Source organism: Vipera berus (genome assembly GCF_964194415.1).
Source record: "Vipera berus genome assembly, chromosome: 6".
In the NCBI taxonomy this organism is placed as follows: Eukaryota; Metazoa; Chordata; class Lepidosauria; order Squamata; family Viperidae; genus Vipera; species Vipera berus.
This window is the reverse complement of record NC_138208.1, coordinates 62,867,152-62,922,380: the sequence shown is the minus strand read 5'-3', so window position 1 is coordinate 62,922,380 and position 55,229 is coordinate 62,867,152. Positions and strand designations below refer to the sequence as shown.

The 55,229-nt window shown below is 38.2% G+C and overlaps 2 protein-coding genes across 2 annotated transcripts; both read right to left on the bottom strand.

Annotated features, from left to right (window-relative positions):
- Positions 1-11,463: 11,463 nt before the first annotated feature.
- CBX6 (chromobox 6) lies at positions 11,464-19,690 on the bottom strand. The gene is made up of 5 exons (XM_081332020.1): positions 19,467-19,690; positions 19,291-19,334; positions 18,988-19,053; positions 18,747-18,813; positions 11,464-14,698 (listed from the first exon to the last, which is right to left on the bottom strand). Exons 1-5 carry the CDS (start codon positions 19,533-19,535, stop codon positions 13,733-13,735), a joined length of 1,212 nt encoding a protein of 403 aa, XP_081188146.1. The 5' UTR covers positions 19,536-19,690; the 3' UTR covers positions 11,464-13,732.
- A 5,777-nt stretch (positions 19,691-25,467) lies between these two features.
- On the bottom strand, positions 25,468-49,322 carry CBX7 (chromobox 7). The gene is made up of 6 exons (XM_081330490.1): positions 48,664-49,322; positions 46,875-46,918; positions 36,670-36,735; positions 35,771-35,837; positions 34,757-35,099; positions 25,468-31,831 (listed from the first exon to the last, which is right to left on the bottom strand). Exons 1-6 carry the CDS (start codon positions 48,730-48,732, stop codon positions 31,674-31,676), a joined length of 747 nt encoding a protein of 248 aa, XP_081186616.1. The 5' UTR covers positions 48,733-49,322; the 3' UTR covers positions 25,468-31,673.
- Between the last annotated feature and the right edge of the window lie 5,907 nt (positions 49,323-55,229).

Genomic DNA, 55,229 nt, shown 5'->3' with positions numbered 1-55,229 from the left:
CTATGATTCATATGGGACAGATGGTATTCCTATTCAAACACGTTTTCAAGCTATATTTAATTCAGTGAGAACTGGCTGCTGCTATCCTATTCTCTCTTGATATTCAACACATCCCGAGTTACTCAAGCTGTACAAAGTCATTGGCATGACAATCAGCTTAGGAGAAATTAGTATCATTTCCTATTAATGTAGGTGTACCAGATACTTACACTCTGTGTCATCATTTACCATCCAGTTATCCTCTGAAATGGAAGGAAGGCATCTCTCAGGGAAATAGATATTCAGGAATATAAGCCATAGCTAGCCATCATCATCTATTATCAGCAGGTAAACACACACTTAGCCTTATGTTATATGTATTTCGTTTCAGTCTCTTTGTAACTCACCAAATACTCTGTCTTGGACATATGCAACAGAATAACCATCAAGAATTTAAAAAAAACCTCACAGTTAAAATATCCTGCATGGCCACCCAAATCCTTCAATATGGATTAAAAGCATGACAAAAAAAAATTGGGATATTACCAGCTTGACAAAATACCAGGAAGGGATAGGGAAAAGCCTGTTGGAACTACTGCCATAATGCTAAAGATTCTTGAGATGGTTGTTTTGGTTTATTTATTGCCTATGCTAGACTCACTTCAACATCTCCCACTTAGTTTTTTGTTCCAGTTACTTCAATAACTGCAACAGCAGGTACTTTGGTGATATGCACTGCAGATTTTTATCAGGGGCATCATTTTATCATGCACCAAACAAGAGAATAAGGAATTTCTTTCAAGAAGATGTCCATAATTAATACTAGGTTCTAGAAGGGTGCAGACTCAAGCAGGATCCAGGGTACTCTGTTGAAAAATGACTTTTTATTGCAAATGTAAAGTATATGAAATACTTTTGCTTTCTATTAAACAAGGGTGTTATCTCTTACTTGTAATTCTATTATTCTTCACCCTCTGCTCTTATCTATCATCACCATGATCATCTAATCCAGGGGTGTCACACTGCCAACCCGCGGGCCGGATGCATCATGCCGAAACCGTGCCCAGCCCATTGCCGGCAATGGGAAAAAAGTTGTGATATGTCCCAACACGTCATGTGACATTGCAAGTTTGACACCCGATCTAATCTCTACCGTATTCCTGTACAGCATATTTTATGCTGCCATTCTATCATCTAACACTGATTTCTCATTCCCTTATTTCTATTTTTCAGTCAATGATCCTATTGTTTCTGCTTTATTTAATAATGTCTACATTTCTTTTTCCTTAATCTTTGAATGCCATTTATACAGCTGTGTCTATCTTTGGATTATTCTCTCCTTTTATCTTTCTTCAGCTCCCATTCGCTGTGTCAGCAGCAGCTTAGCACAATTATATCCTTGCAATTACATCATATTTTAGTAGTTTTTAGTAGCAAGAGAGCACCTGAATTTCTTTTTGCTGGTTCCTTTCTGCATTTTTTTTTGACATAAGCTGCCTCAGGCACCTTCTTGGTCCTTCTCCCTAGTCATGGATTGTCTGGTTTCTGGCTTTTGCCTGCTCTGCTCAATGCCTTGTCCTCTTGCCTCTTATTCCAGCAGCAGCTTCTGCCAGATCTAGAAGCACCCTGCTTCTGCTACCTGCTATAGTTTCTTTTATACAGTTCTTCCTTTGGAAACCTACATGTCAGCTTGCAGATTTTAAATTCAATTCCACCCAACACCACTCTTTGTCTGCAAGTGCCCTAAGCCAAATAGCTGATAGTCAGATCACAGCATAGAAAAAATAAGCCAAGTATAACATTTGTTTCAGAACAGTTCATCCTTCCATAGAGAATAAACTTCTAATACGCAAATAATTTTACAGAAATATGTTCCTAACTTTATTTTGCTAATGTTTTACCTTGTCTAGTCCATCTATAAATTGGAGCAAATAAAATGTGATACCACTAGGTCTCTGTATGAATTTTGATATGTATAGGAAATGGAGATATAGTCTGAATTTTTATTTTTTTTACTCAATTTAGGAATAAAAATTTCAAGGAAGCCCTCTCAGTTGGGTAAATCTGTATTTATCTTTGATTTGCTGATCCAAGTATTTTTTTTTCCGTATTAGGGGTAAGATCAATGTGTAGCATTTAAATGAGTGAATTTATAAGATACTACCTTTGGTAAGGTTTTCATTGTGTAAACTAGTTACCTGTTAGGAAAGGCAGATTTAATTTTCAACATGTTTATTGCTTGGCGTTTGTTTTAGCTTCAGTTATTGGTTCAAAGATTTTCAGAATTCAATCCCTCTGTATGCTCAGTTTGAAAGTTATTGAACACACACACACACACACACACACACACACAGAGAGAGAGAAAGAGAGAGAGAGAGAGAGAGAGAGAGAGAGAGAGAGAGAGAGAGAGAGAGAGAGAGAGAGAGAGAACGAGAACATAGATTTCCATTTGCAATCAAATAGGGTGTTCAGAAGAATAAACCTTTCAAGAGAAACAAGTAAAATTTGAGATGAATTTTCCTTTCTCTATAGACAGATGTTATCTTTATGACACATAATAATACAGGAAGGAAATCTTTGGTTCAAATATCTTACTTCTTCAGTACTGTTAGATTGAGAATTTTATAATCCATCCAAATCAGTGATTAAAAAGGTAGTGGATACTTCTGAAAGTGTTCTGAAAACAATACAATTTGCAAACAAAGCCAAACAGAAATCAATTATTGTTTCAAAAGATGGAGGACGAAAAAAGAATTGCCACTAATTTTAATGAAGTGACTCTAGGCAAAATAATTATATATATATTGAAGTACGCCTATATGGTACTGGCTGTAGCACAGACAGATTTTGCTACAAAATAATCAGTGAAATCAAGAGATCAGATCTGTCTTGGTGTAGCAATACAAGATGGTTGAAAAAATTGAGACAAATAGCTTGGAATGTAACAATTTATTGGGGTTTCTCTTCTCAATTTCCCCAGTTCTGGCATTGATACAATATTCAAGAGCAACAGAAAGAACAAATGTACAAGGATACAAGAATAATTAACATAACTTCCCCCCACCGCAAACTCGAAGCAACCCCCTTCTCTAATAAAAATGTCAATGGGTGATTAAATCACCCACTGCATAATGCTTCCCAGCCATCCACTCTAGACAGTTTAGCCAGATGAACACTGGATTTTAAAAAGCAACCAAGCAAATGCAAACACTATATTCAAAAAGTAATTAAGACAACATAATATTAGATAACATTTAATTCGTGTACAACTGTTTCATTAAATGTATTTTTCTCATAATACAAAATAGTCACCAGATATATAGCTCTTGTTTTTAAAGCCTATTTTTATGCCAAGAGGTAAGAACTTAATAAATTTAAACTTTAGCTTACTCTTCACCATAAGGCATTAACTTTGTAAAAACTAAATGCCCAAGCTTATGCAGAGTCACTTAAATATCTGAACATTTGTAAGACCCACAGGAATACTCCAAACATGTTACAAAACTCTTATGTGTTATTAATGGACCACAAATCCATTAATTCTCTAAGAGATTTTACCATACACGAGCATCAGTTTTGGAAAGATTGAGACCTGGTCTTGGGAAGCCTAAAAATGTATGCAATAAAGGAATAAGCTTCGATTACCTCCCTGTAAATTCTTCATGTGAATGTATGAGATTTTTCTTGAATAGAACCAATAGGACATATTGTGAGATATATTTCAAGCGGTTTGGATACAACATTCAAGAATTTAGGAGGAATAAAACATCAGGAACTTCATTAGAGGTACTGTTAACTACATTAATCTCTATGTGGTAGCACTAAGATTATGAAGCAAATCTGATGTATTTAGTTGTCTCCTTGAAAATATTTACATATCTTTCCATTATTTTATTCCTGCATTTGCCTCCTCTCATTATTATTATCACTATTTTTGCATTCCAGGTCATATAAACTCTTGGATTTAAAATTATTAGGGCTTTCAGTATTCAAATTCATTTTCAAAAAAGTATTTTGGAGAACATGAGAGTGAAAACATGATCTCTCTACAGCTCTTTAAAGCACCAGTACATCACTGAGATGATGTGGCTGCTTTAAAGAACTGCAGTCAAGTGCTACATTCCTGCCCTTATATGCTCCAAAGTGCCTTTTTGGAACTGATCCCCAGTGAGGCAACTATAAAAACCTCTTTGTTATCAAATTATAGATATCTGCCTTAGTGCTGATAAGATCCTATAAATACCACAGGACTATCTCCCATTACTAACTGCAGCCCGCAAGGACAGATACAGATAACTGTAATATTTATCTGGCTTGACAGAATAGTGAAAATGCAGCAGAACCAGGGAGTGCTTTCCTGACAATCAAATGTGAAACATGGAAAATTTTCCTATTTGTTGAAGTGCCTCAAAATATAACAAAACTAGTAAAAACATGTAACTATTTCCAAATGCTGCAAAAGAATCTTAACAGGCTCTCTGTTGTTTTCTGAATAATAAATATTTGCTGCTACAAGCCATTCTTATAAGTAGGAATAGTTAATTATTTGACAGACATAATAAATCACTCTTAGATCAAGGGTGGGGGGTCCTTTAGCATGGCACAAAAAGTTTGCCAATATGATAATGCAGAGTATAAATTATGTGCTTACAATATTTTTAAGTGCTATTTAAACTAGGAGCCAGGTTTCTCATGGTTCTAAATGATCTAAATGAATCCAATCAAAGGAGTCAGTTTACAATAATCTCCCAAGCAGTTTCCCCTCTAAACAATAATTTACTGTCCATTGCAAAGATAAAATTCATTTTAAAAACTGTATACTCCTTGGTTTTCTCCTACTTCTTTGTCTTGCCTAGTCATATAATACTAGATGTGGTCTCTTTCTCCTAGAGCAGGGGTGTCAAACTTGCCACGTCACGTGACGTGTCACGTCGTATTACGACTTTTTCCCCATTGCCGGAGCTGGGGTGGGTGCAGCTTCAGCTTGACCCATCTGGCCCACGGGCCGGCAGTTTGACACCCGTCCTAGAGTATACTCTTTCTAGTTAAGTACTGTAAATAAAACTACACTGCAGCTGTCTTCCATCTTCACAAGCAAAGAATGTGATGCCTGTTCAGATGTTCTCTGCAGCCCTTATGATGCAAGTGCCAGATAAGGGCCACTCATTAGGAAATTACAAGATTCCAGGAACCAGACATCTCCGGGACACGCTTCTTCCTTGTCAATATTTTAACTGTGATATATAGAAAAATTCAAATACATGAAAAAAATTATCCACCCTACTGAAGAATAAAGAATGCAACCAGGTAAATCCCAAGGAACTTAGGAAGTCAGAAGGATTTACCTGAGCACTGTAGAGTTTTTGTACTTAAATGAACAATTGCTATCACCAACAGTAGGAAAAAAATGGCTCTTCAGATGTTGTTGGACTACAACTCACTGCAGGACTGACAATGAAGATGCTGTAAGTTACATCTGTCAACCTCTAGAGGAATTTAGTTTTCCTAATACCATAACTATTACCTTTTCATAATATACAGTAACTGAGATTGCATTGGTTTTGTTCAGCAATTTCCTTAACAATGAAGTCTTATGCATTTCAATGATATTATGTTTGTGCATGTGTACATATGTATTCACAGAACACTTACAGGTATGTATGCAAACAAAATTTCACAAAAAAGTAATCTAGAGTTTGCAGGATTCTAAGTTATACAAACTAAGAACAATTGCACATATTTATAACAAACAGGTGCTTGAAATACTCAGTTTCAAGTTCACAAGAGTTGTTTCAAATTTAAAATGGATTGCCTGAACTTTTCCAAAATTATTTTGAGCTTGAAACCATTTCAAATTCAAAGAATAAATTTTGAGTATCAAAGAGCTCACATTGATTTCAAAATACCTCTGGAATGGTCAGAATTGTTTCATACTTAAAATATTATGAACCTGAAACTTGGTGCACCCTCCCTAAAAATAATACATGACACTGAAAATATGCTGTCATTACTCAGAATTCTGCTAAGAAGTCATTTTGACATTTTTTTCCATCAAGCTTTGCTTATAATTAGCAATAATTTAAAAAGGAATATAAATAATCCAATGTTTTAGATGGTGAATATCAATTGTACAATTTACCAATTGTAAAATTACAAACTTGGGGAAGGTTCTGATTCTATGTCAATGTCAAGTCTAGATGCATACATGCAGGATAACTTCACCTACTTTTCAGTTTTAGAAGTTCCCTCAAAATATATAGTACAAAAAATATTCAGGACTTGGTATAAGCAAAGGGACATAAAAATTATATTGGGGCTTGAGCTCAATCCCAAGCATCGTGCCTATAAATATAATCAGTATTCAGCCAGACTGAATAAACAGCTAACACAGTGTAAGGCAGTTCCATGTTCTTCATGTCATTTAATCGTTCAGAGGTAACACTGATAAATAATCTTTAAGTCAATAAAAACAGATCATGCATAGGTCAGATTAGAGGTTGTATCAAGCTGAAAAAAGCCACGTGGGGAAGGAGAACTTTCCAATCCCAAACTTCATCTCTTAAGATTCTCAATATGTAAGTTAAGCGAAAGCTAATATTTAATTACAGAAATATTAAAAGGAAGTATAGATATTCAGAAGTGTTTATAAGCACTGAGAACAGCAAGCTTATCTTCTTCCTCTTAAAACCAATTTCAGCTAGAGAAAAAAGGATATCTCAAAAATAAAACTAAACAGCTTATAAATCACAGCATTCTTTCAGATCACAACTAGGTATTCCTAGTTCTCAAAATTATGGTCATACTACTGGCCCAAGCTGTCTTTATTATCACAAAGCATGGTGGAGGGTTAAGTGGAGGATTATTTATTGATATATACATAGTACATATACTTATATTGAAAATATCCCAGCTTTGCGCCATCAGCAAACAGTCAAAAAAGCAGCAAAGCAAGCAACACTGGAACGTGAATGCATCAGGCAAAACAGGGCAAGGCCTTGGGGCAAGAAAAGGGAGTGTGAACAGAGACACCAGGGCTCCTTACCAACTGGAAATACATTCCAAGTCTATTACATTACTTGACCCAACAGGAATCCTAAAACTGCTGGATCCCAATGTTTTCCAATTTACTTTATAAACTTAACAATTCCCCAACAGGGGCAATATGTGAATTCTCTTGATTTCCCCTCCATATCAATTACCCAAAAGTAAACTATATAGAAGATGAACAGCAGGAAATGCAGCAAAGAAATCAAATTTCTTCTAAACAGAAAAAGAGAAACACTGAATACTCAACTCAGATAGTATCCCACCCTTTTTAAATAGAAATTAAAATAGAGGAATTATTCTTTTGTAATTTCAGATAATTTATATAGCCACCTATCTCAGAAGCAGCAGTTCTGGGCAGCTAACATTATTTTAAAAATCAATTAAAAACAACCAATCACAATAGTATATACAGAGAGATAATCTTCAAATGGGCAGAACTGAGTTACTGAGCAAGAAAAGGAATTATCCTCTCAAGAAGGATCAACAGAACTTGAAGAGTGGCTTCGTGTTGTCGTACTTTAATCTTCCACAGCCCATTTCATGTATCAAGCCAACCAACAACCTAAGGCTGTGCTGTGGTTGGATTTATCTTCAGAAGGCATCTGGGAGCAGTCAGGAGTATGAATACAATATCTGTCTGCAACATCATACGGTGGCTGTGTCTTTTTCCAGGATCATGGGAGCTGCCACATGATACTGAGAAAGAATACAGCCAGTCTAAGGAGACACAGGAAGTTCTACATGCTGCATAGCCTTCTCTAGTCTGATGCTCACCAACTAGGTTGAATTACAAGCCTTCTCAGTGTTATACCTATCCAGAGGGTATAAGAAAGTATGATTAGTATGGAGTGAAATAGCAATCTCAGTGGGCAAAGATATTATAGTTTAACTAGTAAAAAATAGCTGAGAAAGCTTTTGTAAGAGTGAATAGATGAAAAAAGTTATCTTTAAAATACAGGCACAAATCTGGCTACATTAGGGAGCAGTACTTTGTTTCCTTGGGAATATATCTAATATTTCTTAAGTAGATGTCAATTTTCCCTTAATCCTTGTTGCAGGTTATGAGACATTAAAAATTAAGAGCCAAAATAAAAATGCTAATTTCTATGCAAGCAAAACCATGAAAATTATAACAAATACTATAGCACTACACTAGAATAGTAGAACATAATGTTTCAATAAGAACAGCTATCCTTCCCCAGTCTTGTCCAATGCCTGCCCTATGATTTCCACATCAATGATCTGATCTGTATCTGCCCGTATGACTAACATGGTATTCACACATTTAGATTGCAAGGACAGTAATAGAAAATCGAATATAGGCATTACTGTTACACTGCCATTGGGTCATGTGAATTCTTTCCTAGCACTTGTTCACACTCAGCTTCTACAATCATCACTTCATAGGTGATTTTTATGGATAACATAAATACACAATTTCCACCTTGGGCAATTGTGAATTACATCATATTACTCATTCATTATATATCTTCCTTCAATATTTTAACATTATGTTTGATTTGCAAGGCTACACTTGCTTTTTTCATCTCATTTTCCTCATGTCTCAGGATGAAAATAATCACCATGGCCCAAACCATCAGAATTAGTTTAGTGCAGTTTTTCCCATCTTGTGATTCTCCAACATTCTTACTCTAACTACTAACTGACTGGGAATTTTGGGAGTTGCAATTCCAACACATTTGGACTGTGCCAATGTTGGGAAAATTGCTTTAGTTTTTGCTTTTTTCAACAAGGCCCTGATCACATCTCTTAATGTAGGAAAGTTATTACCCACTTGTAAAAATCTTGGTTATACATGTATGAAAGATGTAATGTGGATTTGGTTAGAAAAAGAATTTCTGATATATCAACCTCAGTATCAATGAACTGAATTTATCACTGAATGTTTTGCCAGATTATAAGGGTATGTTTTCTTCACAGCTACCAAACATACATACATCTTGCTTGTCAGAGATCCCAGATCTTACTGAAAACCACAAAGCAGCAACGTGTCCCATTCAATTCAGCAGATCATCATGAAGTACAACTGATAACTTGCATGAACAAGTTAATAATAAAATGCCACATAGTCCCATCTGACAAACAGAACAAGGCTAAATTCTGGCTTCACAACTATGGAAGGAGGCATTCTCCCTACTCCTTCAAGTTAAGGGTAACAGAAGGAAGAATGTTCTCTAAGATAAGGATTTGCTTCCTCGGTTGAGAAGCTGCATCTCTGCTTACATTCTTTGCTCATCCTTCCCATTTTAAATTATCTGAATGCCCTCCTCTCTACCACTCATAAATGTAAAAATACTCTTTTCTTTTAAGGACCAGCTAATATCACTACATTTGTGCAATTACTGCATTTAATATTTTTAAATCTCTATCCTCCTCTGACTGTAAAAATCTTCTCTTTTTTTTTTTAAAAAAGAACTTTTCCTTTTTTCTTTTTTCCTTTTATTTGCAAAACTAGTCTTCTTTCTCAACCCCTACCCCATCAAACTCTCCTAATAACAAAAGTGGCCACAAGCATAGCACAGATACAAAGAAAACCCATACATACAACTCATATGATATCTTTGCACAGACTGTATGTATAGAAGGGCTTTTATCCTTTAACATATAAGGAGAAATTAAGATTCAAGGTAATAAACAAAGCTCAAATCATTAAAACACAACAATAGCTCTATATTACCCTCTAGTGGTTTGACTGCATCATGGAACAAGATTTTCTTTTAACAGAAAAGATTGGCACAATTTGCTTTTATAGAACATGTGCCAAATTAGAAGGGAAAAATAATCTAAGGCAAGAATAATATTGCATTCCAGTATTACACACAACTGGTCTCCCCCTGTTCTTAAGTGATAATTCTTTCTGATGTGAAGAAATTTTCTAGCCCCTGGAAGCAGGCAAGAGCAACTAGATTGGTACATTGCTAACAGTACAAAACTCCCCAAATTAATTAGAAGCTGCTACGAGGCTATTTTATAGTCCAAAGAGCAGGCATTTCTTTGCATCAATCTGGCTCAAATCCCTTATACCTCTGTGAATTAATTACTCTAGTTCACAACCTTAGCCCACTCTTAAAATAGTCTGCTGGTTGTAATGAGACAGAAGCAACAACAGCAATACAACTAACAATTAGCACCATAATCTGTTTTATCAGCCTAGCTCAATAGCAACCTGCCAGAGATTTCTTACTCAAACACTACTTGTTCAAATATTTTCAGCTAAATCTACAGTGATCAGCAAAAGCAAGGCAAAACTAGGCAGATCTACTAACTGCAATTGCTACTACTCCAAATGATTTAAGGAATAATAATTAAAGAGAAGGAGTGCACAACTTCCATGAACTCAAGAGCTACATCAGATGTAACCTGTGACATACAGAAATGGGAAAGGCTAGTAGGCCCCATTTGAAAGGAGGGGTTCAGGAGTACAGTAGGTGCTACATTAGTATGTTGAGTTTTAAAGCAATAGTTGTATTCCTTAAAACACCTAAAATGAAGAAAAAGCCCCAGATTTTTAGCCCCACAAAAGAGATTGTGGAGGGCCACATGCAACTTTGGGATCATAATTTTTCCACCCCTAATTTACTGCTTTCATTTTTAAACACTTGCTACTGTGGCAATTATAGCAGTTGAAGAACTGCTATTCAAGCAGACTTGGATAAGTCCTAGAGTCTTTGACTTGTCCTCAAGCACTTTTTCATGTTATGAAAACAAAAAATCCTTATTTGTTTTCCATGTATCATAATAAAGAACAAAAGTGTACGGAGGAAATTTTATGCCTTAAGAGGCAGTAAACATGTACATGTTAGTTTTAAGCAGATATACCTCCTGAGCAAGTATTTAGTGCATAAAATGTATACCCAAAATCTTCCTGTTAAAAGAGGAAGGAGAAATCATTTCATCTCCTCCTTTCATTCTCTCGTCACACACTCCACTATTTCTAGTAGTTAGTCTCTTTTTGGATGGAATAAAATCAAACAAAACCTGTGACTTGTTTGACACATTTAGAGGAGCTATATGTTGAAATCAGCCCGTTTGTTAATGACTATTTTTTTCATACCTCTAAAAAAGTTAAAAACCATATTCTATGGAAACTCACAGAAACTGAAGTGACAAGAGACTCCAAGGAACAAGGGGAAATCGGCCAAGAGATTGTGTGCTAAAGTATCTGAAGAGTTTCCTACTGAAATTCCTGTTTACAATGACTATCTAATTTGTTTCTAGCAAAATGCCACAAAAATAAACAATTGTAGAACATGATTGACTATTCAATCACCCTTATATTTCCTCTTGAAGTTTCATAAAATAATTCTTTTTTCTCTTAAAGTCTTTTTTTAATACAAGTCTCCCTGTTCTATCCCTATTATATATCTCTATCATCAGCCCAGCCCAGCCCAGCCCACCCACCTTTGAAGCCATTAAAATAAACTCTCATGATAATGCCTCCTATTCTTGAGGCAATGCAATGAAACAGCTTGTTTTACTGATTTCACAAAAAAATTACAAAGTTAATTCCAAAGCATGCATCTGTGGAATAACAGAAAGCCTTGGAGTTATATATATTAGTGGGAGGAGCATGGAGGTAATAACCCTGCACACCTTGCAGCTTTCATTCATTTTTTTTAAAATTAAAAGACACTAAAGAGAATGCATGACTGGATAACAGCAAAACTTGAATATCTCTTCAATATTCACTGCACTCAAACTGTCACAAACAACACAACGCTTAACATCATAAACTTTGCTTTTGGTAGGCATCTATGTATAGACACTAATATTTAGGGCTCTAACACTCATCAGCTCCCAATCTTTTTTCTAACAAAGTTCTGACTTCTTAAGCATGGATATAAACAAATGGAATTCTGCAAAGTCCTTGAAGGAAAGAGAGGAATGTTAAAAAGAAAACACAGGGGAAGGAAAAGTGTGAAAAAGTCCTTTCTAATGGAGAAATTAAATCACTGCTTTTTAAAACCTTCTCAATCAAGCATTAAATGCCACAGTATTTGCAGCACCAGGCTTCACTTGTATTGTTAATTAACTTTAAAAGAACAAAACAAAATGAAACCAAAAAAATCCCTAAGCAGAGTATTAAAAGACAATTGTACAGACTGGAACATAGAGAAGAGACTTGCCATTAAGAACAAGAGTTATTTCAGTGACAGCATAGCATGCAGTTGAGCCCTTAAGAATTACCTCAAGCACATCCTTCCCATCATAATGTAACAATGTATAAATAGTTTGTTGGACAGCACTAGGTACATACCCACATATGACACTATTAACAAATTGGAGGCACAATATAGGGGAGGAAAAGTTTGCATCAAAGCTAGAACATGTGACAAAAAAACAATGAAGTGGAAATTTGAAGAAATTATTTACTACTTCAGTGAATGTTAGTCATCAATATATGGAGTCATTGTTCCTAACATTTGTAGGTGGTGGAGGTGGAGGCCATACAGTAAAAACAATTATTTGCTTTCAAGGCAGAGTATTTAGGTTTCAGTATGAATGAATGAAAGGAATGTATTGCAGGCGGGTGGTTGGGAGGAAGAGGCAAGCATACACTAAACATACACACTATGTCCCAACAAACATACCAAGATCCAAGAGACATATAATAAATGTTTACAATATGTTCTTAGCACCTTTGGTTGGCAACTGTACAGGAAACTTGAAATCTTAGGAACTGCAGAAATGAATGTTCTTCCATCTCTTTTACTGAGAAAAAAATAGAAAGAAGGAAAAGCACAAGCAAGCACCTTTTCCCTACTTTGCTGAAATGTAACTAAATATACCAATGTAAATAAGAATAGTGGGTTACATCTCAATGCACTTTTCAAAAGGAGTATTAGGCCCCATTTTTTTTGAAATAATGTTTTTTAAAAATAAAACTCATGGATCTCATATGTAAAGAAGAATGAATGATGCAAGATAAGACTAACAGCTTCATAAGGCTGAAGCAGCTTTAGCTTAACAGTAAAAAAAATACAAAATGTATCACAATTGGGAATTAATGGAGATATAGTTCAAGGCTAATGAAAAGGGGAAAATGGGCCTAAGCCATCTACAAGTGCTACACAATGACCTTATTTGCACTTCTAATACATGCACAGTGGAACAACATTCAGAAATGCACTGCAGGATTAGGCACACCCAATCCCTATGAAGTTCCATAAGTTTCTAAATTCTGTAGCAGTTTCCCATAACAAGGGTGACATTTTCCTTGGATATTGTCAATTCAAATTATCTTTGTCAAATTACAAATATACAGGAAAGGTGACAGGAATAAAGTGGCAATTTATGGAAAATAAACTCTCTACCTTTGAGTTTGGCCAAAGGGTTACTTCTGTTTTTCTTTGAACATGAGGGGAAAATATACCTTTCACTTAATATAACCACTATTCTCCCAAGCTCCTATTTATCAGGCTCCTGTCAAAAAGATGCAATTTTTGAAGACCTCCAAATATACCCAAAAGGAAAATTTATTTCCCAGTATGAGTCCTAACAGGTGACATTGGAGAATTTCAAACACATCTATTTCCATTCCTGTACCAACTTAATTTCCAAGCAAAGCGAAAGAACAGATGAGAAGGGAGAGAGAGAGAAGAAAGCAAGCATTCATATCATGCATGGTCTTACAGTATAGCCTCCTTGACCTGCCCCAATATTTGTGAAAGAGGAAGACACCTCTTTATTTGCTGCCTCCTCCTCCACCACCTCCGGCTGCTGCCACTTTTTCAAAATCTTCAGCATTGCAGAATTCCTTGATTGTGACCGTTAATAGATTGCTGGTGACATCAGTAACTACCACATTAGAGCATGGAGACATTTCAGGTCGCCAATCACCAGCCTCCTGTTCTGGGTCAGAAGACAATGGAGAGGATGGGATCTGACCTACTCCATTCCCTCTGGAAGGTGACTGCTTACTGGTCACTGCTGACTCAGGTGGAATTGACAGATCGAGGACCTCAGATTCACGCCAGTCAGGAATGGCAGGATTTAGAATCTCAGGGAGCAGCTTTGGTGGGGAATCATCTGGATCAGATGAGGAGTGTGGAGCTGGTGAGGGGCAGTCAGAGGAGCTGGAACTGCGGGCATCATAGGCAGAAGAGCCCATGAGTCCACAAGAAGCACCTTGAGAACCTCCTGCCTCTGTCTTCCCCTCTAATGATGGGGATGGAATAGATGGCTTGTTATACAGAGGGAAGCTTCCAAATTTCATGTGGCGGATCTGATTACGAAGCATGCTCTCACTAAACTTCTTGCTCTTACCAATTACACGATTTCGGGAAGGGATCTTAGAACGTGCCAAGTTTCCTCCCCCACTTGCTCCTTTGCCACTTTTATCAATGACTTTCAGATTGAGAATGATACGACTACGCTTGGGCTCACGAGGTTTCACTTTGCGATTGATGATGCGTACAGTCTCTGAGAAAGGAGAGACAGGGGGGCGGATGCCAGTGCTCCCACCCACTCCACTGTTCTGTGGATCCGGGCGGGGCAATGGGCGCCGGGACATACGGTGGCATCTTCGGATGTCCTTCTTGAGCCTGTGCACTGCAGCACTGGAGTGCAGTTTCGGTGAGGATGTGCTAGAACTGGGCTTGACAGAAAAATGTACATCCCCAATGTGTAGGGCATCTGCTTGGGCTCGAGCCTGCAGTGGGTGGGATAAAATGAAAAACATGGAGTCAGACTGGAATAAAATATATTCTTAAGAGTTGAGAACACAATTCTAAACACAAAGCCAAAAAAGATGAAGTGATGAATGACTTCTGGATTTAAAATACAGCTTCCTTGTAGTTCAAATTAACAAGGAAGTTTTGCCTAAGCTTAGTCTAACCTAAATATGATATGGTTATAAGCAGGAAAATCCCAACAGGACTATATGCGAGCCCAGAATAAAGTACAAATTAGTTTGCCCAAATTTTAAAAAATACAAAGGCTTACAAAATTAACAGTTTATACGTTTCTTTGAAGGGACGCAGTGGCTCAGTGGGTTAGGACGCTGAGCTTGTCGATCAGAAGGTCGGCAGTTTGGCGGGTCGAATCCCGAGTGCTGCGTAACAGAGTGAGTGCCTGTTACTCGTCCCAGCTTCTGCCAACCTAGCAGTTCGAAAGCACGTAAAAATGCAAGTAGAAAAATAGGGACCACTACGGTGGGAAAGTAACAGCATTCCGTGCGCCTTTGGCGTCTAGTCATGCCGGCCACATGACCACGGAGACGTCCTCAGACAAACGCTGGCTCTTCGGCTTTGAAATAGAGATGAGCACCAGCCCCTAGAGTTGGAAACGACTAGCACTCATGTGCGGGGGAACCTTTACCTTTACCTAAGTTTCTTTGAACATACTGTTAGCTAAAATATCCTGACATCACTAGTTTTCATGCAAACCCTTTTTCAGACCATCCAAATAAAACAGTGATCTTAACTATACACTAAAGAAGTGAGACAGGATATAAATAAATATTTATTTATTTATTCCTTTTTTTGCCATCTATCTAGCCACAGGGTTACTCTAGGCAGCCATACTAATATCTGCTGGAAACAATATCAAATTTGGAAAAAGACACTATTAAACAAGAAGCAGTATTTCAAGTAAAAAATATTTAACCATTAAAATGTAATTTATTTCATACAAAATTGTTAAGAATATAGGCAATTTGCTACAAATATAAGATCTGGAAACTTTTGATTTTAATAAAGAAAAACATATTTGGACTCTGATGCATTGATGACTAGCAACAGCCTATAGATAAATTAAATCTTCTAGATAGCATCAATTATTATGATGCCTAGGCACTTGAAAATGAATTGACTCCTGCAAAAACAAGCAATGTAATATAACATACTTTTCCAGGACTTGCAAAAATATTATTTCTGATCCTAAAATATTGTAATTACTTAGCAGCAATCATTTATCTTTTAGATAGACCTTCTCTACTTAATACTATGCTAGAAAGGCCAGACATTAGCATATAGAATTAAGATTGAAAAAGCATCCAGTTAATGTTCAGGTTAAATCAATGACAGATAGTCCTTACTTAGCTACTGTTCAAAGTTATGGATCCCTCAAAAGCTAGAAAATCACATACCCACACAAACATAAAAATACAGTTCTGGAGTTCTTATGAGGGCATAACCCCCCTCCCCCACACACAATATGGTTAAATAGCTGCATTTCAGGCACTTGGCAACAGATTCACCTTCATGACCCTGGTCACATGACTGCAATTTATGGTTTTTGCAAATTTCTGGCTTTTTCAGCCAGTTTCTGGCATAAACATGCCCATAAGAATGAATGGATTTGCTTAACAATTGTGGTGCTTTTTAAGGATGGTGTTCACTTAACGACCACTACAAAAAAAATGTGTACAATCAAGTTGGTCACATGGGTGCCTTAACTTTACAACCATCATGATTTACTATGGAAATGCTGGGCTCAATTAGAGTTGTAAGTTGAAGGCTACTATACCATATTAATTAGGTACTTATGATTTAAAACCCAAATTAACTATTGTTGTAAATCCTGGAAATATTCATTACATACTTTATTGAGAAATGGATTATAAATTCCCGTCCAAATGATTAGACTCTGGCATCACGTGTTAACTATTCAGGTTAATCAGAATATTTCTAGTTTTAAGAAATATAGTCACCTTGTAGGGGAGATGGACAGCATCAAATTTAATAAATAAAAATATACTTTTGATGCTTAATATCTATCCAGCTTATAATTGATCTCTTCCTGAACTAAAAATACCAGTTTTCCAACATGAAATAAATCTTTCCTATTTCCCTATTTAGTTCAATTCATTTAAGCCATTTTAATATTAAAAAAGAGCTGAAAATGTGTACTAAATCCTTCTGCTTTTCAGGTAGCATTCAGTTCCTTAAAAATATTGAAAGTGAATTAAATTACAAATACACATAGATTTTTGTCAGTTCTTTTGAAAATATATATTCTTCGGCTTTGAAGGTTTTTGGATATTACTAACAGTAGCACCTTTAAATAGACTGTCTAGTCCAGAAAGTTTATTTTGAGGCAGACATACATAAAATTACTATCAAAAACTCCAGAATAAATGAAATTTGCAGTTGCTATGTATACCCACATTATTTCTTTAATTTTTTGTCTTAAGAATTCAAACTTTTCAACCTTTCACAACATCCTTGTGAAAAAGAATCATAAACCACCTGATTTTTATATAAAAAAATGGTTGACATAACTTTTTATTTCAATATGATAGGAATATGTTGGAGTCAGAATAGAGCTGCCCTCTGGTGCTTTGAAAAATAAGTTGACCCTCTCTTCTTTGTGGCAGCCCCTCAAATGCTGGACTACTGCTATCATGTCATCCCTAGTTCTTTCTTTTTTTAAACTAGCCATACCCAAATCCTGCAAGGCCTGTTTTAGTGTCCAGGCCTTTAATCATCTTAATGGCTCTTCTCTGCACTTTTTTTCAAAGTCTCAAAATCTTTTTTGTAATGTGGTGACCAAAATGGATGCAGTATTCCAGGTGTAGTCTTACTAAGTTTTTATAAAGCGGTACTAATACTTCATGTGATTTTGATTCCATGCCTGTTTATACAACCAAGGATTGTATTAGCTTTTTTGGCTGCCGCTGCACACTGCTGGCTCATATTTAAGTGATCGTCCACTAGGACAGAATTCCCCAACCTTTCCGGCTTTGAGGACCAACAAAGGGGGGCGGGGCAGCAAGCATTCACACCAGCTCCATTTGCGTGAGGGGTGTGCAAGCATGCCCAACGCTCATGCAAATGTAGCATGCATACACGTGCTCACCCGCTGCTCATGCAAGTGACAATGCACGTACACACTTGTCCATTTCCACAACCTGATTGCAAACCCTTCACAGCCCAGAGGTTAGGGACCCTTGCACTAGGACTCAAAGGTCCCTCTAACGTTACTGTTTTTGAGCCAGGCTTTGCCCAATCTGTACTTGTACCTTTGGTTTTTCCTGCCTAAGTGTAAAATCTTGCTTTTCTCCACATTAAATTTCATTTTGTTGTACAGGATCCATTGTTCAAGTCTGTCAAGATCCTTTTCCATCCTGAACTTGTCTTCTGGAGTGTTGTCTATTCCTGACAGCTTAGTGTCATCTGCAGATTTGATGAGTTTCCTTTCTATTCTATGATCTATGACCATAATAAACCATTGGTTATTTATTTAAATTATTATAAAGCTGCCCATCTCACAGTAGTGCCTAAACTAGCATACAATGTCCATGTGATTTTCTTGGTAACAACATAAAAATTATTTACCACTTCTACTGACATTTTAAAAAATCTGTGGTTTTCTGATGATCTCTCTTCCAATGATAATTGAGAGTAACTTCCTTAGTTTTTTAAAAATCAAACAGCTACTATCACATTCAAAATAAGGTCATTTTTTAGAAATCTGACAAATTAAAAAGGATGGCTTATACCATTGGTCAGTGCCAGTTCAATGGCACTGAAGTGTATGATTCAATGAGACAAACTTCTGTTTTGTCATCACACTGATCACAACATTTAACAAATGTACATTGTCAGATTTATCAGTTAGAGACTGTATTCAACCATAACGAACAAGACCAAACAACATTTGATTTTTATCTATTCCTTTCCAATTTCACTTTTTAAAAATTTAGACAGCTGAACCCCAAAACCTTATCACCCTCAAGTTATTAAAACAGAAGTTACCTTTAGCAGAAAAGTTTTAGGCTTAGGTCCTCTCTTCTTAGGTCCATAAAGCTCACGCTCCCGTTCCCTTGTTGAGGTGGGGAAAAGAAATTAAAACACTTTTTGTAAAAAAAAAAAAAAGAGCCCAAACAATTAAACAATTAAAAAGAGAACGTTCTTCTAAAATAAACATTTTAACTTCTTGACTACAGGAAATAAAGCCACATCAATTCCTCCTCTGATTTTTCAAGAGGCAACTCACTTCTGCTCGAAGGCTGCAATCAAGCGAGAATCTAGGATATTTTCCTCGGGTTCCCAAGTGCTGTACCTGCACAGATTCAGATAAAACAGAGCGGGTGACACGGTATTCCTGCGCACCGAGGGGGGGGGGTTTGGGGGGGAGGGAAGGGGAGGGAAGGGGAAGGGGAGAGGAGACAGCAAACCGCCCACTGGCGCCGTGGGTCTGATCTCCAAGAGAGGAGAGGAAGGCAGAGCGCCAGCCCGGCCAGGCCCCAAGAGGCGGGAACGGGGCTTCGCGCAAGAGAGGCTGGAAGGCAGAACTCACTTGATGGCCCAGCCTTTCCATTTCACCAGGTATTCGATGCGTCCCTGCAAAATACGTGGGAGGAAAGGAGGGAGGGAGGGAGAGCGGAAGAGGGGAAAAGGAGAAGAAAAGGGAGCGGGTTAGAGAGGTGGCAACGGCAGCGACCCCAAGACAAGCCCCGCCGGCCCGCAACTCACCTTTCGGATCCGCCGCTTGATGATGGATTCGGCCGCAAAGACCCGCTCGCCCACTGCAGAGAGCTCCATCTTTACTCAGCCTCAGCAACAGCAGCACCCGCAGCCCATAATAATCCCGCCCGCTCCCTCGCCTTCCCTTTCTCCCTCTCAGGGCTGGCTGAGTGACTGACTGAGGTGGGTTGGCGGCGGCGGCGGCGTTCCCGCGACAGCGGCTAGTAGAGCAATTGACTCGCGCACACGCACGAGGGGCGAGAATGCGCCGGCGCACGCGTGCATGCCCGTCTCCGCCTCGCGCGCGCGCCTGCCGAACGCACACGAGCAGGGACGCGGCGGCGGGGGGGGGGGAAGAGGGTACGTGACGCGAGCCAAAATCTCCCCCACCCCTCCGATTCACGTTCGCTGCCGCTTGGAGAGTCCGTGCCTCCTTCGCCCCCACCCACCCCGCGCTGGCGGAGAAAGGGGGGAAAAAGCCGGCAGGGCGCAAGCGCGGGCTCTTAAAGGGCCCGCGCTGTTGACTTCCGAGCACAAAAAAGGACGTAGACGTGCGAAGAGCGAGAATAGGAAAGTACAGCGTGGACTCACTCGCAGGGGGAGTGCCCCCTCCTCTCCCCCCCCAGTAGGTTTCGTGCTAGTCTTTCCATTTTCTCAGAGAGCGCCTGTCATTATTCATAGCTGTCATTTCCTGCTCCCTCCTCCGTGCAGTGGTGATCATTCTTCTGTAGCAATTAAAAATAACTTACGATATTATTAATATAAAAATACAAGTAGCGGTTAGAAAGCATAAACTTATCACATCTCTGCTTAGAGACACGTAACTTATTCAACCCAGTTAGCTGATATTCAAACCATGATTTCCGATTCTCGGGTTGTCTTGCCGTTCAGACTCCCTGCCGGGAGATGAGGAGGTTGTAGTCCGAAACATTTACAAAATCGCAAAAAAGTGGCTTCAGCAGCATTTATAATGAGTCTCAAGGATTGTCTGCCGGTTTTATTTAATCTTGAAATTCACGTAAGTTAAAGCTGAACAAAACAAAGACCTCTTAGAAACCTGTATCACGGATATAAAAGCAGAATAGCCTTGCTCATATCACGTTGCTATAATACATTTTCTCCCTCCTAAATAATATTTCCGCACCACCCATCCTACGTCTGAGCATTGATTTGCTGTATATTTATTTGTTGGGCATTTATTTGCCTTATAGGCTGCATTGTGGGAAAACAGGAGAAAGGAGAGAACAAAAACAACAAAACAAATGAAGAGTAAAGCTATTCATGTTACTTTTCTTTTGAGTAAACCAGCCAACTATTTGTTGTTAAATAGCAAAATCTGTGCTTGGATGCAATAGGAAAATATTGAAAATAAAGCATTGTAAATAATACCATTATATAAAAGTGCAGTGAGTCTTTATTTTGAATACTGTTTAGTTTTGAGTACTGCATCTGAAAAACGATCTTAGAAAGCTAAAAAAAAGGAATGATCAACATTTTAGGATGCTCCCTTGTTCCTTGTATACTTTTATTTTTTTTAAACCTACTGTCTGTACCGTATGTGGGTATGTCATTTAGAATTTCTGAACTGCAGCAAAATATACCCTATAAATTACAGGTACAACTTTTAACAAGAAGAAAGGTAATTAAGAGGAAATCTTGTATTTCCTTTTCCTTCTTTCTTTCCTGTTAAAAGCTGGATCTCTACACATTTGAATGGATGCCTTCAACCTATTATTATTAAGGAAAAGAACCTATGTTTGGTTTTATAATAGAAGTATACAAAATTAAACGTCAGAGATTCATAACTGATAAAAGGTACAACTTATTTACATAATATATAATTAAATTTGGTATGTGTCACCATCAAATACAGTGATAAATAACAATTTAGATTATTTTAAGGGGAAATTGAACAAGTTTTAAAGGTAAGTATATGATTAATGGCTTCTAGTATTGATGGCTAATTGTGGCTCCCAAAATTGTTGACAGCCTTTGTACATCAAATGCTGGAAAGCAAAAGGTTATGACTTTCCTTTTCATGTTTGTGAGCTTCCTGACCTAATTGTCTATACATATTTAGATCTACCAGGGCTACTTGTAAATCTTTTAATTCACAACTGCCCTTTTAAGGTGTGTTTGGGAGTAATATGTAGTCATAAAAAATCAAGCAGCACTTTCTGATCTATCATATTTGATTAGTGCGTGCACTTGATCAGATCCAGCAAGTATTTGCAATCACATGCATCAAATATGGTGGATAAAGCTCTTTAAAATCCAATAGTGATCCTGTTACATAAGATTACCATTTGTAATTCAGAAAGTGGCACCTAATGCTTAAAATCAGTAGACTTCTTTATGTATAATGAAGTGATTACTGTCATGATTTGCTCACTTTCTTTACACCATGTATAGCAATTAAGTGCTCTGATATGCTTCAAAGATATTTGACTACATTGCCAAAGCAATCAGCACTCTGGAGAGCGCTTGGCACCTTGTTTTGTTTACAATCTGTAAATACTCTAAAAAGAAAGCACAAAAGGAAATTAAACTTGCAATCACCGTAGTATGAAACTAATGAAAGAATTAATGGATAAAGGTTAAAGGAGCTATTTAGGGCTTCAAACAAACCTAGAATAATCTGGAGGGCCTCAGATTTTTCATATGAGGAAGAATCCATTTAAATTTAAAAAACCTAAACAAACATGATTTCTTGGACTAAAACAGCAGTCCCAGCACTCCAAAAAAAGACTCAACTGGGTTCAGCAGGCACACTAAGTCTAACAGAGCCAGGTCTTCGAGCATCTTCCAGGTCTCTTGCTGTCACACATAACTCCAGGGGGATGCTGTTCCAGAGGACAGGAGCTGTAATGTATGATTACTGCAGCAAGATTATTATATGTGCAGAGATGGAAAGATCTGGCACTATCCACTATGGGGAAATGGTTGGTGAAATTTACAGATCTTGATGAAATGATACTGTGTTTTCTTAATTCCCCTATTTAAAAAAAACTTTAGTCTGCTGAATTAATCTGAGATCTCGAGAGATTTATAATTATTTTGAAGCAAACATCTACAAACATTTTTCCCTTCTGTTCAATCATGTTCAATTATCAGAAACTGCCTGGACAAATCTGCAGAAAATGTGATAGCTCTAAGCTAAAGCATGCCCCATGTCCCAGATTTAATTTTTACTATTTCCATATATGTTCAGAGAAATTCCTGCCTACTTGTACTTCACATTTTACAAAGATCACTGACAAAATGTAAAGAGGATAAAGAAAATGATGGGAAGATCTTTCAACTGTTCTTCATGAAACTGGGTAAATTTAGGTTAAAGGAAGATACTGTTGATTTCAAATACATGAAAAATTGTGAACATACAAAAAAATAATAAGCCAGGAAGTAGATTTCACATAAAATTTAGTGAAAACATCAGTGTGTTAAAAATTGCTTGACAAAAGACTTATTTTGGCATTTAAATAGAGGCTGGGAGGCTCTAGTGGAGTTGGAATTGCTAGAACTACAACCACTGTAGCTGCTGGGTTTGAGAGACTTCAGAGATGATTTCTCAAGTTCCTTCCAGTTCTGCAGTTCTATTATAAAGATGCTTAGTGACCTGCCAAACTGTAATCAGCAATTTGCCAGCAACTGCTATCAAAATTGTCATAAGGGCAATGAGACTTAACTGCTTCACTTCAGCTTGGCATATTATCGATTATATTACGTTATCCTATGGTCTCTTCTGTAAACATTTAAAAACAGCATTTTTCTTTTTATGTGATCAGCAGTCAGATCATCATACACAGGTTTAAGGTGTCCAATCAATTCTTAATCATGAAGCAGATCTAAAGACCATCTGTTTCGTCAAATGAGGTAGTCAAGAAATTTCAGGTCAAGTTGTATGAGTAAGTGATCCCAATTTATTCAGAGAAGGTTATATTCTTTTCCATAAGAGGGACAAAAGTCATATTAGGTACAAAACTCTGGTTACAGTATTTAATATTACTGCACCAACCAGTCATGTACGTTTTCTTGGCTAGAATAGCCAAGTTTGAATAGCCATCTGACAGAAATGTCCACAAGAGTTGAACTAAATGACATTCCATGTCATTCATTCACTGATAATTGGATGACCTGGTCTGATCTACAGTATTTACTAAATTGGGCTATAGTTAAGCATAGCATAACAATTTTAACCAGAGCAGGCATTAAATTTTAATGGAACATATTAATCAAACTTTGTATTTGTGATTGGTAGAAAATTTACTTACCTCCACCATTTATCACCTCACATGGACTGGAGATAAAAGAATCTAGGATTAATTTCCCATTTTAACCTTTAAACATAGAGATGGAAAATAAAGACCACAAAATGGGGATAGTTCAGCATCTTCCTTGCCCTTGGTTGTCTTCCACCACCGTACTGATAATAGATATGATCGCCAACAGAGTGGCTTTATTTGAAGTAGAAGATAAAACAGCAGAAAATGTCACTTGGCCAGTTATAACTGGTTGAAATATCAATCAAGGGAGAGAATGATTATCAAGCTGCAGCTGACTATGGTTTTGCTTTCTTAATTAGTATACTGTAGAATCAGATTTGTTGAAGAACCAGTTAGGTGTATTGTTAAGAAATGCAGACCATGAGTTCTCATCTTCCATTAGGATTGAAGTCTGGTGGGTGCCTTTGGGCCATCAGCCTGCCCATCTCATAGAGCTATTGTAGTAGTAAAATAGGTGAAGGAAGGGTTATGTATGACATTTTGAGTTGTAAAGAATAAAGGTGAAAAATAAATCTTACAACTCTTGATTTTTGTGGACCTAGTGTCCTCCTTTAATTTTGCCTACTTCCCCAGTATGGACATCAGCATCCACAAGACACCCTTGTTCTTTGTTTAGTCTTGGTTGCCCTCCATCACTGCACATCACTTCATTTATTCTAAAACTTGGCCAAATCTGGCAACTGCATAAAATATACATCTGAAATCAGTGCTCTTTTGATGCAACAATTATTGGCAAATATAGTCTTATCTTTCTGTTGAGGTGGGATGTAGCTTCCCTTTGGCATGTGTCTAAATATCAAAGCAGTGGCCTCCCCATATGATGGAAATGTTGGAAGAATTGTTCTGTGCATGTCTTAGTGTTCTCAAGAACAGGAACCAGAACTGAACAATGAAGAGCATGTTCTCCGCATGTGTGTGCATGGGAAGAAAGGCAAAAGGAAATGATCTCCAATAAATTATCTCTTACATAAAGGGTAGGCAGAAGAGAAAAACCTTAACTCTTTATCTGTGCCCTACTGCCCCCTTGTGATTATGAGATGCTGAAGAGTCAAGTGCCCTTCCCACCCCTACCCCTGAATTTGGACTTCTAGCAAGCAGTAAAAGTCCCAGAATTCTTTAAGATACTTGCTCATCTTGGAAATTACGGTAATGCCACCATAAATAGGTATCACTTGAATGGGAGATTGCTATACAGAGGCTCAGTACTAAAATATTTACTGTCCAGGGAATTGTTTGGAAATCCATGTTGAAGTAATCCACTTTACCTTGGTTTTACTCAAAAGCTGACATATTTATCCCAGCGTTTTCAACACCTTCTCCCCAAAACTCAAGTGATTTGCAAGTCCATGGCAGTCACTTTTTGCAATGATCATGCCAACCTATCACTTTGGTTTTTTTCCTCCATAAATACTTGGAACAGTATTTATACAAATATTTCATACAAATTCACTATAGAGCAGATTGGACTGCAAAAGACTGTAAATGCCATAGCTGTGCACAGGGATTAAACGTATGCTGCCTCGTATCAAACTCTAATACCCTCTAAATACTACATTATATTGTCCTTGCACTATTCCACAATATGAAGAGAAGACTGAATGGCAGGGAGAGGAAATAGGTATTATACACACCCCACCATCCAAGTCACAGAGGCTTCCAGAAAATTGGTCTAGCATGGAACTGTAGACAATGGAGATCAAAGGAAGACACAGAAACAGGGTGTTAGCTAAATGTCAGTTCTCATTTAATGCTTTTTGATAGCCTTATTTGCAACATTTACCACATAAATCATCTAAATAAATAGATGTTGTACACTCTTTTAACCATCATCAGTACAAAAATAAAGCAACACATTGCATCAATTAAACTTCGCTCTGTTCTCCTTGTTTGTATTACAATCTCTTTTCGCAGCAAACACACAAAAAGGCATTAAAACTGCAATTTCTACATTTTAAAATTTTTGTTTGGAATTTGTTCCCTGAACTCTTCCCTTTCCAATACATTCAATTAGTCTGTACAAAACTCCCAAGAAGCTCATTCTGTGCAAAGGAAGCTTTTGTGTGCAAAGGTAACTTGGGCACTGGGGTCAGGAAAACATCAACTCAAGTACCATGCCATTAATGAGGGGTTAACGTCCCCTCCCAAAATAATACACAGAAAAATAAAACACACCTGGTCTGTTTTTCTCCCATCCATCAAATACATTGTCATATCTATCCCAAAGAAAACAAGATTATAGGAATAAGCAATTAATTCAGGCAGTCACTCTGACACATCACGCAGTGCAAACAAGAACACAGCTCAAACCCTCTTAAATGGGATGTTCTTGGCACTAAAATGTTTTTAAGTTCAGTAGACAATAATGCCCTGTTTTGATTGTTTAAATTTTTAGTTTTGTGATATTTCTGACCACATTTTTTTTTAAAAAAAGTTACCAATGAAAGATTAATAGCCATTAAGAAAAAGCTGCTAAACTGTTTATAATCCCATAAAATAGCAGGATGCAGACCCAGATATCTAATAAGTTATTAAAGTGCAATTTGTTAGGGAAAGGTGAACTCTGGAAAATATGCATTAAAATATACATCATATATACAGACATAAATGGAAGTGTGTCACAAGGCTGTGTTTGACTAGCATGCACAAAGCTGGAGGAATCTATCAGAAATAACTTATTGCTGGTATCTGGAAAGTTTTTTGAGTTCAAGGGAAGTTTGGAATTGTTCTAACGAACAATCTTTCTCTTTTTTCTAAAATGAGGAACATACTGTGCAGTTAGGTCTGAAAGGTCTAATCACAATTTATAAAAGAACAGCAGCTTGGGGTCTACAATGGCAAACTTTGTATCTTAATAATGCCATTCCTAAATACATGGAAATAAGCATTTACAGTGCAATCTTACATTCAGAAGGAAGCATCAATGTGGTCACTAATATTTACTCCTAGTAAGATGCATAGGCCTGCACCCTTGGTATCAACTTTTGTGTATTTTAGATTAGTTTTGCCATAATAAAAAGGTAAAGGTAAAGGTTCCCCCGCACATGCGTGCTAGTCGTTTCCGACTCTAGGGGCCGGTGCTCATCTCCGTTTCAAAGCCGAAGAGCCAGCGCTTGTCTGAGGACGTCTCCGTGGTCATGTGGCCAGCATGACTAGACGCCAAAGGCGCACGGAACGCTGTTACCTTCCCACCGTAGTGGTCCCTATTTTTCTACTTGCATTTTTACGTGCTTTCGAATTGCTAGGTTGGCAGAAGCTGGGACGAGTAACAGGCGCTCACTCTGCTACGCGGTACTCGGGATTCGACCCGCCAAACTGCCGATCTTCAGATCGACAAGCTCAGCATCCTAACCCACTGAGCCACCGCGTCCCTAATACAAACCTGCAAATTGGTTATCAGATGTACAGACATACTACATTACAGCCAAGTGACACCATTAGTGCAAATATACTTTGTATCTCTTCCCACAGGGTGTGTGTGTGTGTGTGTGTGTGTGTGTGTGTGTGTGTGTGCGAAGTTTAGTTGGGCCAATTAAAATATATATTTTGATACATTAAAATTTCCCTTCCTCCAATGAATTCTGTTCACTGTTAAACTTTAGACTGGTGCTGTAGCCCAATATCTATATGGGTCTGAAATTATAAATTGTTCAGGATTCTTCAAATCTGTTTTAAACTTGTACATGTTTAACGTTTAGCTCCAGGAAGTGATGAGAATTTGCCTTTTCATATTAGATTTTTCATACTAGGGGCTGTCTCTTTCAAGAAAGTTTCCTATTAATGGAAAGGAAAACTTAGTACATTTCAACATTTTTAACCAGTTCATGTTTCCTAACATTTCTTAAAGAATGCTATACTGTCTTGTGCAACTGATAGCCCAAGCTGTCAGCTGCTCCCATTTCATTATCAATCTGCATATCAAGAAACATCAACATAACTATACAATAATCTGTAATAGTCTTCATAACTGTTGCAGGTTTTTTTTTCTTTAATCCCTCAGTGGCATAAGGAAAAGAATCTTTTTGACAAGGAACAGCATCAATTAAGGTACTATATTACTGGAGGATATCAAATGTACACTTATGTTAGATTTCCTTAATACAGAACTTCATCTCTCTCTCTCTCTCTCTTTCTCTCTCTCTCTCTTTTTTTACATTTACTCATATCTCTGTTGTTATCTAGCTTAAGAGGTTACTTTTCCAAATCATGCTGAAAATACAAACATGAAACAAATGATCTTACCTTCTCTTTGGCACAAGGCATTACAGCATATGCACAAATAGCATATATACATCTTAGCTGCAGCAAATTTTAAAAAATGGCCCTTTCTCTACATACTCCTTCTCACATAAAGTACATGCACACCAAAAATATGAACAGCTCAACTATCTATGCATATAGGAAATATTAAACAAGAAAAAGTGTACAGTAATAGGATTAGATTTCAAACTGGACTTGGACTAACTTTATGACCACTGAACAACTTTAAAAATGTTGGTACTATACTAATCACTTTGGCATATTTTTTAAATGGGAGAAACTAAAGGATCAAAAAATTTACAGCCATAATAATGCTACATTTTGCTGAAGCAATGCATCTCACTCTGAATAGTATAGCAAAATGTTACTAGAAACTGAGAAGCTACACATTTTCTGTGTCTTAGAAACCAAAGAATACATTACCAATGTAATGTACAATATAATGATATAATATGAAATGTATATTCATTAATCATACACTTACATATGACAATGCTCTTCTTGAAGATCATCTTAAACTCAACTTATACTCAACTTTTCTTACTGGAGGAAATGGTGCATTTTAAGCATGTAACATGAATTAAATTGGATCTTCTGCTCCTTTAGCAACTGCGTACCTAGCAAAATTACTGTATTTATTCCCTTAAGTCATTAAATCTATAATAAATTTATGCCATCACATGATAAGTTTGAGTTGAAGGTGATCAGGTCTTAGAATTTCAGTTTCCAGCTTCACTCACATATACAAATGGAGCTTGCTTATCATACTAAGTCATGATTCATTGCCTAAACTCTTTGGGGAAAGCATAGCTTTCATATTTTCTCTGGGACTCATATTAAGAGCTCAGAAGAATTGGGCTCTTACTATGTTAATGCTGCCTGCAATCTAATGTAGAATAAAGGAGGCTAAAATAGTTCAGAAAGGTGGGAATCGAATATATTCCTTCCCCACTTTCAAGAAATCAATCTTTCTTTATCAGTGTGAAATAATGTGAACTATCCCAATTTATACCTTCTGACCCATGACACCTCTTCCTTTAAAACTTCTGAGGAAGAAAAAACCTGCAGCTGTTGCACTGAGCATCAACAAATAGCTTCTTTGAGTTGGCAAGCAACAACTTTGTCCAAATTACCCTTCAAGAATATGACATCAGGTTGGTAGTAAAAGTCTTGATGGAAGACTAGTTGTAGAAGCCTCACATGATTTTAACATTTCTATTTTTATAAATCTCTGAATTAATAAAGAATTTCATCAAAGGGAAAAGCATTTTTGTGGGTTAAAAAGTTGAGATCAGTAAACAAATAAGTGATCAAAAGATGCATTAGAACATGCTATACACATTGGTTTTTCCTTTCAATCTTTACTCTTTCTTTTTTTTACTAAAAAGCAAGACATCTTCATTTCAGATGACCTTAAATTCTTCGAAAACTAGGGTTTGGATTGCAGTTCTACCTTCTACCATTCCATTGTCACTTTCCATAGGAAAATTATTTTCTAGAGTTCATCTGTTCAAGCAAACTTAAAAGAAGCACATATGCACAAGAACATATGCTAAAGCTATACAATTTATAGGTACAACAGTTTCTGTAAAACAAAACAAAGCATTCACAAAGAAGTCCAGCACAAATTTCAAGGTACTAAAGTGCAAGACAGAGTCCTATATAACTGCAAGCAGCTTCTCCTGGCAGAGAACTTCATAAAATATTTGTACAGAAAAATATACAGAAGTACCAATATGAGGAAGAAATCAAATACTGTCCTTTGGAGAACAAATTAATAAAATTAGATTTTTGTCTCATACTTATTTTCCAATCCATTTCTCTGCTCTAATATTTCTGATCCTGTATTGGATCAGTTAGTACAATAAAATCAGTGCCAGTGCCACTTTTGATTAAATTTCTAAACAAAACTGGTAATTGTTTTTACTAAAAAATCCTTTACTACATCAACTACTTCCACTTTTAACTCATGCAACATTCCCATACTGTAGACGCATGAAGTTAATTTAATAACAATGGTCATGTAATGGAAGTTGAAGCCACAGTACCCCACCAACTTGAGTAAGAACAGAATGTTAATGCTGTGTTCCTCAAACCATTTGAAGCCTAGCAAAATATAGTTTCATACACGCAGATACACAAAGTCCAAATATCCTTTTAAGTGTACTTAATAGTATCAAGCTGACAACCAGATGTCCAATGAGGCTTGCCTAAAACAGAAGCCATTTCAAAAAAAGCCTCCCAATTATTTACCTATTTAAAAAGTTAAATATACTGTGCAATTCCTTTTGTGCGTGTCAGGTAATTAACTGCACAGGGAACAAGATATATATATAATAAAGCTTAATTGAAGGAGCTAAATTCTTGGGCTGTTTTTCATTTTAGAAACTGGTTGTATCTTTTCCTTTTGGAGTATATTTGGTGTACCAGAAATTTTTCAGGGATCAACAATGCATATGTGCTAAAACATGTCCACTCTCTACATCTATCTACAAACCTGCAAATGGATATAAGCCGAGTTTCCAATAAGCAATTCAGATTTCATATATATCAAGAACCGACTATATATCTAATTAGATAGTTAAGCCCTCCTATTGCATATTACAAAGGCATCTGAAGTAAGATAGAATTTTTGGGATCTGTAACAATTCCATCCAAGCCATCGTCATACTCAAGGACATATGGAAACATGTTTATGACTACATACTGTACAGTTGTCAGTGGTAATTACTGAGGAATTCCTGTTCTGCTGAAAAGCTGCAGGCTTCCTAGGAAAAGGCCATAAAAACTACTGGGCTTACCTCATCAGATAAGTAATAAGCTAGGCTTCTTTTGTACCGGTATGCCTGATTATAGCAATACCTTTTTCTTGTGCTCCTGTTATTAATAAACCATAAGCAAAGAAAAAAACAGTACCATTCTTTGGAAGCCCAAACCCCAAAAGCCAGTATACCAGCTGTAGTTCTTCTCTAAATTATAGCATCTCTGGAAGCATTGTGAATGGCAGCAAGCCCAATCATCAACAGTACTAGTAAATGAAAAAGCATTAAGAACTGAAAGGCAGACACCCAAAAGAAAAAGGGGAATAATGTTTTTATATATGCACCTGGAGGGAAGCAGATCAGGGAAGCAGCTTGACCTAGAAAAGTCCACTGAACTTGGAAGAGGTCAGGGATATTTATATTTGTCCTCTTTCCTATTTCAGACACTGAGCCCTTAACTTTGAGTGCAGAAGGTATATGCTATAACTAAGAAATTGACATTTTTCCACAATGCACCATGAATTAAGTATCTTTGCCAGTGAAAAAAGCTTGAGTTTCCCAGACAAACAAAGCAACAACAGACAAGTAATATATCTATACACTCTTTTTCTATCTATAGTAACAAATGAAGGGGGGGAAAGCACAGGTACTCCTCACATTGCTTTACCTTGGCTTCATGTATTTGAAAGGTGAATACAACCAAAAAGAACGTCAATATGACCATTTGTCCAAAAGATTAAAATGCTCTGTAAACTTTTGTAAAGGGATTTTTTTTCCCCCCGCATTCTCTTTTTCTAAATAATATCATTGAAAGTGTCATGGAACCTGATTGGGAATGCAAGAATAACTCAAACTCAAAAATTCAAAATTAATGAGGAAAAACCAAGAGAAAGAAAAGTTAACAAACAGCAGATTTAGAACTGGATACTCCGGTCTCGGAAGAAGCCTTCTGCCATCTGAGCTTCTCTGAAAGTCACGGTAATGGAGTTTGCTGTGATGTCTGTAACTGTCACTTCATTTGGGGGCAATGCAGGGCTCCAGGAAAAAGGGACTTCTGCTGTCTCTGGGCCCACTGTGGAAAAGGGAGAGGGCAGAAAAACAAAAACTATGATGAGGAGGAACAAACTTAAGGGGGGGGGGGAAACAACCCATAGGTATCAAGTTATTCCTGCTCATGAAACAGATCAACTCTTGTAGAATACATACATAACCCTAGGAAGGGAAGAGGTAGCAGGAACACAATGACATGCCTGCACAGATACAACAAATACATAATTGTGCAAATACTGCTATAATTCCAGCAATTCCAATCAGTGCAAGGATGTACTTACATTAGCATTTATCTATCCCCAGAGAATCTCCAAGACTTTAAAAGAGAATATTGTACAACTGAATTCAGATCCCACGTACCTTCTTCCCCAATCCACTGATGCACTAGCAAAGTACTTTCCAATTCTACTTATACTGTGAAACTAAATACTACAGTCTTCCATTAATACTTAATACAAGAAAATAGTAATTACACGTGAAGATCTAAAAGATGGACTGTTTACTACTCTTTACTCTTTACAAAACTCTCAAAATGCTTTCCTTAAATGCAAAGGCATATGAATTAAACACATTCCTTCACAGCCACAACAAACTGAATGTACAATTAGTTCTCTATCCTTCTCTTGTTGGTCTTTATACAAATGAAAATAAGAAAAGAGGGAAGTCCTCATTTTCTGTTCTTTATTCGGATTGCAACAGTTTTACCTGGGGATAGAATAAGAATAAGCATCTTTTAAAAGGATATTTCTGGCTTCTGAATGGATATTTGACTGGGGTCCACTCTACCTAAGACTCTATTTCCATAACTTTTGTAGGCCCATCTTATCCAAATGGCATCCAATGGCATTCCTTATGTCATCCCATTTATACAGAAAGGTCAATTTAAAGAGATATTTACATATCTCGGATAGTCAACTATACTTTACAGGAGATGCATTGTCAATTGATTATTTTTTAAAAAGCAAAAGCAAAACACTGAAAGGCTTTATGCACCTGTAAGTCCATTGCCCTCAAACCAAACCCCGGGTCTGCCCACATACATGATATCATACACCACTGCTCTACTTACATTATATACATAGTATAAAACATTAAGCTCTTGAGTTAAAGTAGTTGACAATACATAGCAGAATGTGTCTGATCTGAGGATCGGATCTTAAAGGCACTTGAATGGGAGACCTTGAAGAAACAGGACTGTAGACCAGTTTAGAAGTTGAATAAATGCCCGAGAAGAAAATAATGCCAAATGTTTCCCATACAGTTGCCAAGAAAAAATCATGCTCAAAGGAGACTTTACCTTTCAGTAAATTCGAAGGTTAGTACAATTTCAGAAATACACTTCCTATGGGATATGAACGCAGACTTTGCAATTTGTGGGTGTTATCTGGTGAAGTAATTTAAGCTAGGATATGTGTACAGCTTTTAAGCATAACCAATGAAATGACAATATCCAGAAAGCAACTCTGCTTCACCCATAATATATATATACTGTGGCACATTATCTTGGCAAACAGTCCAGGTCCTAATGTGAATATTCCTTTTGAAATCAAAGTTATGTGCATACAATAGCTTCATTGGGAGTTAATATACACCAGCTCCTCAGTTGTTTCCTACTATGCATGCAAGGTAATGTAAACATAAACATAAACCTGCCCCAGATATAAAATGCCCTACTAATAAAACAGTAAAATTCATATATACCTACACTAGAAATTTTGCATGAACCATTTATAGCATTCTTGATTCCTCACAAGCATAAACCTGTTTTGCAGAAGTGCTGACTCAATTATTTCAGCTTGGGGGCCTTCAGATGTGCTGGACATGCTGGCTGGGATATGGGAAAGTTTTTGAGGGCATTCAGTCGGCAGTGTAAATATCTCAGTGTTTTCTTCATGACTGACAAATCTTTTAAGTTTTATGAGAAAGGGGAATAACTTCTCTGGGTATATTAAAGAAGAGCCAGCAAAGAAGATCAGTGTATTTTGTCTGTCATATTAGAAATATTTTAGATAGAAAAATATGCATGATGGCGTTAAGAGCTCCTACCAAAAGTGCAGCTTGAACCATCCATAGGAAAAAAGCATTTGCTCCTATGGTGTCTGTTGGCAAGAACTGCAAGGCTACTCTACAAATGCCACCTAAACTAGCAAGCAACTGGCTTTCCATCAGTCCAACCCTTTGTTGACCTGAAGCTTGGATTTAAAGGGCCTACTGCTCAACAATATAGATAGTCCTTGACATACAATGGCAAATGGGACCAGAATTTCTGTCACTAAGCGAGGCAGTTGAAAAGCACAACTGCATCACTTAGTGACAACAATCCCTGCAATCCTCGTTACCATTGTTAACTGAATCCTACAGTCTTTAAGCAAGGCAAGTTCCTGCTGGCTTCTCACAACCAGAGTCAGTGAGGAAGCCAGCAGGAAGTTGCAAATCCCAAGCCAGCATGCAGGTAAGTGGTTACTTACAGATGGGGGAGGGAGCAAGGTGTATATAGAAATGGCAAAAGGGCCAGAGAGGTGTGGTGTTGGAGAGGGTGGATGGGGGTGCAAGAGTGTGTGAGTAGCCAACACAAGGACAGAGGGGCTGAGGAAGAATGCACAGGTGGGGAAGACTTATTCCAGCAACTTGCAACCTTCCCTGCCAGCTTCCTTATTAACTTTCTAGGAGTGGCATTACTGCAACAGTCAGAACTCTTGAGGACCAGTCGTAACTACCATTTCTTCAGTTCTGCCATAATTTTGAACTGTCACTGACTGAATGTAGTTTGGAATTATCCTTTTAGCTCAAGCTGCCAAAGAACTGTCTATGCCTGAGAGGTATGAATGGCAAATTAAAAATCCTGTCCCCATGTCTATAGCCAGAATGCTGCAGTCTAAGAGAAAATCACAAGCTGCCCAGCAAGATGAAGTTGGTATGGCAAAGCTGGAGATAGTTCCAGGCTTACCTTCCTTGGTAGCAGGTTGCGTTGCATCATCCCAATCATTGGGTGGCTGCCTGTCCTCAAGAACCATGGGTTCCTTCAAGAAAAATTCTCGACGACGATTCCGATTCTCCAGGCTTGACATGCGGGTGAACTTCTTCCGTGAAAGGCGCAGGTACTTCTGGTTCTTGCTCTGTTTCCGAAGAGGAAAGGGCAGGACCGCTCCCCCACTCTTCTCAGACAGTTCTGTCTGCCCTCCCTTGGCCTCTGCCAAGTTGTTTCCTCCTCCCCCAAACCTCCGGGACAGAGAAAAGCAGAGTTTCTCTTTCCCTTTGTGGGCACTCCTCAGGTCCATGCTATATAGTCTCTGAAAATGAAGAAAAGCACGCTCAGCTCAAGAAGTCTGTGATGCAGCTTGGTTCACACAAGCCACCCCTTGCAAAGACTCAAGTTCTTCCAGTGCCCTGGGCTTCCAGCTCCCCAAATTCTACTCAGCCAAATGGCCTATAGTCAATATGTACATTTCATGAGTTCTACATGAGCTTATTTCATCAGTAAAATTATTAACGTTTATTTGCACAAGAGCAAAAGCTTCCATTGGACAATGTCACCAGTGGAACATAAAAAATTGCTCTGAACTATGGGGCAAAGCATTTTTATAATTAAGATGTACTGATAACTAATTGTCCTTTCACTATGTATATGGTAAGAGAGAAAAGGAAGGTTAGATATCCCTAGAAATTGCTGCACTACAGCTCCTATCTTCCCTGTGTATGTTGGTTGAAAGTGAAACAAGTTAAAAGCCTAATAATATCTGCCAAAAAGAATCTTGTGATGTCCTAATGCATATGCTTTCAGGACTCACAATCTATTACATCAGATACCAGAGGATTCTGTTGCTTTTGCTGCAATAAGACTAGCAGAGCTTTCTCTCCAGCCCGTGAAGTCTGGGAATTCAAAACTGGGAGAGGCTGAACTACAGTATCAATACTGGGATTCAGGAATATGCATCAACATTTAGTAAATCTGAAATATTACCTGCAGCAACAGGCGCTTAGGTTTGGGACCTCTCTTTCTGTAACCTGAGGCACGCTCTCTTTCTTCCCTAAAGAGAAAGAAAATGCCTAGCAGTTTTGTTTGTTGAAACAGCACAAATCCACAAAGCTTTTTGTACAGATATTCCTTCGTGTTACTTAAACATGTTTCCAAGGAAATGATGATTCAAATATAGATCAAATTAAGAAGGATTTCATGTGAATTTGGTTGGTGATTATAGCTTTTAATTTTCTCCATGCAATTGATCACTATAACTAAAAAGTGATACCTAAACATGCACACAAAAAATTTTTCCCTTGTCAACAACTTAAATAAATCTAAAAGTGCTTTCAAGAAAAAGGTTGACTAGTACACTAGCCTTCTTCAGTCCAGTGCCATTTAGATGTGTTGTATTACAGATTCCAGAATTCCCAGCCAACATGGTCAAAACATAACAAATTGACATTCTCATCACAGGATAACCTAATAATCTAGGTCAAAATGTTTTTACCTTGCTATCTATTCCGCATCTCATATATAAAAACTTGTAAGCTGAAGAACTCATCTGTAATATGATTTGCTTTTATTATATTTCTTAATGACAGCTAATCTTTTGGAAGTTTTTCACTTCCAAAACCCATTGTGAAACCCTTTGTTAACTAAGCCACACCAGGAAGTTCAAATTTTAGCTAAGTGTGTGACATACGTGTGACCTTGCCTTGCCCAGATGAACTGTGAGAAATGGTTTTAGTCAATATGTTGGCTGGGAAATTCTGAGAGTTGATGTCCAGACATCTTAAAGTTGCTCAAAATTGGGGAAACACTAGTATAGCCATGCTGCATCCCTTTCCCAAAAAACCCAGAGGTTTTTTATTTTTCCCAAAAAAACCCCACCAACTTACTTTTCTTCATAAGCCATCACCAAACGAGGGTCAAGAATGTGTTCCTCAGGTTCCCACGTGCTGTACCTAAGAGAAAAGTTAGAGAAAGCAATCAAAACATTTTGGGTAAATTTGGTTTTTTTTTTCAAATGACCTATGTTCTCCTTATTCATTACACTGAGTTCTGAAATAAATACTTCTGAAATGTTTTTCTTTACACCATGGAATGGATCAAGTAAGACTGACCTCTTAAGAACAACCACAAAACAAAACACTTCCCATTCATGATTACCTTAAGTAACTTACAGTACATCCACTTGTAGGTAAGATTTCCCTTTGATTGAAATTAACCTCTGGTACCTACCTGGATATGGATTGACTACATGGATTTTTTTTCAAAGCCCCTCCCCCCAATCTAGGCCAAGCCTTGGTATTTTTAAGCAAGCCAAACTTAACTTTCAAGAGTAGCCAAGGTCAATTAGGTTCTCCTACATAATGTAGCTAGGGGGGGGAAAAACAGCGTTTCCACCCAGATAACCTTTCTTTACATAATAAGTAGGAAGAAACTTATATATTATTAACAGTTTTTCTTGCCTGCATTAACCAGAATAAAATATAACTCACTGCTATTTTTAATTATACAAAGTGTAAAACTGTGAGCATAATGCTCTGAGGTGTATAACATACTTTTTGATTTCCTATAGCTTCATAGAGGAAGTTAATACGTTGAACATAATAAAGCCACTTTAAAAAGAATACATATTTTCGGTAGTCCTCGACTTATAACCATAATTGAGCACAAAAGTTCTGTTACTAAGCAAAACAGTTAAGAGTTTTGCCTCTTTTTATGACATTTTATGATCACTGCAGTTGTTAAGTTAGTAACACAACTGTTAAGTGAATCTGCCTTCCCCACTGACTTTGTCAGAAGGTCGCAAAAGGGGATCACACAACCCTGGAACACTGCAACAGTCATAAATATGAGTCAGTTGCCAAGTATCTGAATTTTGATCATGAGACCATAGGGATACCGCAGTGATTTAAGTATGAAAAATGGTCTAAGTCATTTTTTTCAGTACTGTTGTAACTATGAACAGTCACTAAATGAACTGTTGTAAGTCAAGGATTAATTATAGTAAGACTACAGGTAGTCCTCAGGTTATGATCGTTTATTCAGTGATCAAAGTTACAATGGCAGTGACTTATGACAGGTTCTTGGAGTTCCAGCCATTGCAGTATCTCTGTAGGAATGTGATTGTAATCTAAGCACTTGCACCCAGTTCACAATTACAAAATTGCAGTAAGATATGGTTACATGATTGTAATTTCCAACTTTCCTTGTCAGCATCTCACAAGTGAAGTCAATGGGGAAGCTGGCAGGAAGTCAGAAGTTTCAATCACATGAAATGTTCATTTAACAACGGCAACTGGGACTGCTGGAATTGCCATTGTTAAGCAATCAGGTCATGTGATGTTATGCTTTATGACCAAGTAGCTTAGCCACAGAATTCCTGTTCCTAATTGCCTTAATAACCTGAGGATTACTTATAGTATATCAACCTTCTCCAATCAAATGCATATTCCCAACAAATTATCCTACCGCCAAAAGAATTTTTCTCTACTAAATTAGAACGAAACAAAACAGCACCATGAATATATCAAGCCACCCCCCATCTTCATCCTAAATACAAAGCAATGGGGAGAGGAGGGATTTAATAAAATGAAAATCCTTGGCAGAAAGATCCATAAACAGGATGCCCCTACAGAAAAAGTTATGTGGCCACAGAGGACCCTGAAGATAATTCAGATTGTCAAAAAATATAAAAGAAAGATACCTTTCTGATTCACATGACTCATAAGCTTTAAAACAGCCAAATTCACTCTGAATAGATAGATGAAAACCATCTATAAATGTACATATGCTGAAGATACAAAAACTGAAGTTATTCTCTAAATTAAGAGCAGGCAGATTGTGGGCCCTTAAGTCATTTAGCCCCAGGGTACATTTGTACAGCATCTGACTGCTTTCCAAATTTCAGTGATATGATTGCTGAAAATACTAAAACCGATAGTGTAATCCTTAAAATGGACTTTATACAATTTGAAAAGCAATAATTCATTGCCACCCCCAAATGGGGGAAAATAACTAATAAAGAAAAACCAGTCCCACCCATGCATGCGACATGGCACAACCATTTTGGATGACTTTCTCTCAAAATATTAAGTGCAGTTCATGACTCAAAAGGTCTCATCAATTATCTTTTAGCTACATTTTTGGCCACTTGATATTACAAACGTTCTTCAAACACGATCTCAAGTATAGTATATTATACATGTATACTGTTATTTCACTTAGTTGCTAATAGAATACAAGTAGCTATAAGCAAAATCCAGAAAAAATAATCAAAACTGGTAAAAGTCTTATCAAGCCATTGTTGTTACCAGATCAAACTGAAGTGTATTTGTTTGATTTAAATTTTCTCCTTTCCACAAGGCAATATGCATACCACTTTAATTTTTGCACCATGCATAATCAGCCCAGCCTCAATTCATAATGCCAAGTATTATGGACAAGAATAACTATCTATTTTGAGCAGCCATATTGCCAATGAACTGCAATTTCACCTTGTTTACATGAAATTTCAGTTGCAGTCATCCAGATTATTTTTGATCTCAGACCCTATTTAGAGCCAGAGTGAGAAACCTATGACATTTCAAATTTTCTGGATTCCAATATAATTCATCAAATTTGGTCACTCAACCACAGTGGGAACTGTAATCTAACTTTTGGAGTGAAATAGTGTCATATAACACTGGTTCTATAGGCACTGCATAGGCATTTGGCTTCTGAAGTCATTCAGAGTGTTAGTTTTAACCTATTAAACATCTGAAGGCTTAACATGTAGGTATTTATAGGAATTTCTACTTCAGGGAGAAATTATCTGTCTACTTTGGCGTTTCTCAACCTCAGCAAGTTTAAGCTATGTGGACTTCAACTCTCAGAATTCCCCAGCCATATGGCGTTGAGAAAGCTGAGGTTGAGAAACATTTGTCCAGCTTGTTTAATCTAAACAGGGATACTGAGAGTGTCTCTCATGTGAGATCAAAAAAGAGGGTGACGTTTTTCAGGGCGTGACTCAATACTATGAACAGCTTAATTTCAAAGCTGAATAGCGCCCTCACCAAAACAATTGTTTGGAGAAAGTTAAAACAGAGCTCTTCCCCATAATTTTTAATCAATAAAGAACATTTAAAAAACTGTCAGATATGCATATATATACATATACAAATACAGAAATAAATTTCAGTTCCTCAGATACTTAACCCCATATTCATGAACTTGCTTATTGCAGAAGTTCAGAGACATGATCTAGATAGATCAGTTGCTTCACTGCAGATGAAATGAAGTTATATATATATAAAGAAAATTTGATCATTCTCTTCATACGAGACTTAAAACTGGGAGGTACTTGCTCAGTGTGATACAATTATCTTATCTGGCCTGCTGATTTTTAGTCACCAGTTCCTTCCTTAGAGGAAGGCTGCAGTCCAGCTGTTGAATAATCACAGAACATTTAATTTCAGATACAGAACTAGCACCTTAGGCTTCTGAAAATGCATAGACACAGGTGTACTTTAATAAGTAGAAACATGCTGAAATCAGAAGCATTGCTATATTTAAGGGTCTTAATTCATTCCATACTTGGACCAAACAAAGGTAAATTTAATGACTATTAAATTTATGCAGCTTCTCCTAACCCAGAATGTCCAAATTATCAAGAAACAGTTCTAGGAATATAAATTAATTGCTAAGATGCCCCTTCAGTTTACCATGAAATGTACTTTACACATTATTTAAAGAAAAGTTATTCAACTGGGTAAAAGATGTAGAATGTGTCTTCTAAAAATCAACATCTTAGAACCAAGATATTCGCTTCTATTCATTTGGACATTAATAAGATACTGGTTTCTTCTCTGCTTACAGAATAAAAGACAATACTAGGAAGATAGTGTTTCCATATTACTATTCCAAACCATTACGTAAATAAGATACTTATATCTCCAGAGGCGTGTGGATAAATCTTTGTGTGGTTACAATGTCACTTTGGCTAAGAGTATAGCAATAGCACTTAAGACTTATATACTGCTTCACAGTGCTTTACAGCCCTCTCGAAGCGGTTTACAGTCAGCATATTGCCCCCCACAATCTGGGTCCTCATTTTACTGACCTCAAAAGGATGGAAAGCTGAGTCAACCTTGAGCCATTCAGAATAGAACTCCTGGTAGTCAGAATTAGCCTGCATTCCAATCACTGTGTCACCAAAGCTCTAATACCATATATCCATCTCTAACCCCTTTTCTCTTGATAATTTTAAAATGTATTTTTTAATTTTAGGATAAAGATATAGACTGATACATCAGCAATCATAAGCCTACTAAGAAATAAATCCATGACTAACTAATTTATTTCTGGGTCAGTTGCACTTCTAGATTGCACTTCTAATAAGGTGAGTGGGAAAAAAGGCAAAATTTTACAGTGGTATACACTCTGGGTCTGTGTATTAAGAATTCAATAACAATAGTTGAAATGGGCTATGATCTAAAAAAATTCAATTTCCAACTCAATTATTTGATATGATCACAAACATACAATATCAAAATAAAAATCAGAGTCTAGGTTGACTGAGACAATTGATATATTCTACCAATAAAAAATTGAAAATTGATTTAGAAGAAATTAAATTTATTTCTACAATACCTATATTATTCAGTCCATGGATGGATTCAAATACTAGCATTACAAAAGAATAACACATTCTACTTTTTCAGCAATATGCATAATCATTGTAAGCTGCCCAAAGTCACTTTAGACCAGACATGTCAAACACAAGGCCCGGGGGCCGGATCCGGCCCGCAAAGTGGTTTCATGCGGCCCGCGAAGCCATCCTGGAAACAGTGAGGGGACGGCCCCCATTGCCTTGGCCCTGGCCCAGAGACCCTCCTCCTGCCAGAGACCCTCAGATCTGTCCCACTCCTGCCCAGGCCCCCCCCATAGGCACCCTTGATGCGAACGATGTAGAGCTGGCCATGCCCACCCAGTAGGCCATATGCACTCTAGCCACGCCCACCCAGTAGGCCACGCCCACCCAGGCCACACCCACCCGGCCCCCTGAGGGCAACCGCAATGCTGATGCGGCCCTCAATGAAATTGAGTTTGACACCCCTGCTTTAGACGGCAAGATGGGTTGCATATAAATTTAATAAATAAAATTCCTTTACAGAGAAGGGTAAGATAAGATGAAATGATAACAATCTACTTGAGGATCTTAAACAAGGATTCCCATATTCGTGAGTTTAATAATCTAAAATTATTCCTTCAACCACCTACATATTATTGAAATGAGGAAGTTAAGGGGATAAGCAAAAGTTGATTTGTGGAAAAAATTGTGAGCTCTATTCAATTTCTGACCTCTTTTGTATTAATATCTAAGATTCTTTACTCCTATTTTCTCCACAACAACCCTGTGAGGGTGAGTTGGACCTAGAGTAAGTGGTCCAACATTGTTCTGGATCATCATCTGCAGACATCACACATGCAGTGTATGAGAATTTCTGCCTACTGAATCTTAGTCTTCAATTGATCCAACATTGACTGGTTCTTCTTATTAAAACAGTATCCTGATCCATAATTTAAAGACATCTATTTTCTTTCATTATTCAGTGTCCAGCATATATTACCAATATAAAATTTTATTATTCTTATCTTGTTTGTCATAAAAGTATTCCCATTATTCATAGCCTTATCAAAGTTCTTTGCTGTGCATCATAGAATTAATTTTCAATTTTTCATCTTTATTCATTATTAAGCCTAAGAAAAGTAACCTGTATATCACCATTTCTTTACATCAAGTTCACTAACAATGCCCATTGATATTATAGTCTACGTTTTAAAGAATCTTGGTTTAGCAAGACAGACTATTTTTTTCCTCCAAATATCTTCCTGAAATAATGGGCAAAATCTACTGTATCTGAAAAAATCTGGGTGACTAATATAAATTATGTGATTTGTGTCAATGTGTGTCATTTGCATAATAACATAATTACTCAAATGACATTATTTATACAATTTAATCCAAATATAAATTAATGCCAATGATGTAAATTCAGATTTAATGATATTTAGATTTAACATAATGCCTTTTCCACCGAAATGGCTCATTAAAACCAGGATTTATTGTGTTCTTAATATTTAACCTAGATTTTGTATTTTTTTTTAACTTTTACTTTCATAGTAAACTCTTCCAAGTCTATCTAGTTTTCAGCTAACAAAGTGGTGCTATCTGCATAACTCAAATTGTTACTGTTTTGGCCTAATATTTTGATTCCATCCATTCTCTCTTACAAAGCCTACAGAGACAATATGCATCTTTGTTTCATTCCTTTTCCTATCCTGAAACAGTCTTTTTCAAACTCAGTTTTTACAATAGCTTCTTGTTCATTGAAAAAGTTTCACAGAATCATGTACTCTGTCCTATCAGTTAGCTTTTATAATACCCACAGTGTAGCGTGAGCTATAGAATTGTTTTTCACCATCTTTTTCTCATATTTTCTTTTAGATAAATATACTGAATCCTGCTCATTTTTTTCTTCTTCTATTCAATCATGTCCGATTCTTGGAAACCGGACAAGTCCTGCAGGTTTCTTAGCAAGGTTTTCCAGAAGTGGTCTGCCGTTGCTTCCTTCCTAGGGCTGAGAGAAAGTGACTGGCTCAAGGTCACCCAGCTAGTTTTATGCCGGCAGGATTAGATCTCAAGTCTCCCAGTTTTTAGCCTGATGCATTAACCACTAAACTGGCTCTCATACTCATCTTACAGTCTAGCTCTGTATCATTCAGGTCCAATATTGTTGGCATACTTGTACTCTTTATTTTTCAAGGCTTATCCAGTATACTTGATACCAATTATTCCTGGTCCCCATAATCTGTACCTGCAAGTGTCTCAGCTGCCTGAACTGCACTTCTCCACCTTCTGTTTCTTATTATATAGTTGATTTGATTCTGTTGTTGTATATCCAGTGACGTCCAGTTATAAAGCCTATGTTTTTTCTAATAGTTAAAGGAGTACTTTTGACTGGAGTGGGAGGATGATGGGACCCATACTTACGGTAAATATTTCAATCAATGTCATATTGTTTTCTTGGCAGAACTATTTTGTTGTTGCTTTTTTCCATATTTAATTTTGCGCTTTCCCCCCCTTCTAAGTGTTTTTGTCATATTGTTTTCCAGCATCTGCAGAACCTCACCTGCCTTCTCCCTTGGGGATTTTACTTAGGTTCCCCTCTCCAGTTGGATCTCCAATTCCCACTGATCCTGGCCAATGGCAAGGAGCTACTGGATTTAGGAAATAAATTTCAGGGCTTCAGTTTTGTCTATCCTCTGATATAGGTTTAAATTCCAATCTTACGTAATCTTAAGCAGGTTCTTTCTTTTATTTGTGCATGTTTTGCTAAACTGGATGGTGGAAAATCATGTTATGAAATAATATATTCCAGCTCATTGCCTATGATATGAAATAGAAAAACAGGTTTCACATGTCTGACTAGAAGACAAATGCAGCAAGAAAACTGTTTTACCTGTTTTGAGGCAGAGGGAAAGAGATATGATGTTAAGTCAATATTTACTGTTTAAAAGATGCCTTTCAGATTCTGCCCATAGGAGAAAGACAAGGGTAAAAATAGCTACATCTTCAGCATCATTTTCATTCATTTATATTCTGTTCCCCTTATTAATGAGCCTTTTAAAATCCCTTTCCCCCCTCATCTCTCTTTTGTGCCAATGTCCACAATGAAAAGTGACTAAACCCAAAAATGCCATTTGAACAAATGGTAATTTTGCTTCCTTCCTTTCTGCTGGGGAAGATTTTGGCAGCACTTTTAATCAATGAATAAAGAGCAAGCTAAGAATTCCTGGGAGGAAAAGGGAGGCAGCATTGGGCGGTAGGGGAACCTTAGATCAGAAATTTTAATAAATATCCTAGGGGTGTTGCCCATTCCTCTGCAGTTCAGCTTCTTGCTTGACTGCAGTAAGAAAACACTGCATATAGGAACACAGTGCACTTCGCCACACAAGACAAACACATACACCACCACCACCACACAAACAGAAAGGACCAGACTGCAGCAGAACTGCAGACCACGCATTCTGGAAAATACAAGTCATGTGATCACTTCTCTCCTTCCCCCTCCCTTCTTCTAACTCAAGTTGTAAACAAGCTTGCAGCTGACTCAGAGCTATAACCAAATTCTTGGCTCTTGGCTCTGATGGGTGGGGCATGAAGGCAAGTTTTCAGAAAGGCACACAAATTATATGGGGGGGGGGGAAGAGTCACAAACAGCCCACCCCCGCCCAAAAAAATCTTGATCTGCAGCCATTTGCCTCCTATCTTGTAGAATGAAATACTGTGTAGACATTTATAGGTACCAACAGAAATTAATTCCCTCATAAAATTAATCTAGAATGGAGCCCAGAACAAGGCACTTTTAATGTTCAAAGTCCTATGTCAAAAAAGGGCAACCAAAGGAAAAAAAACCTGCGATCTGTAAGAGAGTTTCTAACAAAAATCAATGGTTGGCTTTAAGGCTAATTTTTAATTGATTCTGGCAGTTTCTAAATAGCCATTTCAGGTTTTTTGTTCAGCAGAAAAGCTAAAAGACCCTAACCTATCCTTATTTGGAGTTTACTTTATTAAAGTGAATAGGAATGAAAATATACTGTGGTGGGGTGTTTGCTGCTGTAGCGGAGGAATGTTATGAATTAAGAAATAATAGAATGAACTCATCAGAGTAGTCTATAATGCACAAAATTAAACCAAATTTCAGTCCGATGTTTAAAGGGAGGCTGGAAATCCCAAGAGACATAATCCCAACACATGTGATGGGAAATTTATTTAATACCTTCATGATTACACTCAAGAAACACTATTAGCACTGATAAGAGAGAGCATAGTTTGGATATCTTCCTTTCTGTTCAAGATCTAATGCCCATTCAGAATCTGAACTCCAGGATTAGCAGGAAGCCAATAATAATATCCTGGCAGATGTTTTGCCTACAGCTGTGTTTAGTGGTGATATGAGAACAAGATTAGGGAACCAGGGTTTGATGAGCAGCAAAGTTTCTAAACACAGAAGGCTCTGTTCACTTCAAAATTACTAATACATGCTTCATCAATAAAGCTGTGCCATCTGTAATCTAAAATCAATTGTGCCAATCACTGGCATTTGGCCCATTTTAACTTCCCATGAAATATATGTTATTATATTTACAATATAATTTGTATCAATAGAATAACATAGATGTTCCTATGGCTTAGATTAACAGGAATACTTTTTTTACATAAATGATTTTATTGCTTCACACTATAGCATACTGCAAAGCAGATTACTACTCTGCCTGCTGAAATGTAATTAACTCTTGGAAAGCACAGCATCGCTAGAAACACCAAGCAACTATCTTGTAGCTGCTTAAACAATACTGTGTTATCTGAATGGATGTTACATACATACTTTACATTTTAGGAAGAAATAATGTTGCTGAGTCTATGCTATTTGAATTAGGAAGGAAAAGGCATTACGTTGCCAGATATCTAAGCCTAAAATAAAGTTGGGCATTAACCAATTTGCCATCTTGCCAGGGATACATATGCACACAAGCTTCTGGTGAACAACACAGAGAAACAGAAACTTTTCTAAACTGTACAAAAGAGACCTCTACTGTTCTCCATATCACACACAATAATTGGACCTGCTTAATTTTTCTTCGTCACTCTCTGCCAATCTCCACTTACAACCACTTCAAATAATGGACAAGTCACTAGCAAATTTTTATTTATTGTTCAACTAGCAAACTCATAATCTGCTCCTTACTCATTCCATTTGGGCCCCATATTATCTCCAAGAATTTAATAACTCTTTTTATATAATTACACCAATTATAATCTTTTATTTTTAAAATATATGTTTCATTTGGGATGTTGGACTTCTATTCTTGAACTATTTTCCACAATACCATAAGAAAACATTTTTTTAAAAAAAACGTATCAGTTGAACTCAATTCAAAAATATCGGGAAAACATAAGAAGATCCTTTTCTTGAAGCTGAGGCCAAAAGGAAAAAAAATAAACACAAGACAGGTCATGTTTACAACGTTTTCAAATATAATCCAAACTTACTTGGGGGGCCATCCTTTCCATTTCACCAGATATTCCACCTTACCCTATAGAAAAAGAGAAAGGAAAGGAAGTAAAATCAATAGTTCCATCAAGCCCCACAAAAACAGATCTATAAAATATTCTAACAAACAGCACCCTTCAATTTGCCCATTTCTCTGCATTTATATATCTAAACCTTTCCACCACTGAGCTGCAATTCCTGGGCTTGCCCTGGAGGCATATCCAAAGGCTTCCAGGGCGTATAAAGAAACTGCAAAGCACCACAAGGGCAACACATCAACCCATCTATTAGTGATTAAGAAGGAATGCTTAGAAATTGGGAGAGAAAAAAAAATCCTGCCTGCTAGATAGGATGATTGATTTGAGCACCTTGCTACTTTCATCCCCTTGCCTGCAAGTGCTTCTGGTACATCACACAGGAGCTCTGCTTATAGCAGATTACAATATAATTATGCAATAGTCTGAACACTGGGCTATAGGAATGTTTCTCAGATTATCTAAGCTAATGCAGATAATTGCAGGAATTGCTGCACAAGATTCTCAGGGTCCTCCCAATCTATAAACACACACTCATTGGTTCACAGTACAGAATGCCAGCCTACTCCTTACTTCCATCAACTGAACACAAGAAATTATGGAGAAAAAGGCATACATGATCACTTGTGTTTAACTGATAGGAAATAAGGAGCGAAGTGATGGTTTAACTCTCCCATCAGCATAGATTTTTTTCCAGCAAACAAATATGAAGGCAGTAAGAGTATAAGCATTTGATTAACTGTTGAGTGAATTCTCGTCTCCTAAAATTACCAATATTGTGCTTCATACTACAAAAAATCCTTTTTTAAAAAAAACGATGTTATAGCCTTGCAATCCTCAATTCATACAATAATCTGTTATTTTTTACATCAAAGAAACTCACTGATTAGCACAAATTACCTCTGAAAGGCAGCTAAATCATGCAGCCGATGGTGAATATTTATGGCTTAAATAACTTGATAAAGATTAAACAAAACCCCAAATAATCATATTCAGGTCATCTTAGAACCGTCTCAAATTTCACTACAGCTGCCGGAAATAGCTAACCTTCTTCCAAAAGATACAATTCCAATTTCTCTGTTCATCAGGATATGGGAAGCAAGAAAATGATCCAATCTGAGAGGCAAGAGTTTTTTTTTAAAAATATGACATCCACCCATTTTGGCATATTTGTTCTTCCTCTAGCAGAAACCTCTGCCCTATTCTAACACACCCACTCTGCAGCAATTTTAAATTTGCAATCCAAGATACATTAGTTATTTGTCTGTGGCTGAGATCTATTAAACTCAAGACATTTGCACAAGTCGTCAGACCTAACGCTCGCACTGGGGAACGCTGCAACCCCTGTGCACATTCCAACAGGGATATCACCACGTGACAAACGTGCAACAACCATCATTTCTCTGCACTCTTGCGAATCAGCCCTCTCTTTGGGCTTCACTGGCGCCCCCTGCTGGCAGGAAAACGAGAAGTTCCGCCACGCCCCCCTACTCGCACTACGGCGTGTGTACAAACCGGGGGGCGAGAGGATGAGCTACTCCACTTCGCTCGCTGTACCGCGCGATGTTGTTTTTTTTTTTGCGCTCTGCGAATTAGCAGAGCAGCTACTTCTAGAATGACGGTTGGTAATTAAAGGTCCCAAGAGGAGGCTTAGCACTGGAAGAAATCCCGCCTCCCCAATTCTTCCTCCCTAAAATGCCGTTTGTAGCCCTGCAGAATGAAGGCGAAGCCGCCGCAGGGAAACAGCACCCACCTTTCTTACGCGCTTCTTCCTGATGCTCTCCACAGCAAACACCTGCTCCCCAATAGCGGAAAGCTCCATACAGGGAGGAAGAAGGAGGTGGCGAAGGCAGCGGCTGCTCGCGGATTGAGTGAAGTATCCAACTGCGTGCAGCTATAGCTGTTTGTTCTCGCTCTCACTTACACCGGGCCCCCCCCCTCCGGAGCTCAATCACGCCGCCGCTAACGTTCCATTTTAGAACCTGCGTAACATTTTCCCAAGCGCGCGCGAGAGAAGAGCGAGCGAGCGAGCCCCCGCCCTCCCCTTCTGGCGAGCGCTAGTTTGTCAGAGGAGCCGGGCGCCGCACGGAAACCGCTCCTGCTTGAGACCTGCTCCACCCCCAAGGAACCTGCGCGAGCGTGAGACAAGTCCCGATTCGCACCACAGGCCTAACGCGAAGGCCAGCCTTGGATTGCCGTTGGGGGGGGTGGTGGTGGTGGTGGAAGAAACTCCAGAGAAATAGAATCGAATTAAGCAACGAGAAGAGGGGAAATGGGCGAAAAAGACCTCGTTCTCTTTTACGTCTGGTGTTTTTCCCACTGATGTTCGGAGTTGGCGCAGTACAGAGATCAGCCCTGGAGCGACGGCATCACAATTCCCACAAAAAGGGCGAAATCGCTGCAGGTTTTGTGCACGTATTTACCTGGGAGGACTCCTTATTGCACTGGGTAGTCCTTACTTTTGAGGAAGGAAAAATGCGTAGTAGGAGCGCTCTGCAAAAAAACAACAACAACAAGTTGCATCAGTGACGGGCACCTTATTCATGAAATCCCACGGGTCTCCAAAGTGAACGCGCTTTTCCAGAAAAGCGCATTCTGTCTCGAAATGCATTTTGTGTTTGGCTCCGCAGAGGACAGCGAATCACCCATTCTTTAAACCAGAGCTTATTCTGATATCGGTATAATTGGCATCCGCAAGGTGGTAGTCGTGGGAAGTTTCTAGAACAGCAATATTCAAAAATGAAGCCAAAGGGAATATCGTTTGTCAAGTAGGAGCAGCAAAAAAAGGCACCCTCCCTGCAGTGCACCAACTCCGTTAACTCCAGTCAGAAATCACAACATTCCTGCCCCTATTTTCCTCCTGTCACGTTTTCTTCCACGACTTTTTCTGCAATTAAAGACGGGCAGAATTTCACGTCCGAGTTCCCCCGTTGCTGGGAAAATTTGAACAGTGCAGTCTTATGTAGGTTTACTTGGAGGAAAGCTCGATTAAATTCAAAGAATTTAGATATGAAAAGGATCGGTCCTAAATGTGTATTAATATCTGCAAATTTTGTCTGCCCTGTCGGCATTTATTCACATTCGTCATAAGCCTAGGTGAATAACGTGGTTGAAAAAAAAATGCAGTTTCTGCAGCGGGGGATTGTTTTCATGAGACCGCCTATCATGTGCCTTTTTCAGAAGATACCGGGTTTGTTTGTTTTTTAAAATAAAAAGCTTACAGTAAACGCCTTAAAGGGATCATCCTGCGATGTTTAAAGTCGGAACTTTCGTTTTCAACATATCCTTTTACGTGCCCTCATTGGCCCTTTATTACCCAGAGGCCTGCCTTCCTAAGCCATCATTGGCCTGGAGCTACGTTTGTTTCCTTCCTTTGCACTGTAATTGGTCACGGACTAATTATTTTGTTTTAATTGAAAAATCCTCGACAGATGAACTCGGGGTGAAAGTCAGGTCTGGCGCCACGGCCAAGGAAGATGACGAATGTCTCCTGGTTGGAGGGAGCTTGTCCTCTGCCAAAAAGGGGCAATAATAAGATCTTTAACTGAAGAAAGCCTCCTCGACCAGAGACTATGTACTATTACAGTCCAGGCTGAAATCTAAAATCTATGGTTTATATTACAAAGACTGAGTTTATATGCATCACATTAAAACACTACCAAGCAAACTCTATAGCTTAATGTGATGTGATTCCAAGGACAGGACTGTGTGCTACTTGGATCAGAAGGTTTATTGTTCAAGGATGAACAACATGTTCTTAAATTTTTCTTCTGAACACAGATTCAGACAAAAGACTTGCCTCTAAAAGCGAGATTCTGATTGTTAATCATAATACTCTGAACCTTCGGTCTCCAACTTTTAAGCCATTCTATTTCTTCTAACCAATTTCTCCTGCTGCTTTCCGGACTCAATAAAAATTGCAATTACTAAAAAAAGCCCCATTCTATTGCATTTGAAGGAAGTGTATTTGGATTAATTTTATATGAAAATGTTTTGGTTTAACACATATACCAGGAATCTTGTGCTTGTTTCTTGTGATAAACTACTTTGGGAATGAGCTTCTGAGTGAGAAGAGTAGCTGGAGTAAGGATGGTTGGGGATTCTGGATCTGTAGACACTGGAACAAGTGGCCTTGAATGGATTATAGCAGACACTTCTGCCAAGAAGGTGGTTAAGACCTCATGAGTAAGCCTTGTAGAGTTCAAGTCCATTAGCATAGAGTCCAGTATCCTACGTGTGATTCCTATCATTCTCTCCCATGAGCCACCCATGTAGGAAGAGTGTGGAGGATTGAAGATCCACGTACAGCCCTTTTCAGCTAAAAAGTCCTGGATTGGCTTAGAATTGATTTCTAATTCTCTGCAGGCTCCAATGAAGTTAGTTCCACAGTCAGATCTTAATGACTTTACTGGTCCTCTGATGGCAAGGAATCGCCTTAGAGCATTGATAAAACATGAAGCATCCATGGATTCTAAAACTTCAATGTATACTGCACACACACTCATACAGGTGAACAGCACTGCCCAACGTTTGCTATTTGCTTGGCCACCATGTGTTCTACGTGCTGTTACTGACCATGGCCCAAAAACATCCAGACCAACATGAGTGAATGGTGGGTCAGTACTTAGCCTGTCAGCTGCAAATGTGACATTTGCTGTTGCTGATGCTTTCCTCTTAGTTTGCGGCATTGAACACAGCTGTGCAGTATAGCTGTAATCTGTCTTTTTGCTCCTACAATCCAAAGGCCTGCTGCTCTTATGGCACCTTCTGTGAAATGTCTGCCTTGGTGCTTAACCCTTTCATGGTAATGCTGTATGAGCAAGGTGGAGAGATGATGGTGACCTGGTATAATAAGAGGATTCTGTTCTTGCTCTCCCAATTTGGCCTTGTTTAAACATCCACCAACCCTTAGCTTGCCATGACTGTCTATAAATGGGTTCAGGTTGGCAATTGACTGTTTTTTGGAATGTTCTGCTTGTCATGTTGTGCCAAAGACATTCTGTTGTACACTGTGTGTGATGATCAGCTCACTTTCAGCAATGTCTTTTGCAGAGAGGTTTTTGGCATAAGTACCAGCCTTGACATTCAGTGTCACTAGACTTGGTGTGATAGTATTGTGCAATATGGACTAACCTTGCAATGATGCGTACAAGCCTTGTCCACTTGAAGAACCATTCAAAGCGTTGACAGTCCATGGTGGCTCTTTGTTCAGATCTGGTGAGAAGGGTCTTAACTTCAGGACGAATCTCTGGATCACTGTCAGGATCTTGAAGATTGAAGACCTCAGCTGTACTTTCTTCTGTATGATCAAGCAGGAACTCAGGACTTGTTAACCAAGAAGAATTTGCAAAGGCACATGCAGACAGTGGCCTGGTAGCATGAAGAGGTAATGGTGCAACCCAGCTGTTAGACATATCTTTGGAGAATTCAGTGTCCATTATGTTGATGAATTGTCTGTCTTCAACTGACGTGGCTATTTTGTTGTCATCACGTATAGTATAAAACACTGTGCTAAAACACAGGTGATGGGGATAACATCAGATACCTGGATGATGTCAAGAGGCTTCTTCTTTACTTCATAGTGGTGAGGGCATTGTCTGAAGTGAGATGCATGCCCATTCCTTAACATGTGAGTTTTGAAGGAGTTGATCTCAGATGGTGTGCGCATCCTATTTAAGCATACATCTCCCACTATTACCCAGCCTAGGTCAAGTCTTTGTGCATATGGGCCATCATCAGGTCCATTGCAATGCTGGTGTACTTTATGAACTCTGAGAATGTCTCTTCCCAGAAGGACTAAGATGTCAGCATCCATGTCCATTGGAGGGATCTCAGTAGCCAGGTGCCTTAAGTGGGGATGGTGATATGCAGTTCTGGAGTGGGAATCTCTTCCCTGTTGTCTGGTATTTGGTCACACTCAACCAATGATGTCAATGGTATGCCCTTCTTTGCTTTGATGTGAGAGATCATAAACCCATCAGCTCTTCTGCCAGAAGTCTCTATATAACCAGAACAGGTGTTGAGAGTATATGGTGTTACATGTCCCTGTATGCCAAAGGTATCAAAGAATTTCAGTTTGATCAGGGATCTGTTGCTCTGCTCATCTATTATGGCATACATCCTGGTAGCTTTTTCAGGCTGACCCTCTGGATATATTTTGACTAGACATACTTTGGCACAGCATTTGTGACTGAAACCTTTCCCACACACTTCAGTACATGAAGATGAGACATTTGTTGTGACTGGAGCATGACTTTGTTGCTCCCCGCCATGATTTGAAGCAGGATTGGATGCAGGTGGTTGCTGTGGATTGCCTGGAAGTGGAACAGAATGCATAGCTGTAATGTGCTTGTCACTACTTCATTCTGTGCACTTGACAAAGGCTTTACAGTCTTTAACAAAATGATCATAAGAAGCACAGCACCTGTAGCATATTCCAAGTTTTTGGAGAACCTCTTTCTGCTCTTGTATAGTCTTTGCCCTAAGCCCACGACATTTCTTAAGAGGGTGAGGTTTTTTGTGAATAGGGCACTGATGGTTAGGATCTTTATCTCTATCACCCGAACCACTCCGTTGAGCAGGAGATGGTACAGGAGGTGGGATGTCTGTCTTTTTTGTAGACACAGCTCTACGTAAGTCTCTGTGTTTAGCTGCTGTGTTATCATACCTTGACGATGATGATGATGAAGCAGGCACACTGGATTCACTGAAGCTGAAGCTGGGATCATTTCTTGTCCAGGCTTGTTCACTGATGAACTTGCAAAAATATGAGAATGGAGGGAAATATACATTATAGACTCTTTTGTATTTTGAGCCTTGTTGTGTCCATTTCTCCTGCAGGTTGTATGGCAGTTTTAACACCACTGGATTCACACCATGGGAGGTGTTCAGGTAGCTTAGACTAGGTAGACGTGGGTCTGTTTTTGCCAATTCTATCTCCATGAGGAGATCACTTAGTTCTTGAAGCTTGTGATGATCTTTGTTACCTATTTTTGGAAAGTTTTGCAGTCTCTTGAATAGAGCATTTTCTATTGCTTCAGAGCTACCATAGATTTGCTCAAGTCTTGCCCATGCAGCAGCAAGACCTGCATCTGGAGAGTCAACTTGTACTGTTCTCAGTCTTTTAACACGATCTGCAGATTCTGGCCCCAGCCACTTTATGAGTAAATCAAGTTCCTCCTTGGTGGTAAAGTTGAGATCAGCAATAGCAGCTTTGAAGGTTGATCTCCAAGATCTGTAGTTCTCTGGACAGTCATGAAACCTTGAGAGGCTAATGTTGATGAGCTCTTGGCGAATCATGTATCTGGCGAAGTCAGAGAGGTCTGATCTCTCACTCTTTGGTGCCAAAGAAACTTGTGGGACCCCTTGGGTGTGAAAGTTCTCTGGTGAATAAAGGTGAGGTGTACCAGGATAGAATGACGTTGCAAGAGCATTCGGCTGTGATTTAGTCTCTAAGGCTTGTGCTGGCTGTTGATTAAACTGTTGCTTGTTGCTGGAAGTCACCTTGTCATTGGCAGGAGGTGATGCGGTTTGAAGTGTTGATGCACTTGGGTTGTGGAGTTGAAGAGGCTCAGGCTTTTGCAGGTTTGGGGTCTCTGTGTTGAGAGTCAGAACAGTGTTGTTAGTAGGAGGTACAGAAGATGGCTCTGTGTCATTGCAAATGTTATGCTTTAGTACATATTTAGTGGTGCGTTCAACTGGATCTTCCATTTCTGTTGGGATAGAACAATCTGAATTAGTACTTTCTCTCATTGCTTGTTCAAAGACTTTCAGCCTTGCTAGGGCAGCTGCTTCTTCCTTTTCTATTTGCAGAATCTTTATTTGGGATTCCGCCTCTGCTTGGCGGGCTTTGCTGTGAGCTTCCACCTCTGCTTGGCGGGCTGCCATCTCTGCTTGGTGGGCTTTGTCTTGAGCCTCTGCTTCTGCTTGCAGAGTTTTGCTTCGAGCTTCTATTTCAGCTTCCTTTCTGGCAAAGGAACCTTGCACTTTCTTTGCTTCTAGATGTGCACGGGCCGCTATCAGCTTATCACTTAATGTTGAACTCCTGGAGTGAGAGGATCTAGAATAACGTGCTGTGAGTTTAGTTGATGTGGATTTATGAGATCTGGTCTCCTACAGTTGAGCAATGCGGAGTTCTGCCTTATCCCTTGCATCTTGCACTAGGAGATCTCTTTGGTGGTTTAGTGCATCAGTCTTGGTTAGTTCTGCTGAAGAGTCATCTATATTAGAGTCCTTTAAGAAAGCTATGTATTTTGCAGACAGCCGCTGGTAACGTTCATAGGCTGCAGATAGGCGATCGATAGAGTCTCTTAATTCAGC

What these genes read in the sequence shown, in the direction of transcription:
- CBX6 (XM_081332020.1), bottom strand. Translation starts at nt 19,535, where the DNA reads ATGGAGCTCTCTGCAGTGGGCGAGCGGGTCTTTGCGGCCGAATCCATC. An exon ending in TCAAGCGGCGGATCCGAAAG is followed by an intron (nt 19,335 to 19,466) that starts GTGAGTTGCGGG and finishes CGTATTTTGCAG; the next exon opens with GGACGCATCGAATACCTGGT. An exon ending in ATTGCAGCCTTCGAGCAGAA is followed by an intron (nt 18,814 to 18,987) that starts GTGAGTTGCCTC and finishes CACCTCAACAAG; the next exon opens with GGAACGGGAGCGTGAGCTTT.
- CBX7 (XM_081330490.1), bottom strand. Translation starts at nt 48,732, where the DNA reads ATGGAGCTTTCCGCTATTGGGGAGCAGGTGTTTGCTGTGGAGAGCATC. An exon ending in GGAAGAAGCGCGTAAGAAAG is followed by an intron (nt 46,919 to 48,663) that starts GTGGGTGCTGTT and finishes CTTTTTCTATAG; the next exon opens with GGTAAGGTGGAATATCTGGT. An exon ending in GTGATGGCTTATGAAGAAAA is followed by an intron (nt 35,838 to 36,669) that starts GTAAGTTGGTGG and finishes CTTTCTCTTTAG; the next exon opens with GGAAGAAAGAGAGCGTGCCT.